Source organism: Mobula hypostoma, chromosome 8 (assembly GCF_963921235.1).
Source record: "Mobula hypostoma chromosome 8, sMobHyp1.1, whole genome shotgun sequence".
NCBI lineage: Eukaryota > Metazoa > Chordata > Chondrichthyes > Myliobatiformes > Myliobatidae > Mobula > Mobula hypostoma.
The window spans coordinates 103,257,804-103,329,892 of record NC_086104.1 but is presented as its reverse complement, the minus strand read 5'-3'; the positions used below and the strand labels follow the sequence as shown (position 1 = coordinate 103,329,892).

The 72,089-nt window shown below is 44.2% G+C and overlaps 2 protein-coding genes across 2 annotated transcripts; one reads left to right on the top strand and one right to left on the bottom strand.

Moving 5' to 3' along the window:
- Positions 1-24,125: 24,125 nt before the first annotated feature.
- On the bottom strand, positions 24,126-29,114 carry LOC134350798 (zinc finger protein 229-like). The gene is made up of 2 exons (XM_063056497.1): positions 29,069-29,114; positions 24,126-27,933 (listed from the first exon to the last, which is right to left on the bottom strand). The coding sequence occupies exon 2, from the start codon at positions 27,556-27,558 to the stop codon at positions 26,122-26,124; it is 1,437 nt and encodes a 478-aa protein (XP_062912567.1). The 5' UTR covers positions 27,559-27,933; positions 29,069-29,114; the 3' UTR covers positions 24,126-26,121.
- A 27,754-nt stretch (positions 29,115-56,868) lies between these two features.
- LOC134350799 (zinc finger protein 585A-like) lies at positions 56,869-62,812 on the top strand. The gene is made up of 2 exons (XM_063056499.1): positions 56,869-56,914; positions 57,983-62,812. The coding sequence occupies exon 2, from the start codon at positions 58,756-58,758 to the stop codon at positions 60,097-60,099; it is 1,344 nt and encodes a 447-aa protein (XP_062912569.1). The 5' UTR covers positions 56,869-56,914; positions 57,983-58,755; the 3' UTR covers positions 60,100-62,812.
- Positions 62,813-72,089: the final 9,277 nt, after the last annotated feature.

Genomic DNA, 72,089 nt, shown 5'->3' with positions numbered 1-72,089 from the left:
CAGGATACGCAGTCTGAAGAGTCTGTGTATAATCTGACAGGATACGCAGTCTGAAGAGTCAGTGTATAATCTGGCAGGATACACTGTCTGAAGAGTCCGTGTATAATCTAACAGGACACAGAGTCTGAAGAGTCCATGTATAATCTGACAGGATACGCAGTCTGAAGAGTCAGTGTATAATCTGACAGGATACGCAGTCTGAAGAGTCTGTGTATAATCTGACAGGACACAGAGTCTGAAGAGTCCGTGTATAATCTGATAGAATACACAGTCTGAAGGGTCAGTGTGTAATCCCACAGGATACACAGATTGAAGAGTCCGTGTATAATCTGACAGGATACAGAGTCTGAATGGTCAGTGTGTAATCTGACAGGATACACAATCTGAAGGGTCAGTGTGTAATCTGACAGGATACACATTCTGAAGAGTCCATGTATGATCTGACTGGATACACAGTCTGAAGAGTTTGTGTATAATCTGGCAGGATACACAGTCTGAAGAGTCCGTGTATAATCTGACAGGATACGCAGTCTGAAGAGTCAGTGTATAATCTGACAGGATACATATTCTGAAGAGTCCATGTATAATCCGACAGGATACACAATCTGAAGGGTCCATGTATAATCTGACAGGATACACAGTCTGAAGAGTCCATGTATAATTTGACAGGATACGCAGTCTGAAGAGTTTGTTTATAATCTGACAAAATAAGAGCCTGAACAGTCAGTGTATAATCTGACAGAATACACAGTCTGGAGAGTCCGTGTATAATCTGACAGGATACGCAGTCTGAAGAGTCAGTGTATAATCTGACAGGATACGCAGTCTGAAGAGTCAGTGTATAATCTGACAGGATACGCAGTCTGAAGAGTCTGTGTATAATCTGACAGGATACGCAGTCTGAAGAGTCTGTGTATAATCTGACAGGATACGCAGTCTGAAGAGTCAGTGTATAATCTGGCAGGATACACAGTCTGAAGAGTCCGTGTATAATCTGACAGGATACGCAGTCTGAAGAGTCAGTGTATAATCTGACAGGATACGCAGTCTGAAGAGTCAGTGTATAATCTGACAGGATACGCAGTCTGAAGAGTCTGTGTATAATCTGACAGGATACGCAGTCTGAAGAGTCCGTGTATAATCTGACAGGATACGCAGTCTGAAGAGTCAGTGTATAATCTGGCAGGATACACAGTCTGAAGAGTCCGTGTATAATCTGACAGGATATACAGTCTGAAGAGTCCGTGTATAATCTGACAGGATACACAGTCTGAAGAGTCCGTGTATAATCTGACAGGATACGCAGTCTGAAGGGTCCATGTATAATCTGACAGGATACACAGTCTGAAGAGTCCGTGTATAATCTAACAGGACACAGAGTCTGAAGAGTCCATGTATAATCCGACAGGATACACAATCTGAAGGGTCCATGTATAATCTGACAGGATACACAGTCTGAAGAGTCCATGTATAATCTGACAGGATACGCAGTCTGAAGAGTCCGTGTATAATCTGACTGGATACACAGTCTGAAGAGTTTGTTTATAATCTGACAAAATAAGAGCTTGAACAGTCAGTGTATAATCTGACAGAATACACAGTCTGGATAGTCCATGTAATCTGACAGGATACACAGTCTGAAGAGTCAGTGTATAATCTGGCAGGATACACAGTCTGAAGAGTCCGTGTATAATCTGACAGGATATGCAGTCTGAAGAGTCTGTGTATAATCTGACAGGATACACAGTCTGGAGAGTCCATGTAATCTGACAGGATATGCAGTCTGAAGAGTCAGTGTATAATCTGACAGGATACACAGTCTGAAGAGTCCGTGTATAATCTGATAGAATACAGAGTCTGAAGAGTCCATGTATAATTTGACAGGATACACAGTCTGAAGAGTTTGTGTATAATCTAACAGGACACAGAGTCTGAAGAGTCCATGTATAATCCGACAGGATACACAATCTGAAGGGTCCATGTATAATCTGACAGGATACACAGTCTGAAGAGTCCATGTAATCTGACAGGATACACAGTCTGAACAGTCAGTGTATAATCTGACAGAATACACAGTCTGGAGAGTCCATGTATAATCTGACAGGATACGCAGTTTGAAGAGTCCGTGTATAATCTGACAGGATACGCAGTCTGAAGAGTCTGTGTATAATCTGACAGGATACGCAGTCTGAAGAGTCAGTGTATAATCTGGCAGGATACACTGTCTGAAGAGTCCGTGTATAATCTAACAGGACACAGAGTCTGAAGAGTCCATGTATAATCTGACAGGATACACAGTCTGAAGAGTCCGTGTATAATCTGACAGGATACACAGTCTGAAGAGTCCGTGTATAATCTGACAGGATACGCAGTCTGAAGGGTCCATGTATAATCTGACAGGATACACAGTCTGAAGAGTCCGTGTATAATCTAACAGGACACAGAGTCTGAAGAGTCCATGTATAATCTGACAGGATACACAATCTGAAGGGTCCATGTATAATCTGGCAGGATACACAGTCTGAAGAGTCCGTGTATAATCTAACAGGACACAGAGTCTGAAGAGTCCATGTATAATCTGACAGGATACACAATCTGAAGGGTCCATGTATAATCTGGCAGGATACACAGTCTGAAGAGTCCGTGTATAATCTGACAGGATTTGCAGTCTGAAGTGTATGTTTGTGTGTTGGGGGGGGAGGGGCACCTGCAAGACAGGGTTAGATCAAGGCTACTGGCCTGAATCATACTGGGAGAGTTTGATAAATAGTTTATTATTGTCAGATAGATTGGAAAAGCTTTTGTTTGTATATTAACAAAACATGTGGCGGTGGAAACAATATGGTTTTTTAAGAGACTCCTGGATGGGTACATGGACCTTAGAAAAATAGAGGGCTATGGGTAAACCTAGGTAGTTCTAAGGTAGGGACATGTTCGGCACAGCTTTGTGGGCTGAAGGGCCTGTATTGTGCTGTAGGTTTTCTATGTTTTCTGTGTACCAGTATCTTCAATCTGTCAGATAAAGATCTATCTGATGCATTTTCAAGAAACAAACCATTTGAACCTATGTGCTTTGATGTGATAGTAGGTTTTTGAAAATAAAATGGCATGAGGCATTTTATGTTTAAGAAAAACTATTAACAAATCATTTACTGCACTCCAGACACTGAACACAAAGCACGGTAACTGATCTTCACGTAATTATATCAACATGTCAGACCAGCCTCTTAAAGTGAACCCCCAACTCAATATTTCCACTAATTATCTTACCCTACACAGACCACCCTCCCCCACCCCCCCCCCCTCCAGAATTCACTAAAACCTTAAGTGTGAGCCTGTCCAGAGATCAGAACAGCTGCCCTGCTTGGGTCCTTTGTTCTATGGGTGGAAAAACAGCAGGTGTATTTGGCTCATCCAGAGATGTGTTGACGTGCTCATGGCCGGGGTATGGTAGCGGAATCCTCCAAATCTTGGTCGGACAGTTTAAGGCGGTATAACAAAATATATTCAGGTTCACCCCTAGCTATGATAAAAGTCTTTTCTCTCCTTTCCAAAATGCAGAACGACCACTATAAGGGGCCTAAGGGGATGTCGGTGTGTGTCATGTCAGCCAAAAACAAATAAGATGGAATGTAGGTTAACAGGAAACCAACAGTGTTGTACAAAATGATGGGAAGTAGGAATATGTACAAAGGAATTGAATTTACTGAGGAGGGTGGAATGCTGTTGAGGTCGACCAGGCGGCTGTGGCATCAGGAATAAAATCACCTGGCATTCGTCATGGCTGCCCATATACCAACTCAGTCGTGGACAACTGTAAGTCCTCTTTTGGAGCTGTTCTGAACCCCAACGTTCATCTTTAAGGGAAGCCCTCAGAGTTGCCTTTAAGGAGCAGTGAAACCACTCACATTGGCATTGGACTGTAGGGGATATAACCCGCAGTGTGATTTAGCCTAACGCCAAGTTTCTGGCCCATCGCAGCCCAGAGGTCTGATGTGAATTGGGGACCACAGTCAGAGGAAATATCAGATGGGGTGCCAAACCAAGCAATCAAGATGTTGTTGAACAACCAAGCTGCATCTGTGGCCATCATGGATGCTAGAGGGACAACCTCTGGCCACCTGGTGGTACGATCCACCGTGGCAAGGAGGTGCATGAAGCCATGGGAGGGAGGAAGAGGACCAACAAGGTCCACACTGACAAGAACAAACCATCTCACAGGGACCTCAAAAGATGCCAATGGTGCCTGAATATGATGATTAATTTTTGCCTGTTGGCACTCCATACAAGCTGCAGTCCAATCACCCATGTGCTTTCGAAGGACATGCCACACAAACTTTAGTGCAACCAGCTTCTCTGAAGCCTTCTGGCCCGGATATGACAGGTCACATTTGGAGTCCAAAACTCTCTGCCTCCAGTTTGTGAACACTAGGGGGTGAGGGAAACTAGTTGAAACACCGCACAGGAGAGAAACCCCAAATTCTCAGAGCTTAATGTGAGCCAACTACAGGCCCATGACTGATGTTTGGGAAGCCTGGACTTCTGGGTCAGTAACTTGGTTGGCCGCCACATTGGCATAGTCACCAGTATGGATTTAGATGCACTGGCGACAAGTATATCATTCAGGTAAACAAAAGTTTTTTAATACAGAGCCCATCAGCTATTGGGAAGTCTGTGCAGCATTTTTCAGCCCAGATGGCATGTGCAGAAACTCAAAGAGGCCAAATGGGTTTATCACAGCCATTTTGGGAATGTCCTGATAGTAGCACCTAACTAGGTCAACCTTTTGGAAAAAAAATAACTTCGCGGCTAAGCATCCTGAAACATCTTGGAAATGTGGGACCCAGTAACAACCAGGGTTGGTGACCTCATTAATTTGCTGGTAATTGCCACATGGGCAGAAAACTGCCACCAGACTTAGGAACCATATGGAAGGGTGGAGCCCAGGGGCTATTTGACCAGCATATAATGCCAAGTCTTTCCATGTTGGCAAACTCCGCCTTTTCGGTTCCTAGTCTATGCATGGTCCAGACTGTGCATAGGCCTGGACAGGTGGGCCAGTTGTGGAAATGTGGTGTTTGACCCCATGTTTTGTGATTGTGGTGGTGAACGTGGGCTTGGTGGGGTTTGGGAATTTGCCCAGCAGTTGAATGAACTCACATGCGGTGGTGCATGGGCTTGACAGAGCTGTTGTGGGGAACTTACTGGGTAAGTTCCCCCACAGGGTAACAACCAAAAGTCCTTGACATCCACAAGCCTACAGTTCTTAAGATCAACTGACAGTCCTTGGGCACACCGGAAATCGGCACCAAGCAGAGGTCTAGCCACTTTAGCCAGAATGAAGTCCCATTTGTAACATCGCCCACTGAAGTAAGCGTCACTCGGTTTGTCCCATAACTCTGGATCCTGCTGCCATTGGTGGCCTCCTGCAAGGTTTCATCGCTCTTTGCCTTCTCATCAAGATGCTGGAAGTACACTCATTTGAGCACCCATGTAACACCAGAAGCATTGCCCTGAAAGGGTGTCCATAATGAACAGTAGACACCCCGGCAGCTGGAACCCACAGTGATCATAGATCTCTGATGTCCTGACGTGCTGGCACTGTCAAAGCTGCAAGGTCGTTGGAACTGCCTAACATTTGTTCCAAAGTGAGCAGGATAAACACACATTGTCATGGTCAGCGTTGCCTGTTTCACAGCTGCTGGCATACTTATGTTGGAGGCCTTGCTAACTGGGCTTATTAAGGCAGGGAAAGGGGGAGGAATGATGCACCTCTGCCTGACTGAGTGTAGGCTCTCAGCTATTTTATCAAGTTACCTATATTCCTTCATAGGTTCATTAACAAGAGTAAACTTGATTAGGCATTTGCTGCATGAAGAATAGTTTAAAAATAAAACAAGGATGGAGATTTTCCAGGAGAGACAGCATGTGATCCATTAGCTCTGACAGCCTAGCATGCCCTAGGCCAGGCAAGGACAGCAACTGTTTGGCACACTCAGATTCTGATAGTCCAAAAGTCTATAAAAGGTGACTTTTCAGCAATTGGTATTTATTGTGTTCAGGCAGGTGTTCTCATAGACTCAACATTTTCACACCCACGGAGTTGCTCAGCGACACTACCACATAGTAATAATTGATGTCAGCAACAGAGATCTCTCGCAGCGCAAATTAGGCCTCGGCTTGTACAAACTAAGCAAATCCCAAATCTCTGGAAGTTTCAAAGTGACTGCATTGGCCGGCATGTTCAATAACTCTGGAATTGTCCTAGAGCATTGGGTCACCAATGTAAGTTTTTGTAAATATAGCGTGAGCCATTTTGTGTTTAAGCTGCAACAAATCCTCTGTTGTACTCCATAGACTGAACAACAAGCATGGTAACTGAACCACATAAATATATCAACACATCAGACCAGCCTCTTTTTAAACCCCAACTCAATGATAGTGGTTGGGAAATATGTACCTTTGCACCAATTACATTACCCTACAAATACAACAACATGAAAGATTTCTGCTTTTCCCCCTCATTATTATTATTCCATTCCTCTTACTTGTGACATTCTGCTTTGTGATTATAGGTGTGGGGAATGATGGTATTTGCTGAAACCACCTTCATTGCATCGCAATTCACCCCTTAAATGAAAGCTCAACTGGGAGCTGAACACTAGATGTCGCTTTAACCAGTTAAGCCACAGAGCCCTCGCACCTTTCAGCATCAGTAATGATAAGATTTTATTTGTATTAACTTCCCTTGTTCAACTGCTAGTGAGAGAAATGCTTTGCGGCAGACTGTGTGGAAGAAGTAAAACAAAATAGACTGTATTGAGAGACTTATTCCTGTATCGCCTGCATGCATCACTGTTCATCATTACACAGAAGCGTGGTATGCCTTATATCATCTCTGAAGGTTGAACTGAGAAGTTTAGGGGAATGTTTATCAGAAGATCAGGATGAGCATTGTTCTTAGAACCGCAGCTGCAGTTTTTGATGCAATATTTTATTTTCAACTTTTGGCAACAAATTGTGATGAACCCATCAAAGGTGAAAGTAACGGTAAACCAGACAAAACAGTCTATGCCCTTAAAACTCAGAATCCCCATAATCTTGAACACAGGAAATTCATTGGAAAATAATGATTATTGATCTGAGAAAGAAATTATCTCGGTGGCAATGGTAATAGATCTGCTGCTGCCATGGCTGCCAGGTAGCAAGTGCTGCAGGTGGAGAGGCCATTCTTTCCTTGGAACAGAATCACTATGACCAGTAATTTCACTAAAAAATAGAAAAAAAACTGAAAAAAAGAAGAGAACAGTCACTAGGCATTTCCAAACATGTTCACTGAGTCTGACACAGACAGCTAAAGATTAAGCATGTTGGTGTGGATGGGAAGCTGCAAGAACATGGACACAAGTCCACCTGTGGCCAACCATGATTACTTTGGGGTGAAGAAATAGGCTCTGACAGACTCCACAGTGAGACGTGCCCACAGGACCAGGTATTCACTCTATGAATAATTCAGAAACAGTAAACTTCACAATGTGAAACTCTGCCAATCACTCCTTCTCGGAGAGCCTTTTATCCCAAGAAATGATGATACTCTGGGCAGGCTGCCACTGAAGGCAATATCTACTTTCGAGTAGATCTCGTAAGTTAGAGGGAAAAAGATCTCAGCTATGAGAAAATCAGATAAACCTGAATATTGAATTGAGAGGATTGACAGTGCTGAGATAATTTTGCACAGGGATATCAATAACATGATCATAAACAGGTTCACACTGGTTAACACATGGAGTTACAAAACATTAACTGTTCTGCTCACTTTCCAGGAAGTTGGATGATGCCACTGATCACGTACAATGTTTTATCCACACTTAACTTTCCAGCATTTGCTCTGCTCAGTGTTTTATCCTTGTGTCCTATAGGTAATTTCTCGGAATGAAATGTTGAGGCAAATCATTCCAGGTTTCTTATACCATTTACCAATGTCCATGAGGACAGATTTCGGCAGATTAAAACATGTATATATATTTTACTTTCAAACTGATTATGTCAGACAAGTGAATTTCCTGTGGTGACAAATTGTGATTAATTCAATGAATTCATTGAGAAAATGTAAAGGAGGGAAATTATGACGGTACTGAGAGATGTAAATTAGAAGTGAAATTTTTCAAGCAACTAGTACGTTGTTTCATATAACACCCAAACTGTCTAAATTAAAAATAGTAATGAATACAGGACTGAATATGTTACATTTCAATGAATGCAACATACTCAATAAGGTAGATGATCTCTGAATGTAATTGGAGACTGTGTGTAATTGTGGGTATCACTGAGTCATGGCTGAAGGAAGATCATATTTGTAAGCTTAATATCCAAGGATACACATTGTATCAAAGGGCTAGGCAGATAGGCAGAGAGGATGGGGTCTCTCTTTGCAAAAAAAAAATCAAATCCTTTGTTACATACCCCGTAACTGGGTTGCCAAACCAGCAGAAATGGACCACTCGTTGGAGTCTGGATTACTAGGAACTAATGAAGTTTTATTAAAGAAATAAGTAACACAGTACTCTAATCGTAAGGATATAAATGCAACAGGTTAGCAATGATAATACACACATGTACACAGAACTAGGGTAATAGGAATCAATCCAAGCTCTATCGCAGTCTAGGGGTAAAATGATCAGTCTTAAGTGACGCAGAGTTCAGTTCAGCTTAGTACAGTTCGCAGTAATCGCTGTTGTGCCGTTGGAGAGAGAGAGAGAGAGGAGGGGGGATGCAAATTTGATTCAGGCAGACCTTTGATGTTCTTCGCAGTTGGTTTCGGACGGACCCTTTTATGTCTTCTATCCCACTGTGGTAACTGACTGTGACCCCTCCATTCCGGATATGACCGTTCTTCCGCGGTGAACCCAGCACCCAGGCAAGGGCAGACACACACACACCAGGTTCCCACCAATCGTACCTTTACACCCTGTGAGTCTATGGTCGGTTCCCATGAACCGGATCTCCAAACTCTCACCAACTTGCGGGGGTACACCGCTCTTCCAGGGTCTCGTTATCTCGTGATCTCGTGGTGTCCGTGCCTTAACGAACCTGTTCTTTTTATCCCCTGCTGGGGTATCGCCTGTCCATCAAACTTCAAACAGTTCAGATTCAAAGCAACCGGTTTGTCAATATTCTGAATTCTGTTTCTTTTCCGTTATCTCTCTCTCCTCTCTCATTAACATTTTGAACATTTCTCCATTGTCTCCCTTATCTCTTTCATTAGCATCAATCGTCTGATAACTTGGTTTGGCGTCACACCCCTACCCTTCAAAGGATTTTTACTGGGGTAAAAATTATGGGCATGAATACGTTATTAGATACACATTAATATACAGGGTCATCAGCTATTCGGCTAATACAAAGAACTTTAAGTTTTCAACACCTTGACAGACCGTCAGCAATCACATTGTCCATTCCTTTCTTATGTTTTATTTTAATATCAAATTCCTGTAAGACCAGGCTCCAACTCAGCAACCTTTTGTTTTTATCCTTCATAGTGGTCAAAATGGGTTGTGATCAGTGTAAATTATCAGTGGTTTCCATGCTGGACAAATATAACAAAGGTCGTCCCACACAAACTTCGCATTCTTTGGCAAGAGCTTAGTAAGAGGGACGGTAATATCCGCAAAGTTTTTGCAAAACTTCCGATAGTACCCCACCATCACCAAGAACCTTCTCAGGGCTCTCTTGTCTGTCGGGGTGGGGACTTCAGAGATAGCCCGCTCTTTAGCCTGCATCAGTGCCAGCTGCCCCTGTCCTACTATAAATCCCATATAAGTGACCTTCGCGTGGCCGAATTCACTTTTTGCGAGGTTCACTGTCAGGTTGGCTTCAAACAGCCACTTAAACGGTTCCTCTACTGCCACAATGTGCTCCTCCCACATGTCACTCCAGACCACTAAATCGTCAATATACGCTTCTGCGTTCTTTAGCCCTTTTGTCACTGAATTAATCATCCTATAGGGATGTTGCTTACTAGGCTGACCTGATGTGACAACAACACCATGACCCAGCTCTTTGCATTGCCTCGGGACATCCGGACATACGTCTGCATGCCGGTTAATTAGCTTTCTCAGCAGCTCACTCTGTTTGGGGGTTAAGGGAAAGACCTTATCAGCAAAACTGGCCAAGACAATAGAGTTCTCCCATCTGGTCAGCACCATACTTATCTTTTCAAAATGGGTTTTCCCCTTATCAGGTGGCACCCTAGCCTCATTAGTTTTCGTGATAACACCGACTAGGTCTGCTCGCTTATCATGGCAAGCTGTTAACATATCAATAGACTCCAACTGTGTTAGCTCACATCTACAATAGTCAATAGCATCCTTCCTCATGTGTGGCCGGTAAAACTCTTTCATGATTCTATCGACTGTTTTCCTCACCCCAAAATGTCCACCCAGGGGTATCTTGTGGGCCAGGTTAAAAATCACACCCCTATAAATTTTCCGCACTACCACCTGGTGCACCACCCCCCATACCTCATCTGCGGGCACGGTACTTGGTCTCCATTTCCTCATTAGTACTCCCTCCTTCACATAATAGCCCACTGGCTCCCTTTTTAATTCTGCTTCGGAGAGAGCTGTCTCCGTCAAAACCATTAGCTCCTCGTCTCGTTCCTGTGCCTGTATAAATTCCTTCTTTGCTAATGATAAGTCTACCTCAACTCCCTCACTTCCTTCCGCTCCACTATGCTCCCTCTTCTCACTTTCTAACCCCTCTTGATACAAGGCTGGTAAAAACGTCTCAGCTAAATCTACATTCGCTTCGGCAGCCTTTCTGGACATGCGCCGAGTCACTGCACAAACTGGATAAACCTGTGAGTCTGTGGGCAGGGCTTCAATCCTGGCAGGTTTGCTTGTTAGTCTTACTGCTGGGTACACCTCTCCGCCGGCGAGGTCGTTACCGAGTAAGACCTCCACGTCTTCCATTGGTAGTTCGGGCCTCACCCCTATCGTGACCAGTCCAGAGACCAAGTCGCTTTTTAGGTGCATCTGGTGCAAAGGTACTGCTTCGGTCCCTTTCCCAATGCCTTTTATCACACTGACCTCCCCAGTCTCGGTCTCTGAACTAAAGTCTAAAACACTCCTTAAGATCAGTGACTGACAAGCTCCAGTGTCTCTCCAGATCTGTACTGGAACTGGGTTTGACCCCTCCTTCACCGACACCAATCCGGCCGAAATAAACTTCTCGCTCCCTTCCTGAAATTTATCAGACCTCTTCTCCCCTAGCGGCTTGTTTGCCAGCTCAATACAGCCAGTCAGAGTCGTCGTTTTTCCTTCCCCATCTCCTTCTTTGGGGCAAAGCACCTGGACGCAAAGTGACTGGCTTTCCCACAATTATAACATACGACCCCAGGAGACTTCCTACCAAGCTGCTCCCGGTCTTCCTTGTCCTTCTCACTAGTCCCTGGCTTACTTTCTGGCTTTTCCGGCAGACTCTCTCCGCCCTCTCGACTACCCCTGTGGTAGATTTAACTCGGGGTAAACTTCGCTTTCTGTGTTAACGCGTACTCATCCGCTAACTTAGCAGTTGCGGCTAAAATTTCTGCCTCTTTCTCATCTAGATGGGGCCTCATACCTTCAGGGACACAACCTTTAAACTGCTCAATCAGTATTCGCTGTAGCAGTCTGTCATAATCCCCATTGACTCCTTTCGAGGCGCACCAACGCTCACAATGCATTTGCATCTCACAGGCAAACACTAAACACTGCTTCCTCACATCCCGGAACCTCTGCCGGTATGCCTCCGGGACCAACTCATAAATCCTGAGTATCGCCTCTTTCACCACATCATACCTCTGGGCATCTTCTGCGGACAATGCCGAGTAAGCTTGCTGAGCCTTCCCTTTAAGTACGCTCTGAAGCAAAACAGCCCACTTATCCCTCAGCCAGTCCTGACTTGCAGCGACTTTTTCCAAAATTTAGAAAGTACCGATCAACATCGGCCTCCTCAAATGGAGGAACCAGCCTAGCCTCCTGGGTCGCCCTGAACCCTCCACCTTGGTTCGGCATGGGGCCCTGCGCTAGCGTCATCCTTAACTTCTCCAGCTCAAATTCCCTTTCCTTCTGCTTCTCTTTCTCTTGTCGTTCTAACTGCTTCTCTTCATGTTTTAGCTGCCTTACCCGGAACTCGTGCTCGAGTCTCAAATTTTCCATCTGCAGCTGCACCGCCTCTCCACCAGGTTTGCCCATAGATACCACCTCCAGCTCCGACTAGGGAAACACACCTTTAGATACATAATGCTCAATGATAGCTCTGTGCATCTCCGCTCTCCTCATTGTCGACTTCCCCTTAAAGAGATTCAACCGTTTGGCAACAGTTGCCAATTCTGATTTCCTGGCATCCTCTAATGCCTCCAAGGTTGGCGCCTTTAGAAATTCCTCAATCTCCATTTCTGCTGTTTGCCCTTTCTTTCTTTCAGGAATTTTAACCCAATCAATTTACCCAGTCCCAAATTTGGCGTTCAAAATCCCGGACGAGATCCCCACTTATGTTACTGTTATGTACCCCGTAACTGGGTTGCCAAACCAGCAGAAATGGACCACTCAGTTGGAGTCTGGATTACTGGAACTAAGAAAGTTTTATTAAAGAAATAAGCAACACAGTACTCTAATAGTAAGGATATAAATGCAACAGGTTAGCAATGAAGAAACACACATGTACACAGAACTAGGATAATAGGGTCAATCAGCTCTATCGCAGTCTAGGGGTAAAGTGTTCAATCACAAGTGACAGAGTTCAGTTTAGTTCAGTTCGCAGTAATCGCCGTCGTGCCATTGGGGAGAGAGAGAGAGCGAATGCTGATATTCAAATCAGATTCAACAGACCTTTGATATTCCTCGCAGTTAGCTTTCGGGCGAGCCCTTTGTAATGTCTTCTGAGGTCACCGACTGTGACCCCTCCGTTTCAGATACGATCGTTCCTCTGCGGTGAACCCGGCACCTAGGCAAGGGTGGACACACACACCAGGTTCCCGCCGACCGTATCTTTCCACCCTGTGCGTCTATGGCTGGTCCCGCGACCAGACCTCCAAAACTTCCACCTACTTGTGGGGGCACACCGCTTCCAGGGTCTCGTTACCTCGTGGTGTCGTGTGTGGTGTCTTAGCGAACCTGCCCCTTTTTATCCCCCTGCTGGGGTATCGCCTGTCCATCACACTTCAAACAGTTCAGGGTTCAAAAGGAGCCGGTCTTGACAATACTCAGACCAGTGTCTCCTTCCGTTAAACTCTCTCGTCTCTTCATTAACATTTCCAAATGCTGCTCCATTTGTCTTACTTATCTCTCTCTCCTGAAGACAGGTGGCAGATCAACTGTTGATCCCACTGGTGCTAGCACAGGACAGTTAACATCTTAGTCTATGTGTACTTTTGTAACCCTCTTTCGTCACATTATGTACCCTGTAACTGGGTTACCAAACCAGCAGAAATGGACCACTCGTTGGAGTCTGGATTACTAGGAACTAATGAAGTTTTATTAAAGAAATAAGTAACACAGTACTCTAATTGTAAGGATATAAATGCAACAGGTTAGCAATGATAATACACACATGTACACAGAACTAGGGTAATAGGAATCAAACCAGGCTCTATCATAGTCTAGGGGTAAAATGATCAGCCTTAAGTGACGCAGAGTTCAGTTCAGTTTAGTACAGTTCACGGTAATCGCTGTTGTGCCGTTGGGGGGGATGCAAATTTGATTCAGGCAGACCTTTGATGTTCTTCCCAGTTGGTTTCGGGCGGACCCTTTTATGTCTTCTATCCCACTGTGGTCACTGACTGTGACCCCTCCGTTCCGGATATGACCGTTCTTCCGCGGTGAACCCGGCACCCAGGTAAGGGTGGACACACACACCAGGTTCCCACTGATCGTACCTTTACATCCTGTGAGTCTATGGTCCGTTCTGCGAACCAGACCTGCAAACTCTCACCAACTTGTGGGGGCACACTGCTCTTCCAGGGTCTCATTATCTCATGATCTCGTGGTGTCCATGCTTTAGTGAACCTGTTCTTTTTATCCCCCTGCTGGGGTATCGCCTGTCCATCAAACTTCAAACAGTGCAGGTTCAAAGCAATCGGTCTGTCAATATTCTGAATTGTGTTTCTTTTCCGTTATCTCTCTCTCCTCTCTCATTAACATTTTGAACATTTCTCCATTGTCTCCCTTATCTCTCTCATTAGCATCAATCGTCTGATAACTTGGTTTGGTGTCACACCTTATAAAGAGATAACATAGGATCAAAAGACTTAGAATCCTTGTGGGTTGAGCTAAGAAAATGCAAGGGTAAAAGAGCCTGATGGAAATTAATACAGGCCTTCTAATAGTATCCAGGTGGTGGGCAACAAATTACAATGGAGATTAAAAAGGCATGTAAAGGCAATGTTGCAACAGCCATTGGGGGATTTCAATATGGAAATAGAGTGGGAAAATCATGATGCTATTTAGAAGGAGTTTCTAGAATTCCTACGGGATGGCTTTGTAAAGCAGCTTGTGATTGAACCCACTTGAGGAAAGGCAATTCTGGATTGGCTGTTGTGTAATGAACCAGATTTGATTATGGAATTTAAGGTAAAGGAGCCCTTAGGGACAGTGATCATAATATGACAGAATTCACTCTGAACTTTGAGAAGGAGAAGATGAAGTTAGATGCTTCAGTATTACAGAGGAGTAAATCGATTTACAGAGGCAAGAGAGAGGAGCTGCCCTAAGTTGCTTGGAAGGGCACAGTAGCAGGGATGATGGCAGAATAACAATGCCTGAGATTTTCGCAAGCAATTTGTAAAGAGCAAGATAGACGCATTCCAAAAAAGATAAAGTATTCTAAAGGAAGAATGAAGTAACCTTGGCTGACAAGGGAAGTTAAAACCAATGTAAAAGCAATTGTGAAGGCTTATAGTATAGCAAAAAGTAGTGTGAAGTTATAGAGGATTGGGAAACTTCTAAAAAACAGGCCACAACTAAAAATGCAATAGCAATAAGATGAAATATAAGGTGAAGCTGGCCAATAATATTATAGAGGTTACCAAACAATTTTTCAGATATACAGTATAAAAAAATAAAAGCGAGAGAATGGATATCAGACGGTTGGAAAATGACACTGGAGCAGAAGTAATGGGGGACAAGGAAATGGCGGGTGAACTCAATAAGTATCTTAGATTAGATTAGATTAGACTATGATTATGAGGACACGCAGTCCTCTTTTATTATTTAGTAATGCATGCATTAAGAAATGATACAATGTTCCTCCAGAATGATATCACAGAAACACAAGACAGACCAAGACTAAAACTGACAAAAACCACATAATTATAACATATAGTTACAACAGTGCAAAGCAATACCGTAATTTGACGAAGAACAGGCCATGGGCATGGTAAAAAAAAAGTCTCAAAGTCTCTCGAAAGTCCCATCATCTCACGCAGACAGTAGAAGGAAGAAAAAAAACTCTTCCTGCCATGAGCTTCCAGCGCTGCAAACTTGCCGATGCAGCATCCTGGAAGCACCCGACCACAGCCAACTCTTGAGTCCGTCCGAAAACTTCCAGCCTCCAACCAGCCCTCCGACACCAAGCACCATCTCTGCTGAGTGCTTCGACCCCAGCCCCGGCAACAGGCAATAGGTAAAGCCAAGGATTTGGGGCCTTCCCCTCCGGAGATTCTCAATTGCACAGTAGCAGCGGCAGCTAAGTAGGCATTTCAGAAGTTTCTCCAGGTGTTCCTCTGTGCTTCTCACGTCTGTCTCCATCAAATCAGGATTGTGCACGGCCCCTAGTTAACACATACAATATAATTTCGGAGCAGCCGCCCACGCTGCATCGCACCACCATATTCTCCTCCCCCCTTGCATCAATGTTCACTGTGGAAAACACCAGCAGTATGCCAAAAGTTAGTGTGTGTCAGGGGGTAGAAATGAGTATGGTTGCTATTACTATGGAGTTGGTGCTGGGGATGTTGAAAAGGTCTGAACGTTGATGTCTCTTGGACTAGATGGACTATGCTCCAGGGTTCTGAAGGAGATAGTTGCAGAGATTGTGGAGGCATTAGTAGTGATCTTTCAAGAATCACTAGATTCTTTAGTACTTCTGGAGGGCTGGCAAATTGCATAATACACTCCACTCTTTAAGAAGGGAAGGAACAGGAAGAAAGGAAATTACTTGCCAATTAGCCTGACTTCAGTGGTTGGGATGATCATAGAGCCCTATATCAAAAATGTGTTTTCAGGGCACTTGGAGGCACCAGCTAAAACAGGCCGAAATCAGCATGGTTTGCTTAAGGGAAAATCTTGCCTGACAAATGTGTTGGAATTCTTTGAGAAAGTAATAGGCTCAGATCTCAATTGTCTTGTCACATTGTTGTTCCCCACCACCATGGAATACCTGATAGTTAAGTGCCAACCAATCTATATACCAGTAGAGTTCTCCATGCTCTTGAGCATACCAGCAAAGGCTCACATTCAAGTAGACACTCCAGATATTGAATGCTGCATCAGCAAACAAGAAACAGCCGACCAAACGCCTTTCAAATAATAATCAGAAACTTTGATCAGACTTGTTTGAAGAAGGATCTGCCCAATTATCATCAACATATAACCTGCAGCACCAGGTCCCAACATACTCGACCACTGCTATACTATGATTAGGAGTGTCTACTGTTTCATGCCCAGACTGCATTTTGGGAAATTTAATCACTTGGCTGTCTCCTCCTACCTGCATACAGGCAGAGGTTAAAGAACAAGGCTCTAGAGATAAGGACAACAAAGAGAAGGTCACTGGAGGTAGAGGAAAGGCCATGGGAGTCGCTGGACAAGAGCCGTGTTGAAGAAATCATCAGACGATATGAATGAAAACATCATGGTTGTCATGGACATTATAAAAATAGTCATGATGAGTGTGTCCTTGGAAAATCATTCAGAGTTTTCCCCAACCAGAAACCCTGGATGAATATGAGATCTGCAATCTGCTGAGAGCCAGATCAGCGGCATTCAAGTCTGGCGATCAAGTAAGATAAAAAGAGTTCCAGGTACGACATCTGTAAAGCCATCTCAGACGCAAAGTGGCTTTCCGGACCAAACTTGAATCAGTGAAGGATGTTGGACAGTTGTGGCAGGGCTACAATGTTATTTCCCATTACAATGCGAAACGAAGTGACATCAGTGACAACACAACTTCACGACAGACCCACAGCATAAGATCATAAGACCATAAGATATAGCAGCAGAAGTAGGCCATTCGGCCCATCGAGACTGCTCTGCCATTCAATTATGGGCTGATCCAATTCTTCCAGTCATACCCTTGCCTTCTCCCCGTACACTTTGATGCCCTGGCTAATCGAGAACCGAACTCTGCTTTAAATGCAGACAATGACTTGGCCTCCACAGCCGCTCGTGGCAACAAATTCCACAGATTTACCACCCTTTGACTAAAGTAATTTCTCCGCATCTCTGTTCTAAATGGAAGTTCTCAATCCTGAAGTCGTACCCCTTGTCCTGGACTCCCCTTCCATGAGAAATAACTTTGCCATATCAAATCTGTTCAGGCCTTTTAACATTTGGAATGTTTCTATGAGATCCCCCCCCCCATTCTCCTGAACTCCAGGAAATACAGCCCAAGAGCTGCCAGACGTTCTTCATACAGTAACCTTTTCATTCCTGGAATCATTCTCATGAATCTTCTCTGAACCCTCTCCAATGTCAGTATATTATTTCTAAAATAAGGAGCCCAAAACTGCACCCATTACTCTAAGTGTAGTCTCACAAGTGCCTTATAGAGCCTCAACATCAAATCTCTGCTCCTATATTCTGTGTGTCTAGAAATTAATGCCAACATTGCATTTGCCTTCTTCACCACCAACTCAACCTGGAGGTTAAACTTTAGGGTACCCTGCACAAGGTCTCCCAAGTCTCTTTGCATCTCAGCATTTTGAATTCTCTCCCCCATCTAAATAGTCTGCCCATTTATTTCTTCCTCCAAAGCACATGACCATACACTTCCCAACATAGTATTTAATTTGCCACTTCTTTGTCCATTCCCCTAAATGATCCAAGTCTCACTGCAGGCAGTCTGTTTCCTTAAAACTACCCACTCCTCGACCTATCTTTATATCATCGGCAAACTTAGCCACAAATCCATTAATCCCATAGTCCAAGTCATTGACATACATGGTAAAAAGCAGCGGTCCCAACACCAACCCTGGTGGAATTCCACTGGTAACCGGCAGCCAGCCAGAATAGGATTCCTTTATTCCCACTCTGTTTTCTGCCGACAGCCAATGCTCCACCCATGCTAGTAACTCCCCTGTAATTCCGTGGGCTCTTATCTTGCTAAGCAGCCTCATGAACAGCACCTTGTCAAAAGCCTTCTGAAAATCCAAGTACACCACATCTACTACATCTCCTTTGTCTACCCTGCTTGTACTTTCCTCAAAAAATTGCAGTCAGGCAGAATTTTCCTTTCAGGAAACCATGCTGGCTTTGGCCTTTCTTGTCATGTATTCCATAATTTCATCCCTGACAATCGATTCCAACAACTTCCCAACCACTGGTGTCAGGCTAACAGGTCTACAGTTTCCTTTTTGCTGCTTCCCACCCTTCTTAAATAGCGAAGTAACATTTGCAATTTTCCAAGCATCTGGTACAATGCCAGAATCTAATCGATTCTTGAAAGATCATTGTTAATGCCTCCACAATCTCTCCAGCTACTTCCTTCAGAACCCGAGGATGCATTCCATCAGGTCCTGGAGATTTATCCACCCTCAGATCATTGAGCTTTCTGAGCACCTTCTCAGTCGTAATTTTCGCTGCACATACTTCATTTCCCTGATACTCTTGAATGTCTGGTATACTGCAGATGTCTTCCACAGTGAAGAATGATGCAAAATACATATTCAGTTCCTCTGCCATCTCTGTGTCTCTCATTATGATATCTCCAGTGTCATTTTCTACTGGTCCTATATCTACTCTCAACTCTCTTTTACCCTTTATATACTTAAAAAAGCTTTTAGTATCTTATTTGATATTAGTCACCAGCTTCCTTTCATAATTCATCTTTTCCTTCCTAATGACCTTCTTAGCATATGTCATTTCATTGGCACTTCACTCAATCCTGGAACATCTGGACAATGAAGATGCATACAGTACATCAGGATGCTCTTTGATGATTGCAGCTCAGCATTCAATTATATCATTCCCTCAAAACTAATCCATGTGCTTCAAGACCTTGACCTCAATACCTCCTTATGCAATTGGATACTCAATTTCCTAACTTGCAGACCCCAGTCAGTTTGGAGTCTACAGAAGTGAGGCAATACAGTAGCGAGGTCATAGATCCTGTACAGATTTCAAAGGAGGAGGAGTTTGCAGCCTTGAGGCAAATTAGGGCGGATAAATCCCCAGGGCCTGACAATGCACCCAGAAGTTGAGGGACACTACAAGAGAGGTTCTGAAAGAGGTGGCTGAAGAGATTGTGCAGACTTTAGTAATGATCTGGCATGGTCTTGGAGGACTGGGAAATTGCAAATGTTACTCCACTCTTCAAGAAAGGAGAGGGGCAGAAGAAAGGAAATTATAGGACAGTTAATCTGACCTCAAAGGTTGGGAAGATGGTGGAGTCGATTGTTAAGGATGTGGTTTCGAGGTACTTAGGGGCACATGATAAAATTGACCAAAGTCAGCATGGTTTCATTAAGGAAAGATCTTGCCTGACAAATCCATTTGAATTATTTTATGAAATAACAAGCAGGATAGACAAAGGGCAATTAGTGGATGTTGTGTACTTGGATTTTCAGAAGGCCTTTGACAAGGTGCCACACATAAGCCTGCTTAACAAGAGCTCATGGCATTACAGGAAAGATATTAACACGGATTGAGAATTGGCTGATTAGTAGGAGAAAAAGAGCGTGAATAAAGGGAGCCTTCTCTTGTTGATGCCGGTGACAAATGATGTTCTACAGTGGTCTGTGTTGGGCCCACTTCCTTTGACAATATACATCAATGGTTTGGATGAAGGAATTGATGGCATTGTGGCCAAGTTTGTAAATGTTATGAAGATAGTTAGAGGAACAGGTGGAGTTCAGAAAGCAGATAGGCTACAGAAGAACTGAAACAGATTAGGAGAATGGGCAAAGACATGGCAGATTAAATACATCAAGAGGTTTATGGTCATGCACTTCGGGAAAAGAAATAGAAGATAAGACTATTTTCTAACTGGAAAGAAAATTCAAAAATCTAACATCAAAGGGACTTGGGAGTCCTCATGCAGGATACCGTAAAAGTTAATTTATAGATTATGTGGTGAGGAAGGCAAATGCAATGTTAGCATTCATTTCAAGAAGAATAGAATATTAAAGCAAAAATTTAACGTTAAAGCTTAATAAGGTGTTGGACAGGCCTCGCCTGGAGTATTGTGAGCAGTTTTGGGCCCCTTATCTAAGAAAAGATGTGATGATATTGGATAGGGTTCAAAGGTGGTTTACAAAAACAATTCCGCAATTGAAAGACTTATCATTTGAGGAGTGCTTGATGATGCTGGGCCAGTACTTACTGAATTCAGAAGAATGGGGGGTGGGGAGGGATTCACTGATGCCTATCAAATGTTGAATGGCCTCGATATAGATGTGGAGAGGATGTTTCCTGTGATGGGGAGGGGGTGGTGAGGTCTAAGACCAGAGTACACAGATTCAGAATAGAGGAATGACCATTTAGAACTGAGAGGAAGAGGCACTTCTTTAACCAGAGAATGATAGATCAGTGGAATTCATTGCCACAGGCGGCTATGGAGGCCAACTCATGGGGTATATTTAAGGCAGAGGTTGACAGACTTTTGATTAAGTCATGGCATGAAGTGATACCGGGAGTAGGCAGGAGATTAGGACTGAGAGGGAAATAGATCAGCTATGATGAAACTGAGGAGCAGAGCTGATAGGCCAAATGATGTAATTCTGCTCCTATATCTTATGAACAGGAATGTAAAGTTATGATAGTAATTGATACCAATGAACCATTTATACTAAAAGATAAAGGAGGGGGGTAGAAGCAAACCAGATAAAGTAATGCCAAAGATCAAATACACAAAGGAAAAGGAAAAACCCTACTTTAATTTTTGCAGATGGATCCTCATCAGTACAGGATGGTGAGAGAACTGGGTGTGGGATCTATGTAAAGGATAAACATGGCCAGAAAATGTATAGTATAGCTTTCAACTTACCCAGCACCATGAAGGCACAGGCAGAACTGGCAGCTGTAGCATATGTGGTTAACCACCCCGATTGTTTTCCGCTCTGGTCAATCATACACTCTGACAGTATGTACACTTGGAACAGCCTTACAGAACATTTGCCTCTGTGGGAAGCAAGAGGGTTGTTTTATTCAGCTGACGGGAAGCCCCTCCATCTGCTGCTCTATTGCAGTATAAAGACACAAATGGTAAAGAATATGGAGTCAAAACAGTGAAAGCCCACTCTAAGTAATCCTGAGGGGCACAGAAAGGCTGATGAATTAGTGAAGCAAGTTACTTCAAGTGAGCAGGAATAGCAGCTCCAGACTGGGGAGTTGGGAATGGCAGAAGGAGCAATAAGTCAAGGTTATGAATTTAATAGAGGAGCAGAAGAAATAGAAAGAATATTTAAAAATGATAAAAGGAGCTGAGTCAGAAATATACAAAGAGAACAAGGAAGTGTATGATAAGGATGGAGTATCCCTTTGTGAAGGAAAGTTTGTGGTTCCAGAGGGAGGACAAAACCAGATGATCAACTGGTACCATAATCTATGGAGACATCAGGAAGCTGAAAATACCATGGAAAGAATAAAGGAGGTGCACTGGTGACTTCAAATGAAGGATGACGTGGAATGCTGTGTCATGAATTGCTTGATTTGTGCACAATATAATCCTGATAGAAATCAGCCCTCTGACACACCAGACCAGTGTAATTTGCAGATAGGTTATGTTGGATCCTTACCACCCGCTCCAGGAGGGTACACATATACTCTTGTACTGATAGATACTTTCACTAGGTGGGGTAAAGGTTTCCTGACTAAGACAAACACAGCCAAAGCCACTGCAAAACTCTTATTGGAAAGGGTGTTTATTCTCTGGGAATTACCTCAGAGTATAGAATTCAAGCAAGGCACACAGTTTACAGCCCAGACAATGCAAGATGTCTTGCCACTTTTTGAGATCAAGCAGATTTCATATGCCCTATACAGCACAATCTAATGGAATTGTGGAAAGGATAAATCAAACACAAAAAAAATCGCCAAAATGGAGCAATAACATGTAACAATGTGGCAGGTAGTTTTGCCTTAAGGAATACACAGTGCATCACCAACAGGTTACACACCTAATAAACTCATGACTGAAAGAGATATGAGATAAGTGGCGGAGGTGTTAGGATCAGATTTGTCAGAACCCATAATAGATGGGATTGTGTCAGAAAACTAAGTACAACAGTTGGTAAAGACAGTGAAGGACAACTACGTAGCAGTCTATCAAAGAAAGAAAAAGCAATAGAATAAAGCCTACTTGGCTTTATGTTTGGGGTCATTGCCTTGCTGGAAAACAAATCTCCCAAGTCACAGTTCTCTTGCAGACTGCATCAGGTTTTCCTCCGGGATTTCCCTGTTCTTTGCTGAATTCATTTTACCGTCTACCTTCACAAGCCTTCCAGGGCTTGTTGCAGTGAAGCACCCTCACAGCATGATGAAGCTACCACCAAACTTCACAGTAGAAATGATGTGTTTTTGATTATGTGCAGTGTTTGCCTTACAACAAACATAGCATTTAGTCTAATGGCCAAAAAACTCAATTTTAGTTTCAGACCATAGAACCTTCTTCCAGCTGACTTCAGTCTCCCACATGCTTTCTGGCAAACTCTAGCTGAGATTTCATGTGAGTTTTTTTAATCAAAAGTGGCTTTCTCTTTGCCACTGTCTCATGAAGCCACAACAGGTGAAGCAAATGGGTAACAGTTGTTATATGTGCAGTCTCTCCCATCTCAGCTACTCAAGCTTGTAACTCCTCTAGAGTTGTCATAGGTCTCTTGGTAGCCTCCCTCACAAGACCCCTTCTTGCATGGTCACTCAGTTTTTGAGGATGGCCTGCTCTAAGCAGACTTATAGCTGTGCCATATTCTTTCCATTCCTTGATGACTGCCTTTATTGTACTCCAAGGGATATTCCATGGCTTAAAAATGTTATTTTATCCATCTCCCAACATGTGTTTTTCAATAACCGTGGAGTTGCTTGGGGTGTTCTTTTGTCTTCATGGTGTAGTTTTTGCCAGGATACTGACTCACCAGCAGTTAGACCTTTCAGATACAGGTGTATTTTTACTACAATCAACTGAAACACCTTGACTGCACACAGGTCTCCGAGAACAGATCTCCATTTAACTAATTATGTGACTTCTAAAACCAATTGGCTGCACCAGTGATGAATAGGTGTGTCATATTAAAGGGGGTGAATACTCATGCAATCAATTATTTTGTGTTTTATACAGTATTTGTAATTGATTTAGATCACTTTGCAGAGATCTGTTTTCACTTTGAGTCAAGAGAGTCTTTTTCTGTTGATCAGTGTCAAAAACAATTGGGTTGACCAGACTGCACATTTCTCAAAGGTTGTTTCCATGATTATAAACTGTGCACAGGAGGATCTAGTACATCGGGAGAGGAGAATGGAAAGGGAACTAAGAGACAAGGGGAAGAGTTTCTGTCAGGGCCTTGGCCCTTTCAGAGTTTCCAAAACTACTAGAAAACTGACCACAACCTCAAGTAGCTGAAACTAAACCAGAGCTCAAATGTAGTGAGACCCAGCATAACACAAAGGGGATAGGATTAGTGTTATGTAATCCTCTCACTGGGGCTCACGTACAGATCTGGCTCGTTAGCTGACTGCTAACTGCCACGCGACTCAGCATTGAGAAAGCCACCTTTCATAAACACACATCTGGGGTCCGTATGATTTGGGGTTCAACCAAACAGAAACATCAGGATGTTCCAATTAAAGGGACCTCAATTTAAACAGCGAATGCTGTGTAAATACTACCCATACACAGTTATCAGTAGCCCAGAAATGACTGATCGTACACCAGCATAAAATTATAAATAAAGTATATTTACCAAATTTTCAACTTTAACAAACAGCTACAGGAAAATAAAAATAAAAGGGCCCAGTCCGATGTGCACATAACATTGGAGCTCATACCGTAGTAGTCAGGAATGTATCTCTTTACTCATGCAATGGACCCATGGTCTGCATGAAAGCACCCGCCACACTCCGAATGCCCCTCAAAGACCACCTCGAACAAACTGGTTCTCAGAAGTATGAATGGGGGGAGAGGTCTGTGTCAGCACTGAGTGATTCAAGCTGGTTACTAGTTTGGTAACTGTATGAGGGCAAAGAGACAAAAGTTACCACTTTTCACTGCAGAAGTGGGCAATAGCTGGATGCTGGCTTGCATCGGAGCCAATAAGAAGATGACACAAGCCAGTAAGATTCTCTAAAGCCAACAAGATTGGAATTGCAAAATTAGAACTGGTAAGGTAAGTGCATAAAAATGAGCGGCTTTGAATGTGAGACAGCAATAACTCTGGTTAATAACCATCACAGGTATGTTTATGAGCAACCCCAAGTAGGACATGTGAAGACTGGATTGGGACAAAGAGGAAGGCCTTTCCCGGGTATTACCTTTTCTATTTGACGATTCACATGTTAGTTGAGCCAATAAAACTACTTATCAGTAAATAGATTCTCTCCACGCACAAATGGTTATTGTTTCTATGAGGTGACCCGTGTTAACAGAACTTTGAACTTTGAATAAATTATCACTATAGAAGAAAAAGTTAATCAATGGAAGGCCATGATCCTCTGTGGAAGACATCCCCACGATCTGAGCAGACCAGAGGTTAACAAGGAAGTGTCGAATGTCTGGCTCAAAGTGGAAGACCTCTTCCCAGAAACAGAGGAGTTCCTTGTGGAGATACAGGAACAGGTAGTTAACATAAAAATATTATCAGAAATACATAATTAAAGACCAACAAAGAGAAACCAGAAAAAAATCTAACACATTACAGGATCCTGCAGCAATTTCACTCAATCTGATTTCTGACACAAGCACAATCAAGTGGCAAATATAATTCACCAAAATACAAAACTCATAAAAGTTTAAAATACAAACTCATAAAAGACCTCATACCTTACTATAAATACAAACCTGATCCAGTTTTAGAGTCAGAAGCCTACAAATTATGCTATGACTGATCCATTATTACAGATAGGACAATCCATAATAACCAGCCATTTATAGAAACAGTGAAAATTACACAAAACGTTCAAATGGGCAGGAAATACGGAGGTTAAATATCAATGTCATTCTTACTTGGCCCAGAGATTTTATGTACGAGAACATGTCAGACATAACTGCAGTCAGCTCATCTTTTTCTTCAGTCTGCAGTCATAAAGGTAATTCAAGGGAGAACTCTTCACCACAGAATAGTGCCTGTTTAGAACCCATCATCATAGGGAGAGTGAGAGGTGAACAGCAGGGATGGATTTTAAAAGTCTGTCATAGTTTAGAAACAGCAGCAAGGGCCAGCTGGGCTGAGTTGACTCCCTTCTGTACAGTGGATGTGTTGTAGATTCACTCAGTACGGTCCCATTAATATGACTATCAGCAGCAGAAACTCCTCCCATGCCCAATGACCAGGGTGTGATGAACAGCAGCGATAATTGCAGAATTCAGCACGGTAGCGTAGTGGTTAGCACAACACTTTACAGTGCAGGCGACCTGGGTTCAATTCCCACCACTGACAGTAAGGAGTTTTGTACATTCTCGCTGTCAGCCACCTGGATTTCCTACAGGTGCTCTGGTTTCCTCCCACAGTTCAAAGATGTAACGGTTGGTAGGTTAATGGGTCGTTGTAAATTGTCCCATGATTAGGCAAGAGTTAAATCAGGGGATCGCTCAACAGTGTGGCTCGAAGGGCCGGAAAGGCATGTTCCTCACTGTATCTCAAAAAAATAAATGAGTAAGTCACTTTAGAAGTTGCATCTGGATTCAGCAACTGTGATGGTTAAATATCGAGCTCAACTAAACTTTATCGCCAGCGTGAACTCGCTGATGTACCTTCAGTTGAGATAACTGAGTGAATCCCTTCCCGCAATCGAAGCAGGTGAATGGCTTCTCCCCAGTGTGAACTCGCTGATGGACCTTCAGTTGAGATGACTGGGCGAATTCCTTCCCACAGTCTGAACACATGAATGGCCTCTCCCCAGTGTGAACTCGCTGATGTACCTTCAGGTCAGATGACTGAGCGAATCCCTTCCCACAGTCTAAGCAGGTGAATGGCCTCTCCCTCGAGTGAACTCGCTGATGTGTGTCCAGTTGAGATGACCGAGCAAATCCTTTCCCACACACAGAACAGGTAAATGGCCTCTCCCCAGTGTGGATTGACTGGTGTGTCTTGAGACTGGATGACCGAGTGAATCCCTTCCCACAGTTTGGGCAAGTGAATGGCCTCTCTCCAGTGTGAACTGACTGGTGCGCCAGTAGATGTGATGATTGAGTGAATCCCTTCCCACAGACTGAGCAGGTGAATGGCCTCTCCCCAGTGTGAACTGACTGGTGTGCCAGCAGGTGTGATGACTGAGTGAATCCCTTCCCACAGTCTAAGCAGATGAACGGCCTCTCCCCAGTGTGAACTGACTGGTGTATCTGCAGGTGGGATAACCGACTGAATCCCTTCCCACAGTATGAGCAGGTGAATGGCCTCTCTCCAGTGTGAACTGACTGGTGTGCCAGTAGGTGTGATGATTGAGTGAATCCCTTCCCACAGTCTGAACAGGTGAATGGCCTCTCCCCAGTGTGAACTGACTGGTGTATCTGCAGGTGGGATGACCGACTGAATCTCTTCCCACAGTCTGAACAAGTGAATGGCTTCTCCCCAGTGTGAACTCGCTGATGAACCTTCAGGTCAGATGACTGAGAGAATCCTTTCCCACAGTATGAGCAGGTGAACGGCCTCTCCCTAGTGTGACCTGACTGATGTATCTGTAGGTGGGACGAACGAGTAAATCCCTTCCCACACACAGAACAGGTGAATGGCCTCTCACCAGTGTGAACTCGCTGATGTACCTTCAGGTCAGATGACTGAGAGAATCCCTTCCCACAGTCTGAGCAGGTGAATGGCCTCTCCCCAGTGTGAACTCGCTGGTGTGTCTGTAGGCTGGATGACTGAGTGAATCCCTTCCCACACACAGAGCAGGTGAATGGCCTCTCTCCTGTGTGAATTCGCTGATGTCTCTTGAGATTGGATGAGTGAGTGAATCCCTTCCCACAGTTTAAGCAGGTGAACGGTCTCTCCCCTGTGTGAACTGACTGATGTGCCAGCAGGTCAGCAGACTGAGTGAATCCCTTCCCACAGTCTGAGCAGGAGAATGGCTTCTCTCCTGTGTGAACTCGTTGATGTACCTTCAGTTGAGATGACTGAGAGAATCCCTTCCCGCAATCTGAACAGGTGTGCAGCATCTCCCAAGTGTGAACTCATTGATGTGACAACAATGTCACAAGGTCATACTGAGTGAATCCCTTCCCACAGTCTGAGCAGGTGAATGGCCTCTCCCCAGTGTGAACTCACTGATATCTCTGCAGGTGGGATGAGTGTGTGAATTCTTTCCCACAGTTCTCTATGAATTCTCTGGCAATGTATCAAGTCCGAAGTCAGACAGAGAGAATCGCTTGCGCAATCAATGCAGCTGAAGTCATCTCAGACACAAAGGACATTACCAGCTGGGATGAGATATACTTATTGGTGTTACCAAGGAAATATCTAGACAGAGACAGCAACAGTGACGTGTTGTTATTTTTGGGATTCCTGTTCACAAATTCTTTGCTGTTTCCAACCTGTAAAAAGATTTACGAAAGACATCAAAGGGTGAAGGACAACATTTCAATTGAGATAATTTTAGTCTTTATGCTGAGCTCTGACATCACAATAGCAAAGCTCAACCTAAATTGGGAAAAAAAGTCATCTTCTAACTGGGCATCGGGACTGACCATTAATTTCTCTGACAGCCTTCTTGTCTGTATAAGAATGGACATTTCTACTCATTTTCAATCTGTGACTTGGCTCAGTTTGATTTTCTCTATTAGTATTATTCACAGCTCCCTCTGAGCTGTGGGACCAGACAGTAACTGACATGCTGTCACACAGAAAGGCTTTGCTGCTATATAATATTAATTTAAAGTGATGCACAGTTTTCAGGCTGTGTACAAATTTTCTGTGCAGACTGTACAACAGTTTTTTTTAAAAAAGATTAATTATTATTTCATGTTCTGGTCATGTCCCAAAGTGCTACAAAGAGTTGTGACCTCTCCCCACACCTCCCCACCCACACAGAGTGATTGATAATGATGAATTCAGCAATGCAATACCAATGAATATGAAAGAGAGGGCAGCAGTCTTTCTCATTGGAGTGTGGCACTTCAGTGATGGGAAAGTGCTAGATAAGCACACACAAAATGCTAGAAGAACTCAGTAGCCAGGCTGTATCTTTGGAAGAGTATGGTCGACTTTTCAGGCCGAGACCTTTCATCGTGAAGAGTGCTGATGAAAGGTCTCGGCCCGAAACGTCGACTGTACTCTTTACCATTGATGCTGCCTGGGTTGCTGAATTCCCCCAGCATTTTCTGTGTGCTGCTTGGATTCCCAGCATCTGCAGATGTTCTCTTGTTCGTGGACGGTAAAACAAAGGTGATTTTCTCAAGAACTAAAGCGTATAGAAGGATTCTGTGTTTTTTTCCCCCCCACAGAGTTCCTAATCCCTGGATTTGGATGGCTGGAGCTCGGCAGTGTCTGAGAGACCCGTCCGTTCCCATTCCCTCAGCAGAGATCTCCCCAGGCCCGGGTCTGAGAGAGATGGGAAAGACCGGGACTGTCCCGGAGTGCGGACGACGGTGTATTCGGAACTCAGAGCAATTGTCCCTCAGTCGGGGCGCGGACGCCGGTGATGGTGAAACTCCCAGACCCCGATCCTACCTGCGGCCGAGTCCCCAGAGCCCTTTGTCCGCTGAGCGCATGCGCGACATCCGGGAATCATCTGGTCATCGCGCCTGCGCATTTGATCACCTGGGCACCCCAGGCGAATTCCGAAGTGCGGAGATAATCAGCAGCTGCTTTAACACAGCAAACTCCCACAAACAATATATTCAATAGCAACAGGTATTCCGTGTGTCACAGTGCAATCCAATTCCAAATGCAGATATACACTAAAGCCCAACAGATACTGGGAATATGGAACAATACACCAAGTGCAGCAGGAACTTAGCTGCGCAGGCAGTATCTGAGCAGAAGAATAAACTCTCTCGGCATGGGGAGATGTCTTGGCCCAAAACGTCGACAGTTTATTCTTATCCATTGTTACTCCCTGACTCACTGAGTTCCTCGAGAATTTTACAGATATCACAAGATCACAAGTCAAAGGAGCAGAAGTAGGCTATTCGGCCCATCGAGTCTGCTCCGCAGCTCCCCCATGAGCTAAACTATTCACCCATCTAGTTCCAACTTCCGGCTTTTTCCCCATATCCTTGATACCTGTCAATCTCTTCCTTAAACACCCTCAATGACTGGGCCTCCACAGCTGTATGTGGCAACGAATTCCACAAATCCACGACCATCTGGCTAAAAAAAATTCTCCTCATCTCTGTTTTAACTGGGTACCCTCTAATTCTAAGACTATGGCCTCTTGTCCTGGACTCACCCATCAAGGGAAACAACCTTTCCACATCTACCCTGTCCAACCCTTTCAACATTTGAAACTTTTCTATGAGATCCCCTCTCATTCTTCTATACTCTAATGAATACAATCCAAGAGCCGACAGACGCTCCTCATATGTTAGCCCCTGCATTCCAGGAATCATCCTTGTAAATCTTCTCTGAACTCTCTCCAACATAAGTATATCCTTTCTAAGATAGGGGGCCCAAAACTGCACACAGTATTCCAAATGAGGTCTCACGAATGCTCCATAGAGCCCCATCAGCACCTCCTTACTCTTATACACTATTCCTCTTGAAATGAATGCCAACATAGCATTCGCTTTCCTTACCGCCAATCCAACTTGGTGGTTAACCTTTAGGGTATCCTGCACGAGGACCCCCAAGTCCCTTTGCACTTCCGATTTTTGAATTTTCTCCCCATCTAAATAATAATCTGCCCGATTATTTCTTCTTCCGAAATGTGCAACCGTACATTTGTCAACGTTGTATCTCATCTGCCATTTCTTTGCCCACTCTCCTAAACTGACTAAGTCTCTCTGCAACCTTTCCGTTTCTTCAACATTTCCTGCTCCTCCACCTATCTTGGTGTCATCCGCAAACTTGGCCACAAAACCATTTAATCCATGATCCAAATCATCGATATACATCGTAAAAAGAAGCGGCCCCAACACTGACCCCTGCGGAACACCACTAGTAACCAGCAACCAATCAGAATAGGATCCCTTTATTCCCACCCTTTGCTTTCTGCCTATCAGCCAGTGCTCCACCCATTTCAATATCTTTCCTATAATTCCATGGGCTCTCATCTAATTAAGCAGCCTCATATGCGGCACCTTATCGAAGGCCTTTTGAAAATCCAAATACACAACATTCACAGCCTCTCCCTTGTCAATCTTATTCGAGATTACCTCAAAAAATTCCAATAAGTATGCAAGGCAGAATCTTCTCTTCATGAAACCATGCTGGCTTCGGCCTATCTTGTCATGCACCTCGAGGTATTTCATAACCTCGTCCTTGAGGATTGACTCCAATATCTTTCCAACCACCGATGTCAGACTAATAGGTCTGTAATTTTCTTTTTGCTGCCTCCTTCCTTTCTTAAATAGCGGAACTACATTTGCGACCTTCCAGTCCTCTGGAACCATGCCAGAGTCTATTGATTCCTGGAAGATCATTTCCGATGCTTCCACAATCTCCAAAGCCACCTCCTTCAGAACCCTTGGGTGTACCTCATCCGGACCGGGAGACTTATCTATTCTTAGTCCACTTAGCTTCCCAAGCACTTTCTCTCTAGTTATCTTGACTGTACCTAATTCTATTCCCTGATACCTCTGGCTATCAGGTGTATTGCTCATGTCTTCCACTGTGAAGACTGATGCAAAATACTCATTCAGTTCCTCCGCCATCTCTTTGTTATCCATTATAATTTCTCCGGCATCATTTTCAATCGGTCCCATATCTACCCTTGTCACTCTTTTACTCTTCATATATTTAAAAAAACTCTTAGTATCCTTTTTTATGTTAATCGCCAACTTCCTTTCATAATTCATCTTTTCTTTCCTAATGACTTCCTTAGTTTCTTTCTGTAAGTTTTTAAAGGTCTTCCAGTCCTCATCTTTCCCACTATTTTTTGCTTCCTTGTACGCTGTTTCTTTTGCTTTTATTTTTGCCTTAACCTCTCTCGTTAGCCAAATTAGTGCCATTTTTCCATTCATGATTTTCTTTCTTCTTGGAATATATTTTTCCTGCATTTTCTTTATTTCTTGTAGGAATTTCATCCAATTCTGCTCTGCCATCCCTCCATTTAGTTTACTTTTCCAATTGACTTGGGCCAGTTCCTCTCTCATACCACTGTAATTTCCCCTTTTCCCCTGAAATATCGATACACTTGATACCAGCTTCTCCTTTTCAAAATTTGAAACTGAACTCAATCATATTATGATCACTACTTCCAAGAGGTTCCTTTACCTCCAGCTCCCTAATCGCCTCAGGTTTGTTACACAGCACCCAATCGAAAACAGCCGGTCCCCTGGTGGGCTTCTGGACAAGTTGCTCCAAAAAGCCATCCTGTAGACATTCTACAAACTCCCTCGCCTGAGATCCAGTACCTTCCCGACTTTCCCAATCCACATTCATATTAAAATCCCCCATAATTATCTTGACATTTTCCTTCTGACATGCTTTTTCTATTTCCAGCTGCAACTTGTAGTCCACATCCCAACTGCTGTTTGGAGGCCTGTATATAACTGCTATTCGTGTCTTTTTACCCTTGCCATTTCTTAATTCTACCCATAAGGATTCTACCTCTTCTGATCCTATGTCCCTTCTTTCTATTGATTTGATATCGTTACTTACCATCAGGGCCACGCCACCCCCTTTACCTACCTTCCTATCCTTCCTATACACTGTGTATCCTGGGATACTCAGCTCCCAATCGCATCCATCATTTAGCCGTGACTCGGTGATGGCCACAATGTCATATCTTTTAACCTGCAGCTGTGCGGCAAGGTCATCCACTTTATTTCTAACGCTGCGTGCATTTAAGTACAGAACATTTAGATCGGTACCTGTTGCCACTTGTGCTATATATCTATTTTGCAGCAAATTATCCTGTATATTCACCGGCCTGTCCTTCTTACCATCTTTACTGCACAGTATTTTTGACTTATTTCTATTTTCCTCTTCCTCGATCCTAACACCTTGGTTTCCTTCCCCTTGCCAACTTAGTTAAAACCCTCCCTAACAGCTATATTAAACAATCCCTCTAGGATATTAGTACCTTTTGAGTTCAGGTGTAATCCATCTTTTTTGTACAAGTCATACCTTCCCCAAAATAGATCCCAATGATTCAAGAATTTGAAACCCTGCCCCCTGCACCAGTTACTTAGCCACACATTCATAGAACCATAGAAACTACAGCACAGAAACAGGCCCTTTGGCCCTTCTTGGCTGTGCCGAACCATTTTCTGCCTAGTCCCACCGACCTGCACACGGACCATATCCCTCTGTACACCTCCCATCCATGTATCTGTCCAATTTATTCTTAAATGTTAAAAAAGAACCTGCATTTACCACCTCGTCTGGCAGCTCATTCCATACTCCCACCACTCTCTGTGTGAAGAAGCCCCCCCTAATGTTCCCTTTAAACTTTTCCCCCCTCACCCTTAACCCATGTCCTCTGGTTTTTTTCTCCCCTTGCCTCAGTGGAAAAAGCCTGCTTGCATTCACTCTATCTTTACCCATCATAATTTTATATACCTCTATCAAATCTCCCCTCATTCTTCTACGCTCCAGGGAATAAAGTCCTAACCTATTCAACCTTTCTCTGTAACTGAGTTTCTCAAGTCCCGGCAACATCCTTGTAAACCTTCTCTGCACTCTTTCAACCTTATTTATATCCTTCCTGTAATTTGATGACCAAAGCTGAACACAATACTCCAGATTCGGCCTCACCAATGCCTTATACAACCTCATCATAACATTCCAGCTCTTATACTCAATACTTCGATTAATAAAGGTCAATGTACCAACAGCTCTCTTTACGACCCTATCTACCTGTGATGACACTTTTAGGGAATTTTGTATCTGTATTCCCAGATCCCTCTGTTCCACTGCACTCCTCAGTGCCTTACCATTAACCCTGTATGTTCTACGTTGGTTTGTCCTTCCAACGTGCAATACCTCACACTTGTCAGTATTAAACTCCATCTGCCATTTTTCAGCCCATTTTTCCAGATGGTCCAAGTATCTCTGCAGGCTCTGAAAACCTTCCTCACTGTCTACTACATCTCCAATCTTTGTATCATCAGCAAACTTGCTGATCCAATTTACCACATTATCATCCAGATCATTGATATAGATGACAAATAACAATGGACCCAGCACTGATCCCTGTGGCACACCACTAGTCACAGGCCTCCACTCAGAGAAGCAATTCTCTACCACCACTCTCTGGGTTCTTCCATCGAGCCAATGTCTAATCCAATTTACCACCTCTCCATGTATACCTAGCGACTGAATTTTCCTAACTAACCTCCCATGCGAGACCTTGTCAAAGGCCTTACTGAAGTCCATGTAGACAATATCCACTGCCTTCCCTTCATCCACTTTCCTGGTAACCTCCTCGAAAAACTCCAACAGACTGGTCAAACATGACCTACCACGCACAAAGCCATGTTGACTCTCCCTAATAAGCCCCTGTCTATCCAAATGCTTGTAGATTCTGTCTCTTAGTACTCCCTCCAATAACTTACCTACTTCTGACGTTAAACTCACCGGCCTATAATTTCCCGGATTACTTTTCTATCCTTTTTTAAACAACAGAACAACATGAGCCACTCTCCAATCCTCCGGCACTTCACCCGTAGACAGCGACATTTTAAATATTTCTGCTAGGGCCCCCGCAATTTCAACACTAGTCTCCTTCAAGGTCCGAGGGAACACTCTGTCAGGTCCCGGGGATTTATCCACTTTAATTTTCCTCAAGACAGCAAGCACCTCCTCCTTTTCAATCTGTACAGTTTCCATGGTCTCACTACTTGATTCCCTCAATTCCATAGATTTCATGCCAGCTTCCTTAGCAAATACAGACGCAAAAAACCTATTTAAGATCTCCCCCGTTTCCTTTGGTTCCGCACTTAGCCTACCACTGATCTTCAAGAGGACCAATTTTATCCCTTACAATCCTTTTGCTCTTAATATACTTGTAAAAGCTCTTTGGATTATCCTTCAATTTGACTGCCAAGGCAACCTCATGTCTTCTTTTAGCCCTCCTGATTTCTTTCTTAAGTATTTTCTTGCACTTCTTATACTCCTCAAGCACCTGATTTACCCCCTGTTTCCTATACATTTCATACAACTCCCTCTTCTTCTTTATCAGAGTTGCAATATCCCTTGAGAACCAAGGTTCCTTATTCCTATTCAATTTGCCTTTAATCCTGACAGGAACATACAAACTCTGCACTCTCAAAATTTCCCCTTTGAAGGCTTCCCACCTACCAATCACATCTTTGCCAGAGAACAACCTGTCCCAATCCACGCTTTTTAGATCCTTTCTCATTTCTTCAAATTTGGCCTTCTTCCATTTCAGAACCTCAACCCTAGGACCAGATCTATCCTTGTCCATGATCAAATTGAAACTAATGGTGTTATGATCACTGGAACCAAAGTGCTCCCCTACACAGACTTCTGTCACTTGCCCTAATTCGTTACCTAAAAGGAGATCCAATATTGCATCCCCTCTAGTTGGTCCCTCTATATATTGATTTAGAAAACTTTCCTGAACACATTTTACAAACTCTAAACCATCTAGACCGCTAACAGTCTGGGAGTCCCAATCAATGTATGGAAAATTAAAATCCCCTACCACCACAACTTTATGTTTCCTGAAGTTGCCTGCTATCTCTCTGCAGATTTGCTCTTCCAAGTCTTGTTGACTATTGGGTGGTCTGTAATACAATCCCACTAATGTGGCCATATCTTTCCTGTTTCTCAGCTCCACCCATAAGGACTCAGTAGACAAGCCCTCTAATCTGTCCTGCCTGAGCACTGCTGTAATATTTTCCCTAACAAGCAATGCTACTCCCCCACCTTTCATTCCTCTGCCTCGATCACATCTGAAACATCGGAACCCTGGAATATTAAGCTGCCAGTCCTGCCCCTCCTGTAGCCAAGTTTCACTAATTGCTACAACATCATAATTCCACGTGTCAATCCGCGCCCTCAACTCATCTGCCTTCCCCACAATATTCCTAGCATTGAAATATATACACCTCAGAAGATTTTTACCACCACTCACAACCTTTCTATCAGCGGATTTGCTTAAACTTTCAACATCATTTATTTTCACCCCAGCCACACTGTCAGCTCTGGCACTCTGGTTCCCATCCCCCTGCCAATCTAGTTTAAAGCCTCCCCAATAGCACCAACAAACCACCCTGAAAGGATATTGGTCCCCCTGTAGTTCAAGTGTAACCCGTCTCTCTTGTACAGGTCCCACCTGCCCCAGAAGAGGTCCCAATGATCCTGAAATCTGAAACCCTGCCCCCTACACCAGTTCCTCAGCCACTTGTTCCTCCTCCAGAGCATCCTATTCCTACCCTCACTGGCACCTAGCACAGGTAGCAATCCTGAGATTACCACCCTCGAGGTCCTGCTTTTCAACTTCCTACCAAACTCTCTATACTCACTCTCCAGGACCTCTTCACTCTTCCTTGCTATGTCATTGGTACCGATGTGCACCTCGACACCTGGCTGATCACCCTTCCACTTCAGAATGTCATGCAATCGATCAGAGACATCCTTGACCCTGGCACCTGGGAGGCAACAAACCATCCTGGATTCTCTGTCACGACCACAGAACCTCCTATCTGCACCTCTAACTATCGAGTCCCCTATCACTACCGCTCTCCTCTTTTTCCACCCTCCCTTCTGCACTGCAGAGCCAGACTCAGTGCCAGAGATCCGGCTACTGCAGCTTGTCCCAGGTAAGTCATCCCCCGCAACAGTATCCAATGCGGTATACTTGTTGTTGAGGGGAATGGCCACAGGGGAACCCTGCTCTGCCTGCCCTTTCCTCTTCCCTTAATTTTGCTATTCTTACCATCATTAGCGTGCAGCTCAGGCAGCAATCCTGATATTATTACTCTGAAGGTTCGGCTTTTCAATTTTCTTCCTAGCTCCCAGTAATCTTTCTTCAGGACCTCCTCTCTTTTTCTGTCTATGTCATTGGTACCAACATGTACCAAGACCTGGCTGCTTGCCCTCTCTCCTCAGAATACTCTGGACTCGATCTGAGACATCCCGTACCTTGGCACCAGGCAGGCAACACACCATCCGGGTATCCTTGTCTGGCTCGCAGAATCTCTTGTCTGTCCCCCTTACGATGGAGTCCCCTATAACTACCGCATTTCTTCTTGCTCTCTTGATTTTGGCACTGGGCAGAATGCCAGAGTCTCGTTCACTGTGGTCCTCCTCTGTCAGGTCTGCCTCTTCAACAGAATCCAAAACGATATATCGATTTCTGAGGGGGACTGTAACAGGGGTGCTATCCACTACCCCTCTATAGGTAGTATCTATCACCTCCTCACTTTCCCTAATTAGCAAAAGGTCATCTATTTACATCTCCAGCACCTTAACATGATCCTTCAGAAGCCTCATCTCAGTGCACCTGGTGCAGATGTAATCCTTGGGGAGGTTGGGAGTCTCCCAGGGTCCCTACATCTGGCACTCCAAGCACAACACTAATCCCAGATGCATACCTCTAATGCTACTGTTTGTACCAAATACCAAAAAACTGTAACTTACTCCGTTACTATGAGACTCAACGGTCGCAGGAAGCCTCTTCCCGTCTCCGTCGATATAACCAACATCTTTCCAGTTAATCAGTTTCCACATGTTTCTGATCTTTCATTTGTAGCCACATCCTCCTAGTCTGACTCCCTGCTCCTCCTCCTCCCCGTAAACTCTAAGCTCCACTACTTTCTGGATCCCCAAAGTCCTGTCTGGTGCAGCCCCCTCCACCTCCCATTGGTTTCTGGCTCTGCTCCATTGAAGATTTGCCCACCGTTCTGCTCTCATACTTTAGAAGAGAGTGGTGTGTTCAACAACCAAGCTGTGTGAGGCACAGTTCTTTGAAATCAGTGAAAATTACCCATAACGTTGAAAGGGTGGGTGGGGGGAGAGGAGTTTAACCACACACAACATTCTTCTTTGGTCCATAACCCTGAGGAAAAAGGAGCGTCTGGGGCAAAACTACAGTGAGCTCACAGCATTATTCAGTCCGGAGAAAATCATGCAGGAAATACAAGGGAATCCTCTTCCCTCACAGGGTGGTGACCAGTTGCACCCTGTCATCACAGGGAGTGTGAGAGGTGAACAGCAGGGATGGATGTAAAAGGACTGATATGGAACAGAAACACAGGCAGGGACCAGTTGGACTAAGTGGCCTCTCTACTGTACATTGGGCCTGTGCCAGGGACAGTGAAAACCTGAGACAGAGTTTAAAATAGAGCTGATTTATTTGTCACTGATCCAGAATATTAAACTTCAGTCCTATTAAAGGCGAACATCAGCAGAGAAACTCCTCCCATGCCCAGTGACCACGGTGCAAAATTGGGTGTGATGAGAATGCAGAATATCCTCATAATCTGGCATTAACAATCAGTCGTGAGCTTGTAACTGGATTCAGTCACCATGAAGGTTAAAATTTTAACGTACAATTTAGTTGAACTTTCTCCCTGATAGGAAGTTGCTGGTGTTTCAGCAAATGTGATGATTGAATAAATTTCTTTGCTCACTCAGGACAGAAGAGTGGCCTCTACCTATTGTGAACTCACTGGAGCATCACAATGTGGGTTAGTAGAATGAATCTTTTCCCACACATGGAACAGGTGAATGTTCTCTCCCCAGTGTGAACTTGCTGGTATGATTGTGTGAATCCCTTCCAAACTGAGAGCCAGTGAATGATACCTCACTGCTTTCAACTCTCTGGGAATTTACCATCTCAGATCACGGACATGTACAAGTATTTGGGTTCTCCATGCTACGATTGGTGTGCTGTCTTCCAAACATCTCCTTCTCCACATTTAGGGATTGGTGGCATTCAAATGCTGGTGAACAGACAGACACAGCAGAACTGACATGTTAGCAACAGGAATTCTGCAGATGCTGGAAATTCAAGCAACATACATCAAAGTTGCTGGTGAACGCAGCAGGCCAGGCAGCATCTATAGGAAGAAGCGCAGTCGACGTTTCAGGCTGAGACCCTTCGTCAGGACTGACGAAGGGTCTCGGCCAGAACTGACATGTTGTTGTGTTTGAGATTCCCATACACAAATCACTTGCCTTTTATACCCTGTTACAGCGAGGTTCATCACAGTTTGGAGGAACAACACCTCGTCTTCTAGCTGTACACAATTCAGGCATCTGGATGCAACCTCAAATCCTCCATCTTCCTCTCTGTGTTAGAATGGGCTACTTCTGCCCTTCATCAACCTCTGATTTGGCTCAGTTTGTCTCTCTCCATTAATGTAGCCTCACATTCTGGGACTGTCCCACAGACTTACGAAGAACACATTGTATTTACACAGCTGTTTCTGGAGACTTTCTGATTATTGTGACCCTCCTGACATTTGATGGTGGTAAACTCCGAGTCAGCAATGCCATTGGCCCTCAAGAGTAGGTGACGATGCTTTCTCATTGGAGATTGACTCTGTGTGGTGTGAATGCCACTGGCCACTTGTTACTCAGTACATTGTTATGTACCCAGAGAAAACAGAAAACAAACGTGGTCTCAGTGGCAGACAGTCAGAACCACAGGATGTTGAACAAAGTGATTTCCTAAATGAGAAAAGGTGACACAATGATTTTGTCGACTGTCCATTCCTCTCCAGAGACGCTTCCTGACTCGATGAGTTCCCCGGTGTTTTGTGAGTGACTGGAATAAGTGGGTTGATTTCACTGGAAGGAGATAACTTTTGGAATACCCTAGGGATCGGCTCTTGGCCACAGTTGTTGACCATGAGGAGGGAACAAGATGTGAGATGTCCAAGTCTGCTGATGACACAGAGACAGTGGAAGGAAATCTGATGATGACATTGTGATTCTGCATCAAGTGGTTCAGACAGCAGACGGCACTTTGGCCTTTACTGCACAGGGAGTGGAGTTTAGGAACAGGGTGGTGTAGTTCCCGTTGTACTCGTTGTTGGTGAGGACACATCTGGAATTCTGTGCAACACACAGAAAGTGCTAGAGGAACTCAACAGGCCAGGCAGCATCAATGGAAAAAAGTACAGTTGACATTTCAGGCCGAGACCCTTCAGCAGGACTGCAGACAAAAAGCTGAGGAGCAGATTTAAAAGGTGGGGGGAGGGAAGGGAGAAACTCAAGATGAGAGGTGAAACCTGAAGGGGGAGGGATGAAGTAAAGAGCTGGGAAGTTGATTGGTGAAAGAGATACAGGGCTGGAGAAGGGGAAGTCTGATAGGAGGGGTCTGAAGGCCATGGAAGAAAGAAGAGGAGAGAGGAGCACCAGAGGGAGGCGATGGGTAGGCAAGGAGATAAGGTGAGAGGGGGTAAAGGGGATGGTGAATGGTGAAGGAGAGGGATGGGGAGCATTACCAGAAGTTTAAGAAATGGATGTTCATGCTTTCAGTTTGGAGGTTACCCATACGGAATATAAGGCGTTCTTCCTCCAGCTTGAGTGTGGCCTCATTGCGACAGTAGAGGAGGCCATGGATGGACATGTCAGAACGTGAATGAGAAGTGGAACTAAAATGTGAACTGTTTGAACTAATTCTTGCTGTGGTATAACCTAATCAGAGCAATTGAACTTAGACACAAGGAGTTTTTGCTATGGACCTGCTAAACTTGAGATAATTCTCAGATAATCTGTGTACCGTGTACAATGGAAAGTCTGCAGAAGTAATCTCACTATCTCGGTCTAGTGTCCAGGTGACCTGTTGGACTGGTTTGAACCAGAATCAAAAGGATCGAAAGAAGTCACCAGAGGTATGAAGCTGTGTAGCCTTTGGACTACATCCAATGGGAAAGTGTTATGGGTCAGTCAGATAACTCGTCACCAGTAACATTGCAATACAACATTTGAACAGGTAAGGAATGAGTATAAAAGCAGAGATTTTCAGATACAAGGTAGTGATAACTTCAGAGAAGAACCCCCATGCCAGGAATTTGGGGAAGAGTGATTGATCATCTAGCCAATGGAAGATCCCCTATTTTGGTGTTATAAATTGGAAAAAAATGGTCTAAGTGAGTATTGGTACAAAGGGAACAATAGAATTCATGTTCTAAGTGTTGACTCTGGGTCAACATTGTTATGTTGCTTTTTGCGCAGAGACAATTAGTATGAGCTTTGATTAATTAAGAGTTACATAATGAATTTCCTAACCTAGTTTTGTTGATAAATGGTCAACATATTTTGGCATCCTGGGGTGCACTTGGAAAGAATACACATATTCCACTCTCCCCTCCTACCCCTCCTCACAGTCCCCCACCCTGCTCTCATGACTATACCCCTTCCCCACACGAAACCACCACGGTGGGCTTCACAGCTGAACAGGTGAGAAGACAGCTGAAACGTCTCAACCCAAGCAAGGCGGCAGGACCGGATGGTGTCAGTACCAGGGTGCTCAAAGCCTGTGCCCCTCAGCTATGTGGAGTACTTCACATGTATTCAACCTGAGTCTGAGGCTCCGGAGGGTTCTTGTACTGTGGAAGACGTCCTGCCTCGTCCCTGTGCCGAAGACGCCATGCCCCAGCGGCCTCAATGACTACAGACTGGTGGCATTGACCTCCCACATCATGAAGACCCTGGAGAGACTTGTTCTGGAGCTGCTCCACACTAGATCCCCTCCAGTTCGCCTACCAGCCCCAACTAGGAGTTGAGGAAGCCATCGTCTACCTGCTGAACCGTGTCTATGCCCATCTGGACAAGCCAGCGAGCACTGTGAGGGTCATGTTTTTTGACTTCTCCAGTGCATTCAACACCATCTGACCTGCTCTGCTGGGGCAGAAGCTGACAGCGATGCAGGTGGATGCTTCCCTGGTATCATGGATTCTTGATTACCTGACTGGCAGACTACAGTACGTGTGCTTGCAACACTGTGTGTCCGACAGAGTGATCAGCAGCACTGGGGCTCCACAGGGGACTGTCTTGTCTCCCTTTCTCTTCACCATTTACACCTCGGACTTCAACTACTGCACAGAGTCTTGTCATCTTCAGAAGTTTTCGGATGACTCTGCCATAGTTGGATGCATCAGCAAGGGAGATGAGGCTGAGTATAGGGCTACGATAGGAAACTTTGTCACATGGTGTGAGCAGAATCATCTGCAGCTTAATGTGAAAAAGACTAAGGAGCTGGCGGTAGACCTGAGGAGAGCTAAGGTACCGGTGACCCCTGTTTCCATCCAGGGGGTCAGTGTGGACATGGTGGAGGATTACGAATACCTGGGGATATGAATTGACAATAAACTGGACTGGTCAAAGAACACTGAGGCTGTCTACAAGAAGGGTCAGAATCATCTCTATTTCCTGAGGAAACTGAGGTCCTTTAACATCTGCCAGACGATGCTGAGGATATTCTACGAGTCTGTGGTGGCCAGTGCTATCATGTTTGCTGTTGTGTGCTGGGGCAGCAAGCTTAGGGTAGCAGACACCAACAGAATCAACAAACTCATTTGTAAGGCCAGTGATGTTGTGGGGATGGAACTGGACTCTCTCACGGTGGTGTCTGAAAAGAGGATGCTGTCCAAGTTGCATGCCATCTTGGTCAATGTCTCCCATCCACTACATAATGTACTGGGTGGGCACAGGAGTACATTCAGCCAGAGACTCATTCCACCGAGATGCAGCACAGAGCATCATAGGAAGTCATTCCTGCCTGTGGCCATCAAACTTTACAACTCCTCCCTTGGAGGGTCGGACACCCTGAGCCAATAGGCTGGTCCTGGACTTATTTCATAATTTACTGGCATAATTTACACATTATTATTTAACTATTTATGGTTCTATTACTATTTATTATTTATGGTGCAACTGTAACGAAAACCAATTTCCCCCGGGATCAATAAAGTATGACTATGACTATGAAAGAATAGAGGTGTGGGACCCTAGTTTCGAGCTGAACCATTCACTAAATTGGGATATTAAAATGGGAAAAGGAGAACCCAGAGTGTTTGGAGGATTGGAGAAAGTGCTTTCTTAGTTATATATTAAGAAAGCAGCCTGATTATGAGGAGTGGATAGGAAACATTGAGAGTGGAGGGTCAGGAACCCTGGGGGATGCATTGTGGAAAGCAGTTAGTAAAAAGAAATCAAGTAAATTCCAAGAGAATGAAAAAGCTGCTATAATGGGATGTATGCAGGAAAATCTAATTGAAGTGAAGAGAAAAAAACAGAAACTGTATAAGTGTAGGGAACTGTTAGAGTGAGAGAGGTGAAAGAAAATAAAATTCTGAGGGAGCATTTTCAGGTGAATTTGATACACGTGAGTCAGTTTCAGACTCAGTGTGAATGTGTGACAAGAGAAAAGGATAAAAATGAAGAGGAGTATGAAAGGTGAATACAGAAGTAGAGAAATGAAAAAGTCTGTCAGGATTTACGGACTGCTATGTACTTCGGGCAGAAATCAGCAGCTGAGAGGAAAGGCAGTACTGATCACACCATGTTGAAAACAAATTGAAATACTGTAAAGTCCACTCAGAGATCAGAGAGGAGAGATATGTGCATTTGATGCAAGGGCTGACAATGACGGTGATGTAGACTGGGGTGATTTAACGTATGAGGTGACACAGTTTAATAGTGAGGATGATTGGGGATGTGGGCCACCTCCACATGGATTTTTCCAAAAGGGAGTGGAACTTAATGTCCTCTGCCCCACTGCCGCCCATGGTAATGGGGAGATTTCAGGAGACACCAGAGCAGGGGAATCAGTTGTGACATAGTATTCTACCCCAGCTCGAACCCTACCCTGGGGGATCAGTTGTGACGTAGTATTCTACTCCAGCTCGACACACAGCTCGAACCCTACCCTGGGGAATCAGCTCGAACCCTACCCCAGGGGGATCAGTTGTGACGTAGTATTCTACCCCTTCTGACTTGGCCCAGCTGAGTGCTATAGCTGTGAGTATGTCAAAGTATGGGCTGGGAGATGATCCTCAGGAACTTTTCCAGCACAGGATAGATTACAGTTTAGATGAGGCAGAAGAACGGATGTTAACCCTTCTGTGCCTGGCTTCGGTGTAACACTCAGCCCTGCCAGAGGAATAGGCACCAGGGGAGACTGAGTGAGGCGATATTAGAAGCTGCAGGGGCTAATTGAGGAGACCTGGCGGAGGCTTTGCACAAGTGCAGATGGTGGAAAGGGAAGCGCCCTTCTACATTTGTGACAATGTTGTGGTCAATTTTCTCAAGTGTTTATTGTTTTACTTTGGAAAGGCAGAAATTGACTCAGTAACAAAGCAGTAACGAGCTGAGGACTTCTGTATCACATGGTACTGAGGAGAGCAGAGGACTGTGTGAAATGTTTGATCTTACAGATCCCACACATACTGAAACATGGGTTCTGAGAAGGATGATATGAGTACGGGAAAAGGAAGCAAAACAGAAAGCTGCTAAGGAAGATGAGGGGAAACAGGGTTCTATAATAGCCCTATAAGAGATCAAGGTGCACTGTAGCTGAATGAAGGGAGCCAAGGTACATATCAGGGTAAACCACCATCGCCCTCAACAGCGCCACCTAGTAGAGGGGATGGTCAAGACAAGGTTCGAATGCCTGCATTCCACCTATTATGAATACTGAATCGCTTGAAAAGGTTTCAATTGTGGACACAACAGTCATTTTTCCAGGGATTACCCACAACCTAATGGTCAGGATGTAACAAAGGCTCCATTGCCCCGAGTAGGCCAACCACGTTACCCACATCAGGGTGCTGATGAAAACTCACGACTGTATCCGGAGTTACCTACTGGGACTCCAAATGCACAATGACAATGCCAGGCCTTGGTTAGGTGGGTGTGCACCATGAGGTGGGATGGAGCGGCTAAACCCCTTGTAGAAGCCAGGGTAAGAGGCCACCTGTAATGTATGGATGTATTTCTTTTAGAGCAATGCCTCTCCTTAGCACTACATATCAACTGATAACTTATTTATGTCCATCGAGCTGTTGTCTACACATGCATATTGATCTGCCCTCTCTTTCTTGCCACAATGCGAAAACACAAGTTAAAGCCATCTCACGTGTGTGTGCTTTTATATAATTGGTATATAGTTGCACAGAAAATTGGTGACGAATACGAGCCTGAATGTCAGAGAATGTCACCAACTACACCAACAGTTACAGGACAATAAACAGGAGAGAGACAGTGGGAAGAAAGAGTTAAACAGTATGGAGAAGGCCACTGCGGACACTAACAAAGGGACACATGAGTAACTGCATAGTACACAGCGAAAGACACATAACTAGCAAAGTTAAAGTGAAAATAATGTGGCAATGGCTTCAGTTGGAAAAGTTGATGAATTTGATACTGTACTGTTAATGAAGGCTGGGAGTCATATATCGAGAGTATTGAACTGTATTGTAAAGCGAATAAAGTGGATAAGGAAACGAAAGCCACCATGCTTTTTATCTTTTTGGGTGCTAAAACGTACAGGCTCTTTTATGCAATTTAGTAACTGCTGAAAAGCCAGCAAGCAAATTGTTGATGAAATTGTTGCAATCTTATTAAATCACCTGAGTCCTAAACTGCTGGTAATAGCTGAAAGATATAAATTTCACAAAAGGAAATTTGGGCTCCTTGGTGCAGGCGGGATATCGAATGAAGAAGCGTTCCGACGATTGGAAGACCACGCTCTGCCTTATCAATCTCTGCCTTAAGTACACCCAATGACTTGACATTCACTGTCGCCTGTGGCAACAAGTTCCACAGATTCACCACCCTCTGGCTAAGAAAATTTCTTCACATCTCTGTTCTGAATGGGCGCCCTTCAATCCTTAAGTCATGCCCTCTCATACTAGACTCCCCCACCATGGGAAACAACTTTGCCACATCCACTCTGTCCATGCCTTTCAACATTCGAAATGTTTCTATGAGGTCTCCCCTCATTCTTCTAAACTCCAAGGAGTACAGTCCAAGAGCGGTCAAATATTCCTCATATGTTAACACTCTCATTCCCAGAATCATTCTAGTGAATCTTCTCTGCCCCCTCTCCTAAGTCAGCATATCCTTTCTTAAATAAGGAGCCCAAAACTGCACATATTACTCCAAGTGAGGCCTTACCAGTGCCTTATAGAGCCTCAACATCACATCCCTGCTCCTATACTCTATTCCTTCAGAAATGAATGCCAACATTGCATTCGCCTTCTTCACCACCGACTCAACCTGGAGGTTAACCTTAAGGGTATCCTGCACGAGGACTCCCAAGTCCCATTGCATCTCAGAACTTTGAATTCTCTCCCCATTTAAATAATAGTCTGCCCGTTTATTTCTTCTACCAAAGTGCATAACCATACACTTTCCAACATTGTATTTCATTTGCCACTTCTTTGCCCATATTTTCTCAATCTATCCAAGTCTCTCTTCAGACTCTCTGTTTCCTCAGCACTACTGACCCCTCCACCTATCTTTGTATCATCAGCAAACGTAGCCACAAAGCCATCTATTCCATAATTCAAATTGTTGATGTACGACATAAAAAGAAGCGGCCCCAACACGGACCCCTGTGGAACACCACTGGTAACTGGCAGCCAACCAGAATGGGATCCCTTTATTCCCACTCTCTGTTTCCTGCCAATCAGCCAACGCTATCCCCATATGTAACTTCCCCGTAATTCCATGGGCTCTTATCTTGTTAGCAGCCTCATGTGCGGCACCTTATCAAAGGCCTTCTGAAAATCCAAATACACAACATCCACTGCATCTCCCTTGTCTAGCCTACTTGTAATTTCCTCAAAAAAATTGCAATAGTTATGGCAGGCAGGAATTTCTTTTAAGGAAAGCATGCTGAGTTCTGACTATCCTGTCATATGCCTCCAGGTACTCCGTAACCTCATCCTTGACAATCGACTCCAACAACTTCCCGACCACCGATGTCAAGCTAACAGGTCTATAATTTCTTTTTTGCTTCCTTTCCCCCGTTCTTAAATAGCAGAGTGACATTTGCAATCTTCCAGTCCTCCGGAACCATACCAGAATCTATTGACTTTTGAAAGATCATCGTTAATGCCTCCGCAATCTCCACAGCTACTTCCTTCAGAACACAAGGGTGCATTCCATCTGGTCCAGGAGATTTATCTACCCTTAGACTATTCAGCTTCCTGAGTACTTTCTCTGTCATAATTGTGACTGCGCACACTTCTCTTCCCTGACACACTTGAATGTCCGGTATCCTGCTGATGTCTTCCTCAGTCTTCCCATCTCCTTATCTCCCATTACAGTTTCTCCAGCATCATTTTCTATCAGTCCTATGTCTACTCTCACCTGTCTTTTACACTTTATATACTTGAAAAAGCTTTTAGTATCCTCTTTGATAGTATTTGCTAGCTTCCTTTCATAGTTCATCTTTTCCCTCTTAATGATCTTCTTAGTTTCCTTTTGTAAGCTTTTAGAAACTTCCCAATCCTCTGTCTTCCCACTAATTTTTGTTTCCTTGTATGCCCTCTCCTTTGCTTTCACTTTGGCTTTCACTTCTCTTGTCAGCCACGATTGCATCCTTTTTCCATTTGAAAATTTCTTCTTTTTTGGAATATATTTGTCGTGCACCTTCCTCACTTCTCACATAAACTCCAGCCACTACTGCTCTGCCGTCTTTCCCGCCAGAGTCCCTTTCCAGTCAACTTTGGCCAGTTCCTCTCTCATGCCACTATAACTTCCTTTACTCCACTGAAATACCGACACATTGGATTTTGGCTTCTCTTTCTCAAATTTCACAGTGAACTCAATCATGTTATGATCACTACCTCCTAAGTTTCCTTCACGTCAATCTCTCTAATCACCTCTGGTTCATTACACAATACCCAATCCAGTACAGCCGATCCCCTAGTGGGCTCAACAACAAGCTGTTCTAAAAAGCCATCTCACAGACATTCTACAAATTCTCTCTCTTGAGATCCAGTGCTGACCTGATTTTCCCAATCCACTCGCATGTTAAAATCCCCTACAATTATCATAACACTGCCCTTCTGACAAGCCTTTTCTACTTTCTGTTGTAATTTGTAGTCCACATCACTGCAGCTGTTAGGAGGCCTGTACATAACTGCCATCAGGGTCCTTTTACCCCTGCGATTTCTTAGCTCAACCCATAAAGATTCTGCACCTTCCGATCCTATGTCACCTCTTTCTAATGACATACCACCCCCTCTGCCTCCCTGCCTATCCTTCCGATACACCATGTATCCTTGGATGTTCAGCTCCCAGAGACACGCATCCTTTAGCCACGTCTCAGTGATGGCCACAATATCATACCTGCCAATCTGTAGCTGTACGACAAGATCATCCACCTTATTCCTTATGCTGCGTGCATTTAAGTATAACACCTTAATTCCAGTATTTGGTACTTTTTGCTTTGATTGCACTGCAACTCATCCCAATGGCTGCAAATTTGCCCCATCACCTGCCTATCCGTCCTGACATCTTTACTGTTCACTATCTTGGACTTATTTCTGTTTTCCCCCTGCTCTGCTCTATCATTCTGGTTCCCATCCCCCAGCCAAATTAGTTTAAACCATCCCTAACAGGTCTATTAAACTTTCCCACCAGGGTACTGGACCCTTCAGGTTCAGGTGTAACACGTCCTTTTTGAACAGGTCATACTTCCCCCAGAAGAGATCCCAATGATCCAAGAATCTGAAGCCCTGCCCCCTGCACCAGTCTCTCAGCCACACATTCATCTGTCTGATCCTACTATTCTTGCCCTCGCTAGCACGTGGAACAGGTAGCAATCTTGAGATTACTACCCCGGATGTCCTGCTTCTCAGCTTCCTTCCTAACTCCCAGAAATCTCTCTTCAGGACCTCCTCCCTTTTCCTATCTATGTCATTGGTACCAACATGTACCAAGACAGCTGGCTGCTCACCCTCTCCCTTCAGCATATTCTGGACCCGATCCAAGACATCCTGTACCCTGGCACCTGGGAGGCAACACACCATGCGGGTATCTCTATCAGGCTCACAGAACCTCCTGTCTGTTCCCTTGACTATGGAATCCCCTATGACTACCACATTCCTCTCCTCCCTCCTTCCCTCCTACACAACAGCGCCAGGCTCAGTGCCAGAGACCTGGTCACCGTGGCTGTCCCCTGTCAGGTCATCCCCCTCAACAGCATCCAAAATGAGATACTTGTTGCTGAGGGGGACAGCCACAGGTGTGCTTTCCACTATCCGGGCATTTTCCTTCCCTCTCCTGACAGTCACCCAGTTTTCTGACCCCTAGGGATGCAGCAGAACCACAGAAAAACAGTTTAGAATGTGAAATGTAGAAAATGTCATGGTGCAAAAAGCCAAAAATGTTATTGATGTGGCAAATCCTCCCTTGATGCAAATAACTGTGGCTCAAAGAAAAAGTTTGCAGAAAGTGTCACGGACGAGGTCACAGAGTGAGAATGTGCAAGGCAGACAAAAAGCACAACTAGAGAGAAAAAAAACACACCAAGTGAAGAGTTGCAAACACAAAACTAAGCAAATGCATAAAGTGACAAAATGTGAAACAGAATCAGACAACATAGAGTCTGACAAAGATGAGCTGTCATGCTTAGAACTGCATAGTATTACTGAGGCAGATCACAAAATCATTGGATCACAATGGATGCGTCTGGTGTAACACTGAAGTTGGAGCTGGACACAGCATCAGTTTCGTCTATAATTTCAGAGGCTGACTACAACACTCTGTTTTCTAAGATACCATAGAGAGTTACCTCAGTGATGCTAAAGACCTACACAGGTGAAAAAGTGTCTCCCAAAGGCAAACTGAAAGTGAAGGTGATGTATGGAGGCCAAACACAGCATTCGAACTTCATGTCTTGAAAAGTGGAGGGCCTGCACTTCTTGGACATGAATGGTTGAGAAAAATCCAACTGTACTAGCACACAATCAAAGCTCTCAATGTGACATCAACAGGTAATGGCAGCCCAAGTGCTAGCACGAACCAGAGACTGGCATAGCTGCTTAATGCTAATGAGAAGGTGTTTGAGAAGGGCATGAGGGCTGGAATTGAACTGAAAGAAACATCCAGTGCCTTACGCACTACGTCCTAAAGCGGAGGCTGAACTTCAGAGCTTGGCGACATCTCGAATTCCCTACAAGGTTGAGTGGAGCAATTGGGCCATGCCCATTGTGCCGCTGATCAAGAAAGGGAAGGCTGGAACCAGTGGCATATGTAGGGATTTCAAAGTAGGCATCAACCTGGTGCTGTGTACCATACGGCATCCCCTGCCATGAAGAGACATTTTTGCATCTTTGGCAGGTGGGAAGAGGTTTTCAAAGATTGACTTGTCATGAGATTATCTGCAAATGGAGATTGAGGAGTCAAGCAGGAAGTTCCTCACAATCAAAACTCACAGGGTCTGTTCCACTACAATCATCTCATCTTTGGCATTGCATCCAGCTCCAGCAATTCAGCAAAGAGCAATGAACCAAGCACTCCAAAATATCCCAGGAACACAATGTTACCTTGATGACATCATCATGACCGGCAAAAATGGCGAACAGCCCCTCCAGAGCCTTGGTAAAGTGCTTACCAGGCTGAGTGAGTATGGTCTGTGTGCAAAGAGAGAGAAAGGTGAGTTTTCCAAGAATGAAATCTCATATCATGGACATGTCATTGACAAGCATGTCTTAAATGAGTCACGAAAGAAGACTGAAGCAGTGCTACAGGCACCCAAACTGGAAAATGTGTCACAACTCAAGTCATACTTGGGCCTCGTAAACTACTACCCCAGATTTCTCCCAAACATTGCAACAGTGCAGCACCCACTGAACACACTGTTGCAAACAGGGGCAAAGTGGGAACGGTCAAAAATATGTGAAAGTGCAGTCAAGGAAACAAAGAGACTAATAATGAGACTAAGAGATGAACTGATCACCTATTATAACCCATCTCTGCCCATCAGACTGGTGTGTGATACATCCCCCCATGCCATTTTAGAACACACTATGAAAGATGAATCTGAATGTCCGATTGCATTTGCTTCAAGATCACTGACGAGTGCAGAACGCGACTACATACAAATCGTCTGAGAGGCCCCCTGGTCTAGTATGGGGAATAAAGAAGTCCCACCACTATGGACAACAGTTTACACAAGTGCCAGATCACCAGCCCCTTGTGTCCATTTTCAATCCCAGGAAGGGAATTCCAGTGATGTTTGCTACTCGGTTACAATGTTGGGTACTGTTCCTCGGAGCCCACTCTTATGACATCTTCCACTGTTGGCAACCGAAGAAGAAAAGGCTTCATACTGTGACCCAGCAGAAGTGTTCCACACCGCATTGGTGGACGAGTTGCCAGTAACAAATGCTGAAATACAAAGAGAAACAAGGAATGAGCTGACATTGTCAAAAGCCTATAACATCACCATGCATAGATGGCCAGCTCATGGTAACCTTATGTTTCCAAAGTTCTCAGCAAGACTAGACCAATTGTCGATATGTCAAAGAACGCTGATGTGTGGATCTCGTGATGTGCTTCCCTCTAAACTCTCCTCCAGAGTGTTCGAGAATCTGCATGAAGGGTACCTGGGTACAGCCAAGATGAAAAGTCTCACCCAGAACTACGTGTGGTGGCCAGGAATAGATAGACAGACTGAAGATTTGACCAAAAGCTGCTTGGGATACCAAGAAGTTCAAAATGCAGGAAAGGTACTAGCATGGATAGAAGATTGGCTGACTGACAGAATTCAAAGTGTGGGCATAGAGGAAACCTTTTCTGGTTGGTTGCCATTGAATAGTGATGTGCTGCGGGGGTCGATGTTGGAACTACTTCTTTTCATGTTGTATGTCAGTGATTTGAATGAAGGAATAGATTGGCTTTGTGGCCAAGTTTGTGGACGATATGAAGATAGGTACAAATTACGAAGAACAAAAGTACAAAGTAAATTTTATTATCATAGAACACATTTGTCACCACATACAACTCTGAGATTTGTTTTCTCATGGGCATACTCAATAAATCTATAGAATAAAAACCCCAACAAAGTCAAAGAAAGACTGCCCAACACGGTGTTCAACCAGAGTGCAGTACTGTAGACAACAAACTGTGCAAATAAATAAATAAGCAAGCAAGCAATAAATATCGAGAACATGAGTGAGTCCATAGATTGTGAGAACATTTCAATGATGGGGCAAGTGAAGTTATCCCCTTAGTTCAAGAGCCTGATGATTGAGGGGTAATAAGTATTCCTGAACCTGGTGATCTGAGTCCTGAGGCTCCTGTACCTTCTCCCTGATGGCAGCAATGAGAGAATGGCCTGGGTAGTGGGTGCCCCTGAAGGTGGATGCTGCTTTCCTTTCTTGAAGCAATGTTTCATGTAGATAATAATAATAATAACTTTATTGATCCCTAGTGGAAATTATTACATTGCAGCAGCAACATTTAAAAACACACTTAGCAATAATAATAATGATAAATATAATAATAATATAATACTAACTAATATGTGTACAGTGGTGGAGAGGGCTTTACCTTTGATAGTTTGGACCATATCTGTTATGTTTTGTAACTTCAAAACATTAAACTTATTCAAAGGAGGACACAGGAATCTGAAATGCGATTCTAACTTGGAGTTTACTTTAAGTGAGCCCCACCCCACCCCCATATTGCGTGGTAGTGTAATGACATATGTAGTTCACTTATTTCTACAGGACATACAACCCATAATGAATTATTCATGTACATATATGTACAAGATTACTCAAATATTACCAAAATATTGAATACAGAATAGCATTCACCATCTTGTTGGAGGATTTTCCATTCAAGGGTATTGGTGATTCCACACCAGGCTGTGATGCAGCCAGTCAATATACTCTCCACTATACATCTACAGAAGTTTGTCAAAGTTTTAGATGTCGTGCTGAATCTTCACAAGCTCATAAGGAAGTAGAGGCTGCAATGCTTTCTTAGTAATTGAACTTACTTTCTGAGCCCAGGACAGGTCCTCCAGTCAACCAGATTTTCGATCTCCCTCCTTCTGCTGACCCACCCCCACGTTTGATTTGGCCGACGACAGTGAGGAAACTTGACCATGGCATTGGAGCTGTGCTTAGCCACACAGTCATGAGCGTAAAGCCAGTGGAGCAGGGTGCTAAGCTCTCAGCCTTGGAGGGGAAGGTGGTGCTGAGGAAGGTGCAGAAGGTCTAAAGCTGATTGGGGGCATGGGGAAAGAAGTGGCAGTTGGAATATAGAGTAGGGATGTGTCCGGTCATAAAGGTGGGAATTATTTTCTAAATGTGGAGAAAATACAAAAATCAGAGGTTTTAAGAGACTTGGAAGTTCTTGTGCAGGATTCCCTAAAGATTAACTTGCAGTTTGAGCCATTGGTATTGAAGGCAAATGTAACGTTACCATTCATTTCGAGAGGACTAGAATACAAAAGCAATATGTAGGTTTTACAAGACATTGGTCAAATTGCACTTGGGTTACTGTGAACAGTTTTGGGCTTTTGTCTAAGAAAAGTTGTGATGGCCTTGGAGAGAGTCCAGAGAAGGTTCACGAGAATGATCCCAGGAATGAAAGGGCAAAGACCGATTAGACATAGTCAGCATAGCTTTGTGCATGGGTAATCATGTCTAATTAATTGAGTATTTTTTTTGAACAAGATCAACATTGTCTACTTGCACTTCTGTAATGCCTCTGCAAAGGTCTTACATGGAAGGCTGGTCTGGAAGCTTAATTCACCTGACAGTCAGGGTGAGTCAGCCAATTGGATGCAAGTTTGGCTGAGTGGAAGGAGATAGACATTGATAGTGGAGGATTATTTCTCATCCCTGAGCCCCGTGACCAGTGTTGTGCCACAGGGTTCGGTGCTGTGCCCACTGTTGTTTGTCATCTATATTAACAATTGGTTAGTATTGATCAGTAAGTTCACAGTTGACACCAAAATTGGTAATGTAGTGCACAATGAAGATAACCTGAGATTATGATGGGATCTCGATGAAATGGGGAAGTGGGCCAAGAAATGGCAAATGCAATAATAGTAGTAGTCATACTGTATTGATCCCGGGGGAAACTGGTTTTCGTTACAGTTGCACCATAAATAATTAAATAGTAACAATAAAACCATAAATAGTTAAATAGTAATATGTAAATTATGCCAGGAAATAAGCCTATTGGCTCGGGGTGTCTGACCCTCCAAGGGAGGAGTTTTAAGTTTGATGGCCACAGGCAGGAATGACTTCCTATGACGCTCTGCGTTGCATCTCGGTGGAACGAGTCTCTGGCTGAATGTACTCCTGTGCCCAACCAGTACATTATGTAGTGGATGGGAGACATTGTCCAAGATGGCATGCAACTTGGACAGCATCCCCTTTTCAGACACCACCATCAGAGAGTTTGGATAGTGTGGTTTGGATTTGGTTTGGTTTGGTTTGGACAGTGTGAGCTGTTGCATTTTGCTCAGTTAAACCAGAGCACGACTCAGACAGTAAACGTTAGGACCCTGGGGAGTGTTCCAGAACAGACAGAGGAAGTGTTCAAGACCATAGTTGCCTGAAAGCAGTGATACAGACAGACAGGATGGTGAAGAAGGTGTATGTAACACTTGTCTTCATCAGTCAGACACCGAGTACTAGTGTTGGGATGTAAGGTTGCAACTGTACAAGTCAGCGGTACGAGCACACTTGGCGCACAGTTCTGGTGTCTGAGCTGGAAAGGGTGCAGGAAAGATTCTCAATGATGTTACCGGGGTTGGAGAGCTTGAGTGGTAAAGGAAGGCTGGGTAAGCTGTGACTGTTTTCCCTGGAACATAGGAGGCCGAGGGGTGAACATGTCGAAGTATATAAAATCAGCAGGTGTACAAATAAGTTAGATGGTCAGTCTTTTTCTTGATGTAGCAGATGCCTGTTGCTTCTTCAGTCCGAGAAAATTCACCATGCCTAGACTGTTTATTCCTCTGCTTAGATGCTGCCTGACCTGCTGAGTTCCTCCAGCACTTTGTGTGTGTTGATCTGTATTCCCAGCATCTGCAGAATCGCTTTTTTTTTACATCTGCATTCATAAGTAAGTTGGTCTTTGACATTGGACACACGGAATATTCGATATTGAGTATATTGGTTGTGGGAACTTGCTGTGTTAAAGTAGCTGCTGAGTTTCCCACATAAAAGCATTAAATGTTTTTGAGGCAGATAGCATAGAACTCGTGTTTGTAATCACCGTCTTGTGGCACCTTGCTTACCCAGAAACCTGCGCGTTTCAGAACAAACATGAAAAAGTCCACAGACATTGGAAATCTAAAGCAACACACACTAAATGCTGGAGGAACTCAGAAGGGCAGGCTGTACTTATGATAAAGAGTAAACAGTCAATGTTTCAGACTGAGGCCCTTCTTCAGGACTGAGAAGAAAGGGGGAAGATGCCGGAATAAAAAGGTGGGGGGATGGGGACGGACGATAGCTGGAAGGTGACAGGTGACGCCAGGTGGGTGAGAAAGGTCAAAGGCTGGAGAATAAAATATCTGATAGGAGAGAAGTGTGGACCATGGGAGAAAGGGAAGGAGGAGGGGAGCCAGGGGGAGGTAATAGGCAGGCGAGAAAAAGTAAAAAAGCCCTGCGTGGGTAATAGAGGGAGGGCAGTGTTGGGGGGGGGGCGGTGGGATTTGTTTTCTGGAAGGAGAAATCGATATTCATGCCATCAGGTTGGAGGCTACCCAGACAGAATATAAGGTGTTGCTCCTAAACTGTGAGGGTGGCCTTGTCTCGGCACAAGAGGAGGCCATGGACCAACATGTCCAAATAGGAATGGGAATTGAAGTTAAAATGGTTGGCCATCGGGAAGTCCTGCTTCTCGTGGATCGGACAGAGTGGTCCCGCAATTTATGATAGGTCTCGCCAGTGCAGAACAGCCCACATTGGGAGCACCGGACACAATAAACGACCCCAGTAGCTTCGCAGTTAAAGTGTTGACTCACCTGGAAGAAGTGTTTGGGGCTCTGAATGAAGGTGAGGGGGGAGATGCATGGGCAGGTGTAGCACATAGGCTGCTTGCAGGGATGAGGGCCAGGAGGGAGATTATTGAGGAGGGATGAATGGAGAAGGGAATTGGGGAGGGAGTGATCCCTGAAGAAAGCGGAGAGGGTGGGGTAAAGACGTGTTTAGTGATAGGATCCTTTTGGAGATGGTGGAAGTTGAGGAGGATAATGTATTGGATGTGGAAGCTGAAGGGGTGGTAGGCAAAGACAAGAGGGACTCTATCACTATTATAGCGGTGGGAAGATGGGGTAAGTGTAGATGTATGGGAAATAGATGAGATGCGGGTGAGGACAGCATCAATAGTGGAAGGAGGGAAACCCCGTTCTTTAAATGAGGAGGACGTCTCTGATGTCTTAGATGGAAAGGCATGTCCTGGGAACAGATGTGGTGGAGGCAAAGAAACTGAGAAAAGGGAATGGCATTTTTACCAGAGATAGGGTGAGAAGCTATAAAGACAAGATAATCGTGGGAATCAGGAGGTTTGAAATAGATATCTGTTAACAATTTATCTCCAGAGATGGAGACAGAGAGATTGAGTAAGGAGAGGGAGGTGACAGAAATGGACCAAGTGAATTTAACAGCAGGGTGGAAGTTGATAAAATTGACGAGGTCAGCAGCGCCAATGCAGTTGTCAATGTAGCAGAGAAACAGTTGGGGCGTATAAACAGGGAAGGCTTCCAACAAAGACTGTTCTACTTAGTCAAGGCAGGCATAGCTGGGGCACATGTGAGTGACCATGGCTACCCATCAAGTTTGGAGGAAGTGGGAGGAGCCAAAGGAGACATTGTTCAGGGTGAGGACCAGTTCTGTCAGATGGAGGAGAGTGGTGGTGGAGGGGGATTGTTTAGTCCTTTTGTCTTGAAGGAAACGGAGAGCGTTGAGGCCTTCTTAATAGGGACAGAAGAGTATAGGGCCTGAACATCCAAGGTGAAGATGAGGCAGTCCTCCTCCAACCTGATAGCATGAATATCAATTTCTCCTTCAAACAAATACCCTCTCCTTCTAGTCTTCAGTCTGACTTTTTAGTTCTTCCCACCTGCCTATTACTTCCCCCTGGGCCGCCTCCTCCTCCTCCCCTTTCTCCAATGGTGCACTCTCCTCTCCGACCAGACTCCAGCCCTTGACTGTTCCCACCCACATGGCTTCACATATCACCTTCTAGCCAGCTTCGCACCCCCACCACCCCTTTCTTCTGTCATCTTCCTTGTCAATCCTGAAGAAGCGTCTTGGCCAGAACCGTCGACTGCCTGTTCGCTTGCACAGATGATGCCTGACCGCACAGATGATTCCGGCCGCATTTCGAGTCCTCTGGTCGGTGACCCACTAGCGATCAAATGCGCATGCGTGAGGGTGGCAGCTGGTCCCGAATATCGCGCATGCGCCCAGTGGACAAAAGGCGCTGGAGGATCTGCAGCAGGTAGGAACGGGTCTCCGGGCGGGGTTTATGCAGTAGCAATGTGCACACGGCAACTGAGGGACAATTGCTGCGATTCCGGTCACACCGAGGCACAGTTCCGATTCTTTTTATCTATTTCTCTCAGATCCACAATCCCGCCCGGGCCCGAGGAGCTCGGCTTTGTGCAGATGAGCGAAGGTGCTGGCGCCTTTTCTGCAGCGCATGCGCACCCGTGGGACCATGATGGCTAGATCGGTCTCTGGGTCGTGGGGGTTTCTGGGTACTGAGGCAGTCATGGACTGCAATGCCTGCGCTTCCCGGGTGTGTTTGGAGTGCAGGCGGAGGGGACGGGAGCGGAGTGCTCACCCAGACACTGATCTGTTCCAGCTCTCTAAATCCATGGATCACCAACTTGGAACAAAAATACATTGCTGAGTTAATCTCGGGTAAAGAGTCCAATTTAGTCAATAAAAATAGCAAGTGGAGCTGCACCGAAAAAAAAACAAAATTCTTCCATTAGCTTTAATTCTTGAGAAAATTACTTTTGTTCTATCTCCTCTTGTTCTGAACCTCTCTACCTGTGAGAACATGTTTTGACCCATTGTCTCTGGTTATATAATGATACCAAACACCTTTGTCCTGGGTAACAAGTGACTTCTAGCTTTCCCATCACTCGTGTTCCATTGAGAAACACTGCTGCCCTCCCCTTCGTATTAATTGACATTGCCATTGATGAGTCTTTCACCTTCAATCACTTCGGTGGTGGCGGGGCTCAGAGTAATTGCAAAGTCACCAGGATCAGCCATATAAAAGCATGTGGTCTTTGACCGAAACTTCAGATCATACTAATGGAGAGAAACAAACTGAGCCAAGTCACAGATTGAAGACAGGCAGAAAATGAGTCAGAGAATTTGATGGTCGGTGTGGATGCCTGCTCCGTACCCAGGCAGAAGATCAGGTGCTGTTCCTCCAACTTGGGTTGAACCTCACTGTTACAGTGTGATGTCAGAGCTCATCATACAGACTGAACTGATCTCATATGAAATGTTGTCCTTCACCCATTGATGCATTTTGTAAATTTTTTTACAGGTTAGAAACGGCAAAGATTTTATGTACAGGAATCTCAAAACACAACAACGCATCAGTGTTGCTGTCTCTGCCCAGATATTTAAGGAGTGACCAGATATTTCCCTTGTAACACCAATATACCTGTTGTTGATCCTTGGAGATGAAGAAGTGTCTCGTCCCAGCTGGAAATGTACTTTGTGTCTGAAATGAAGTTTTCTGTTGCAACTCAGTAAAATCCACTGGAACCGGGTGTTGAGAACACATCAGCATTTGTTCAACTGCATTGATTGTGCGAGGGATTCACTATGTCTGACATCTGACTTGAGACATTGACAGCAGAGAGATATCATTCACCTGCTCTCAGTGTAGGAAGCCATTCACTCACTCAGCTGACCTGCAGACATACCAGTGAGTTCACCTTGGGGAGAGGTCATTCACCTGCTCTGTGTGTGGGAGGGGAACTACTCAGTCATCCAGCCTGAAGATACATTAGCAAGTTCACACCACAGTGAGAGGGTTCACCTGTTCTGACTGTGGGAAGTGATTCATACTGTCATCCAAGTTGACGATATATCCAGGAATTAGCAACAGTGACAGGCTGTTCACCTGCTCCATGTCTGGGAAGAGATTCACTCATTTAGCCGTCCCATAGACACACCAGTGAATGCATAAAGGAGGGGGACCATTCATTTGTTGCATATGTGGGAGCGAATTCACACAAGGGAGAGTCTGTTCACCTGCTCAGACCATCCAAAGTGATTAACTCACTCATCCCATCAGTTCACAGTGGGGAGATGTCATTCATCTGCTCAGACTGTGGGAGGGGATTTACTCAGTTACATCAACTGAAGGTACATCAGCGAGTTCACACTGGGGAGAGGCCATTCACCTGCCCAGACTGTGGGAAAGTATTCACTCAGTTATCTGAATTGAGCATACATCAGCGAGTTCACACTGGCGAGAGACCATTCATCTGCTCAGACTGTGGGAAGGAATTCTCTCAGTCATATCAATTGAATGTACATCAGCGCATTCACACTGGGGAGAGGCCGTTCACCTGCTCAGATTGTGGGAAAGGATTTACTCTGTCCTCTCAACTAATGGTCCATCAGCGAGTTCACACTGGGGAAAGGCCGTTCACCTGTTCTGTGTGTGGGAAGGGATTTGCTCAGTCGTCCAGTCTGCAGACACACCAGTCTGTTCACACGGGGGAGAAGCCATTCAAATGCTCAGACTGTGAGAAAATATTCACTCGGTCATCTGACCTATTGGCACACCAGTCAGTTCACACTGGGGAAATGCCATTCATCTGCTCAGACTGTGGGAAGGGATTCACTCAGTCATCCCAACTACAGAGACACCAGCGAGTTCACACCGGAGAGAGGCCGTTCACGTGTTCTATGTGTGGGAAGGGATTCACTCAGTCATCCAACCTACGGAGACACCAGTCAGTTCACACTGGGGAGAGACCGTTCACCTGTTCAGACTGTGGGAAAGGATTTCCACGCTCATTTCAACTGAAGGTACACCAGCGCATTCACACTGGGGAGAGGCCATTCACCTGCTCGGACTGTGGGAAGGGATTCACTCAGTCATCTGAACTGAAGGTACATCAGCGAGTTCACACGGGAGAGAGGCCATTCATCTGCTCAGACTGTGGGAAGGGATTCACTCACTCATCCAACCTACAGACACACCAGCGAGTTCACACTGGGGAGAGGCCATTCACCTGCTTCGATTGTGGGAAGGGATTCTCTCGGTCATTTCAACTACTGGCACACCAGCGAGTTCACACTGGGGAGAAGCCATTCACCTGCTTCGATTGTGGGAAGGGATTCTCTCAGTCATCTCAACTGAAGGTACATCAGCGAGTTCACACAGGAGAGAGGCCGTTCATCTGCTCAGACTGTGGGAAGGGATTCATTGTCTCATCTCAACTGATGGTACATCAACGTGTTCACACTGGGGAGAGGCCTTTCACCTGCTCAGACTGTGGGAAGGGATTCACTACCTCATCCCAACTGAAGGAACATCAGCGAGTTCACACTGGTGAGAGACCATTCACCTGCTCAGACTGTGGGAAGGGATTCACTCAATCATCCCATCTGCAGACACACCAGCGAGTTCACACTGGGTGAGGCCATTCGCCTTCTCTGTCTGTGAAAAGAGATTTCGTTAGTCATCTCAACTGACGGTACATTGGCGACTTCAAGCCTGTCCTGTATGAGGAAGGAGGTTTACCGATGAAACCACCTGCTGACAAATCACCAAGTTCACACAGGGGAGACAGTTTAGATAACTCTGTGTTGAACTTTTAACCATTATGTTTGGTGAATCCAGTTGCAAGTTGAAAAGTGACTGTTGGTGTCAGATTCTGCAGTTATTGCTACTGTTTATCACATCTGGAACTGAACCTTGGTCACTGGGCATGGGAGGGGTTTGTTCTGATGACATTAGCCTTTAATTGGACTGGAGTTAAATATTGTGGATTCATCAGAAATAAATAAGTCCTATTTTCAATGCTGACTCTGCATGCAAACAATGTACAGTAGAGAGACCATTCCTCTTGTCGGATCTCAGTTATTTTCGATCCTGGGTTCTTCTACAATTTCAGGAATGAGCATGAAACTTTGATTTTCACCATCGTATATTTATTAAGTTTAAACAAAGATTTAAAACTTTGCATTTTAAATTAAATGATGAACCGAGAAGCACAGCAGAGATTCAATAAAATGATGGCACCTTTGAAAAATCTATCATCTCTATACTCAAGATAACCAAATTTCCTTTGATTACAGAATCCAATTAAAAGGCAACACAATTCTAACACGTGTATAATGTGCGAACACAGGCAATTAAACAGTGCAAAGTTGTATGTAACTGCTATACCACCTTCTGCCAGTAAGTGGAGACAAACTTCCACACACTGTGAAAAGTACGCATCTGTTACAGGTACATAATTATGAAATATATAAATTATCTCAGTATAAAATCTGTGATTAAAATGACAATTTTGGCCTTGCATGAATTCAATTAATATTTTATAAAAAGTATTTTAAAAAACAGCTGATTCCACCAGTCCCCCCTTTGCTTCTATAAGGTTCTCTGTTAGAATCACCACATCTGAAAGTTCACAGGTGGAAAAACTGGAAGTATCTACATTACAGAGTAATTAAAAGCTACTTCAATTGTATAATATCAAAGAGTTTACGTGTTCTTAAAAGCATTTATAGTACTGTATTAAATCATGATTGGATATATTAGGAATATCGATACGAGTTTTGACTATTCTAGTAATAATCACTTTTAACAAACAAAAATGTAGATTATGTTAATGCGTATTAATATGAATATTATGACATTTAATATTGAGTAACTATGTTTCAGGGCTGGCCGCTATTCAGGTGGAACATTCCTTACCCTTAACTGCACGTGTTCCTGCCCCCACCCTACATCTGCTAGGAGAAGATCTAATGCCACGTGATTCTGAAGAACCATTTTGCTCATTGCATCCATTTCTCTCATTACCTTGCCAAAATGATGGGCAAGTTCAAGCAGCAGTAACCCGTTGAGAAACAGACTACATAACTTGGGTACAACAATCAATTAAACTGTCTGCCATAACGTGCAGAACAGCGTCTCTGAGATTGAGAGTGCCCGGTAGTAAAATAGGTTGTCCTGTTACCACTTCAGATAGACTACTGTCATATGGCCAAACTCCATTGTTGTTTAACAACTCACCATTTTCCATCCAGTACCACTTTACCTCATTTGAGCACTGATCCTGCATTTCTCGAATATCTTGTATGTTCACTTGTGATACAGAGTTTAACTTATTTTCCATAGTATCAGTTCTCTAATTTTCTTCTATTTCCTTTAATCCTTCACTTGCTCTTCTTGCAATTTTGTTTGCGGAAGGTGTTTCCATGGCTTTCCATTGTCATTATCGAGTCACCCTTACATTTCAATACAGCAACTTTACATTTCAATACAGATGGTAGTTGTATGACCTCCATAATTTCTCTTACTAATTGGCCATTTTAGTTGCAGTTCCTACAGCTGTAAGACATCTTTGTCTCCGGATTTCTAAAGACATGAACGACTCTGAAATCATGTTGACAATCCACGTAGATGTTAGCTGATCTTCCATCTGCTAGCTTACAGGCTTCAATCAAAGCTTTCCGTTCTGTCCGTTGTGCAGAGGTACCAGGGACCATGTTAGCTGAGGTCATAACTTCATTTTCTGTCACAACAACCATTCACATTCCTCCCTCAATGGTTGAGGAAGGAGAAGTGTACAGAATCAGCTCTGGGTTCAATAAAGGCACTTCTTTATGGTAGTTTGCATCTTCTTGACATGTTATTGTCCTTGTACAGTCATGATCATCATAATCTTCCTTGTCCACTGACAACAATACAGCTGGATTTGCTGGACTGGCTCGTTGAATGATGATATTAGGTGAAAAGACCATTCAATGACCATGTAATTCTTGACAAACATTTCCAGTGGAATATGTTGCTTGGTCAGAGTCAATGTGACATGGCAATCTCCATCTCGAAATATAGTCCTGAATCAGAGTTTTGTCTCTGTGTGTGGCAGTGGCTTTTCTTGCTGGGATGGCTTCCACCCATCCTGAAATTTGTCCACTCATCTAACACATCTGAATATCCTTGGCACTTTGGTAAAGTAATGTATTCCACTTGTAGATGGAAAAATGAACCAAGTGGGGCAGGAACCCGGAGTCGTGGTATCTTTTCTGTTGATCCGGGGTTTGTTTTCTGACACGTCATACACCTTTCAACTGTTTGTCAAGCTTGCATCCTGAACTTTGCATCCACCACCACTGGGAGAATCTGTTGACCATCTTTTACACTCCAATGTGCCCCAAGGAGTATATCTACTGTGCCAGATGAGGAAGCAGTTCATTTGGGGCCACTAGTCTATCACTAGTGCCATAGCTCCTTACTCCATCGTTATTTATCAACTCACCATTTTCCATCCAGTAACACTTCCCTTCATTTGAGCACTGATCTTGCATTTCTTAAATATCTTGTATGTTTGTTTGTGATGCAGAGTTTAACTTGGTTTCCATGGTTTCATTTACAGGTATCTGGTTTTGTTCTATTTCCTTTATTCCTTCTCTTGCTGCTCTTTTTCCAGTTTTGTTTGCCAAGGTATTTCCATGGATTTCCATTGTGGTCATTATAGAGTGACCCTTACATTTCATTACCGCAACATCTGATGGCAGTCATATGAGGTCCATAAGTTCTCATGCTGGATGGTCATTCCTGATTGGAGTTCCCATGGCTGAAAGAGTGTCTCCATAAATATCCAAAGTTATGAACAACTCTGAAATCATATTGACAAACCATGGAGATGTTAGCTAATTTTCCTTCTGCTGGCTTACAGGCTTCAATCAAAGCTTTCAGTTCTGTCCGTTGTGCAGAGGTACTAGGAACCATGTTAGCTGAGGTCATAACCTCATTTTCTGTCACAACAACCATTCACATTCCTCCCTCAATGACTGAGGACCGATCAGTGTACAGAATCAGCTCTGGGTTCAATAAAGGCACTTCTTTATGGTAATTTGCATCTTTTTGACATGTTATTGTCCTTGTACAGTCATGATCATCATAACGTTCCTTGTCCGCTGACAACAATACAGCTGCATTCGCTGGACTGGCTCGTTGAATGATTTTATTAGGTGCCTCAAGAACGTTGGACCATCTCAACCACCACCACCGAGCAGCTGTCACTTGAGAGACCCTGTTCATAGTCAGTAAATTAGAAACATAGAAAACTTACAGCACAATACAGGCCCTTCGGCTCACAAAGCTATGCTAAACATGTCCTTACCTTAGAGTTACCTCGGCTTACCCATAGCCCTCTATTTTTCTAAGCTCCATGTACATATCCAGAAGTCTCTTAAAAGACCCTATCTTATCCACCTCCACCACTGCTGCCGGAAGCCCATTCCACACACACACCACTCTCTGTGTAAAAAAACTTACCCCTGACATCTCCTCTATACCTACTTCCAAACACCTCAAAACTGTGCCCTCTCATGCTAGCCATTTCAGCCCTGGGAAAAAGCCTCTGACTATCCACATGATCAAATCCTTTCATTATCTTGTACACCTCTATCAGGTCACCTCTCATCCTCCATTGCTCCAAGGAGAAAAGGCCGAGTTCACTCAACCTATTCTCATAAGGCATGCTCCCCAATCCAGGCCACATCCTTGTGAATCTCCTGTGCACCCTTTCTATGGATTCCACGTCCTTCCTAGAGTGAGGCAACCAGAACTGAGCACAGTATTCCAAGTGGGGTCTGACTAGGGTCCTATAGAGCTGCAACATTACCTCTCAGCTCTTAAACTCAATCCCTCGGTTGATGAAGACCAATGCACTGTATGCTTTTTAACCACAGAGTCAGCCTGTGTAGCAGCTTTGAGTGTCCTCTGGACTCGGACCCCAAGATTCCTCTGATCCTCCACACTGCCAAGAGTCTTACCATTAATGCTATATTCTGCCATCATATTTGACCTACCAAAATGAACCACCTCACTTATCTGGGTTGAACTCCTTCTGCCACTTCTCAGCCCAGTTTTGCATCCTATCAATGTCCCGCTGTAACCTCCGACAGCCCTCCACACTATCCACAACACCTCCAACCTTTGTGTCACCAGCAAATTTACTAACCCGCACTAAATGTGGACATTGAACATTTAAAGTCTGATTCAGCACGATGATAGAAACATTCCTGACTGCCGAGTAGGTTGTTTGCACTGCTTGTAGACATGAACCCATCCTAAGGCTACATTGTCCAATTTGGCAGAGTAATACCCAACTGGACTTCATGTTCTTGAATTAAAACTGCAGTCATGTGGCTATGCTTTTCGTTGACATACAGGGTAAATGGTCTTTCCATATCAGAGATTCCTAGTGCAGGTGCAATCCTTAATATTGCCTTTAAAGTTTGAAAAGCTGCCATCTGTTCTTCATTAACAATCACAGGGTCATCAGAGTGCTTGCTGCCTTTTAGCAGACTAGCGAGGGGTTGAGTAATTTCAGCATATGAATTGACCTATGTTCTGTTGTAGTTGCACAAACCCAGAAATGATCGAAGTTGCAGGACTGTTATAAGTGGTTTTGCTAATTTGCACAATCTTCAGTGATTTCTCATTTGCCTTGGGAAATTTTCTGTCCCAAGAAATCACTTCCACTTGTTACAATTGTGGCTTGTCCAAATTTGCTCAAGGCCTCGATAATCGTGCAAATAGAGTTCATCACATTCATGCTGATCTGTGGTCTCGGAGGCAATCAGGATATCATCCACATGTTGTATGATAGTTGAGTCAGTGCCTGGAAAGTCCCTTAGCTGTTATCTCAATGCCATGTGGTAGACAGTGGGACAGCTGTGAAGTCCCTGTGCTAGTCTCGTCCACTCGTATTGTTGACTATCAACTGTAAAAGCAAACCATGGTTGAAATTCAGCTACCAGTGGTACTGACCAGAAACCATTGGCAATATTGATAACTGTGAATGACTGATGTGACGGGTTCAGGGTGTTGAAGATAGTTGATGGATCTACCCCCAGAGGGGTAACGTCTACATATTCATGGGTGATCCTGTAATCCAGTGTCAGTCTCCATGCATTCGCATTCTTGACAGGCCAGACTGTACTGTTTACGGACAGTGTGTCTTGACACGAATTACTGGTTTCTCCAGCTGATTGACAATAGGTATGATGCTGTCTAAAGATGTTCTGTTTAAAGGATATTGCCTGGTACGAGGTGGCATCTTCCCAGTAAACTGAACAGGATCCATTTCCAGCAGGCCACGGTGATTTTTGTCTTGTGCCCATATTGGATGACTGGTTAATACAGATTTTTCCAGCTGCATGAGATTCCAGGTAATATTGCACACCATGAATTGAAGAGGGGAATAATAGGACATTTGCTTTTGATTCACTCAGTTCACTGTCTTCCAGCACCATGTGCATATCCACAGTTGCTAGTCAATGGCACATTGTGTTTTTGGGCAATAGCTTCAGTTATGCATGTTAGTTCTGCTCCTGTGTCCAGTAGGAATTTAACATATTTATATCCAATAAGTAAATGAAGATATCACGGTGAACTCCAGTTCCACTCGTTCTGTTGGTTAACAGGTGGAGACAGTTGGTCATCTGTATCAATCTTATTCAGACTTCAAAATCTCACTGCATTTGTTTGGCATTTTGCACCAGTTTCACTCCAATTTGCTTTTGTTAGCTTCACCATTTTGGCAACATCTGGTTTCAAAACATCCATGAAAGTGGACTTGAGAGACCCATGTGTAGATTCTTCCCTTACTATCCCCAGTTATTTCTTGAACTCCGGATTAGCTGATCCAAACCGTTTTGTAGCCGTCTTTATATTCAGAAATATCATCTGAAGCCTTTTGTTTGAAATCAATCACTTTCTTCCAATCAATCTTGTGTTGGGGATTGTCGTTCCAACCATTTAATTGCATCTCCATCATCTGACAAATTCTGCCCTGTATCATCTCAACTCAAAGTATCAAATGTCTTGTTTGTTTAGAAGACAGCATGGTCGCTAAAATTTGAATTGCATCGTATGGGTACAATTTGTGTATGTTCTTAATTCATTGAAATTCAGGCCTAGTTTTTAAGCCTCCCTTTTTAGAATGTTGAATTTCTTTAAACTCATGGTCCAGTTTGTCAGTTTTTCTTGGTTCTGGTGATTGATGGGTAATCTCATGTCTCTTTACATTGTTTACATTTTCATTCTTTCATTCTCAAATTTTCACTCCCTTCGTTATTATTGGGGCAAGTTGTGACTTGGGTGTCAGACGAATTACCTCATTGCTGTCGTTATCAAGGAAACCATTAGTCATAGTCATAGTCATACTTTATTGATCCCGGGGGAAATTGGTTTTCGTTACAGTTGCACCATAAATAATAAATAGTAATAAAACCATAAATAATTAAATAGTACTATGTAAATTATGCCAGGAAATAAGTCCAGGACCAGCCTGTTGGCTCAGGGTGTCTGACCTTCCAAGGGAGGAGTTGTAAAGTTTGATGGCCACAGGCAGGAATGACTTCCTATGACGCTCTGTGTTGCATCTTGGTGGAATGAGTCTCTGGCTGAATGTACTCCTGTGCCCACCCAGTACATTATGTAGTGGATGGGAGACATTGACCAAGATGGCATGCAACTTAGACAGCATCCTCTTTTCAGACACCACCGTCAGAGAGTCCAGTTCCATCCCCACAACATCACTGGCCTTACGAATGAGTTTGTTGATTCTGTTGGTGTCTGCTACCCTCAGCCTGCTGCCCCAGCACACAACAGCAAACATGATAGCACTGGCCACCACAGACTCGTAGAACATCCTTAGCATCGTCGGACAGATGTTAAAGGACCTCAGTTTCCTCAGGAAATAGAGACGGCTCTGACCCTTCTTGTAGACAGCCTCAGTGTTCTTTGACCAGTCCGGTTTATTGTCAATTCGTATCCCCAGGTATTTGTAATCCTCCACCGTGTCCACAGTGACCCCCTGGATGGAAACAGGGGTCACCGGTACCTTAGCTCTCCTCAGGTCTACCACCAGCTCCTTAATCTTTTTCACATTAAGCTGCAGATAATTCTGCTCACACCATGTGACAAAGTTTCCTACCGTAGCCCTGTACTCAGCCTCATCTCCCTTGCTGATGCATCCAACTATGGCAGGAGGTCTGTGTTGAGTTACTGTTGTAATCATTTCGGAGTTCTGAAGCTGTCGTCGTTTCTAGGGACTAGTCCGTGTTGGCTGTATTTCAACATGATTGACATCACTGAGTTGGCAGAGCCGCCCATCAAAGACAGTAGCTACGCACAGCGATTCTGTTTCAGACTACTTTGTAACTTGGTAGCTTCTAGATCATGCAACTCGATAGGGATACGTTCAATTAACAAAGAGATTTGTTTTTTAGACTTTTTAATATTTTTTTGCCACTCTGTTCCCTCTGTATGTTACACATTTCCTGCTTCTCCCCCAACGGATTAGTTAAATTATTCACTTGCCGAGTGGTGGCTTGATCTAATTCACACTGTTTTTATAGTTCAGGACTTTCACGATTAATTGTCAACCTTGTAGCTGTCCTAGTTTGGAATGTTTACACTTTTTCAACTTGATAAGACTGCAAACTCCCAGAGAAGCTTTTTATCTCTAGACAGCACTGGGATTTTACTGCGTATTTTCTGGTTAATCGTATCAAGTTTATTTCCTTTATTCAAGTAAGCGCTTAAAATCTCAGTTAACTGTTCTCTTACGGCTGCGGATTTTGGAGATCCAGTAGTTTGTTTCTGAATTTGGCCGTTATGTAAAATTCGATCTTATCTTCACTTTTAGACGTCTTAGCCCGCAAATTTAACATCATTAAGGATTATTCTTTCAGCCCAAGAATTTATCAAGGCTTATTTCTTAGTCTGTTATATCTAGTGGGGATCCGCCACAAAGTAATGTGCAGTGTACTTCTCACTTTAAAGGGTAAACTGAAGCAGAATCAGACGATTTCTCTGACAGTTAAACTCTCTTACCTCCTGGATGCGCGCCAAAATTCCTTCCTTTCTACGATGAGTTATTTTGAATTCTGATTTTATTAAGTAACTGGCCCCCCGTTGGAGTATTTTCCACTTGGTGATCCCATATTAGGCCGTAATGCAGCCAGTCTTCACGCTTTCCACCACAACATCTATAGAAGTTTGCCAAGGTTTTTGATGACATTCTGAATCTCCGCAGACTCCTGAAGAAGTAGAGGGACTGTCATGCTTTTTTCACAATTATATTCATATGATGGATCCAGAACAGGTCCTTTGAGATAGTGACACCAGGAATTTAAAGTTACCGACTCTCTCCACTTCTGATCCTCCAATGACTACTGGTTCATGTACCTCTGGTTTCCCTTTCCTGAAGTCGACAATCAGTTCCTTATTGACATTGAGTGAGAAGTTGTTGTTATTACACCACTCAGCCAAATTTTCACTCCCTCCTGCATGCTGATTCATCACCCCCTTTGATACAGCCCACAACAGTGGTGTCATCAGCAAACGTGTATATGGTGTTGGAGCTGTACTTCGCCACACAGTCATGAGTGTAAAGCGAGTAGAGCGGGGGCTAAGGACACATCCCTGTGATGCTCCTGTGCTGATGGAGATGTTTTTGCCAATCTGGACTGACTAGGGACTACAAGTGAGGAAACCCAGGATACAATTGCACAAGGGGGTATTGCAGCTTGGTCTTGGAGTTCACTGATTAGTTTTGAGGGGATGATGGTGTTAAATGTTGAACTGTAATCAATCAAGAGCATCCTGATGTATGCATCTTTGCTGTCCAGATGTTCCAGGGTTGTGTAAAGAGTCAACAAGATAGTTATCTGTTGTAGACCTGTTGCTTCGGTAGGCAAATTGGAGCAGATCCAATTCACCATTCAGACAGGAGCTGATATGCTTCAACACCAGCCTCTCAAAACACTTTGTCACTGGGATGTAAGTGCCACTGGGCAATAGTCATTTAGACAGGTTGCCACGTTCTTCTGGGCACCGGTACAATTGAAGCCTGCTCAAAGGAGGTGGGTACCACACACCACCGGAGTAAGAGGTTGAAGATATCCGTGAATACACCAGGCAGTTGATCAGCGCAGGTCTCCAGTTCCTGGCCAGGTACTTCATCTGTACTGGATGCTTTCCTTGGATTCACTTGCTTGAAGGCAGCCCACATGTCATCTTCAGATGCTGAGACTAAAGGATCATTGGGAGACATGGGGGTGCACAATGGTTCCTCCCTGCTCTGGTGATCAAAGTGAACATAGAAAGGATTGAGCTCACCTGGAAGTAAAGCTCTGCTGTCCCCTATGTCACAAAATTTAATTTAGTAGGAGGTTATGGTATTCAAACCCTGCTACAGCTGTCGAGCATCCTTCATTGATTCCCGTCTAGTCTGGAATCACTTTGCCCATGAAATGGCTTTCCAGAGATCATACCTGCGCCTCTTGTAGCATTCTTGATCTCCAGATGTGAATGCCTCTGATCTGGCTCTCAGCAACTTCCAGACTTCGTTGTTCATCCAGGGCTTTTGATTGGGGAAAACCTTGAACAATTTTGTGGGACACACTCATCCACAGCTGACTTCCCTTGTCAGACATGGTTAACTCACCCTCGAATTAGAATACTTCATCGGGATATATCTATCCTGCACCTCCCAAATTGCTGACAGTAACTCCAACCATTGCTGTTCCGGTGTCATCCCTTCTAGTGTCCCCTTCCAATCAACTTTGGCCAGCTCATCTTTCATGACTCTGTAATTCCCTTTACTCCACTGTAATATTGATAAATCTGTCTTTGACTTCTCCCTCTCAAGTTACAGAGTGAATTATATCATATTATGATCATTGCAATCTAAGAGTTCAATTACTTTAAGTGCCCTATTAAAATTTGGTTCATACACAACACCTAATCCAGAATAGCTGATCCCCTAGTAGGCTCAACACAAGCTGCTCTGAAAAGCCATTTCATAGGCATTCTACAAATTCCCTCTCTTGGGATCCAGCACCAAATAGATTTTCCCCATCTACCTGCATGTTGAAATCCCCCAAGACTATTAAACATTGTCCTTCTGACATACATTTTCTACTACTGTTGCAATTCGTAGCCTACTCCTTGGCTACTGTTTTGGAGGTAGGTATATAACTCCCACCAGGCTCTTTTAACTCTTGTAGTTTCTTAACTCTGCACATAAGAGTTCTACATCTTACGATCTTACAGTATGCCACCTCTTTCTAAGGATTTAATTTCAATTTTTACCAACAGAGCTATGCCACCTGCTCTGCCTACCTGACTGCCCTTTCAATACAATGTGTATCCTTGGATTTTAAGCAGCAAGCTATGATCTTCTTTCAGCCATGTCAGCGATGCCCACAGCATCATAACTGGCAACCTCCAACTGCGCTACAAGATAATCCACCTTATTCCATATACAGTTGCATTCAAATATAACATCTACAGTTCTGTATTCATTACCCTTTTTGATTTTGCTACAACCTTATGGATAGCAATTTTACCCTAATATCTGCCGGTCCTTTTTCTTAGGCTCACCACACACTGCATCGATTTGTATACCAATTGCCCCATCATCACTATCACTCCAGTTCCAATCCCTCTGCCAAATTAGTTTAAATGTTCCCCCAACAGCTCTTCCAAACCTGCCCAAAAGGATAATGGCCCCCTTTGAGTTTAGGTCTTTTTGTACGGGTTATACATTCCCCAGAAGGGGTCCCAGTGAAGCTGAAATCTGAAACCCTGACCCCTGCACCAATTCTTCAGCTACACATTCACCTGCCAAATTATCATATCCTTACCCTCACAGATGCGTGGCCCAGCAGCAATCCAGAGATTACTGCAGTTGAGCACCTTTTCACTACATCTAATAACAAACAGCAATGAACTTAGAGTGAATCAATCCACAGCGCATTTATTTTACTTGCAGCAAGGGAAGACTAGCACCGCACAAGAGCTGGTGATAGCTTTGGAAAAACAGACCACATGGTCACTCCTTTATACATAATTTCAAGGACAGGATGTATTCTGGCTGTCCGCTTAATCAGTGTATTTTCCAGAAACGCATCTGTGAGTGCAGTTTGTGAAGGACTCAGGTCCATTGGCATAATGTTGCATGAACAATATTAACAACACACTCTGGTACAATATGAGTTTCATTTTGTTGCTGACAAAAACGTCATTTTGTTACTTGAAGTAAAGTATATTTCTACACTACCCTGGAGTGGGGTAAGGGAAGGGAAGATGTGAAGAGTGTGAGGAGACAGTGGAGTGTAGAGGGTGGGAAGGGTATGTGGTAAGATGGAGGAATGTGCTGGGGGAAGGGAAGACCCTGGGGCTCGGAGGGAAAGTTACAAAAGTTGGGGTACTGGATGGTGGAGAGCGGGGTGTGGGTGGAAGTGTAGGGTAGGGGAAATGATGGACAGAGGGCAGGGAACTGAGAGAGGGTGAAGGTGAGGAGAGTAAAGGAAGAGGGGAGTGGGTAAGGGAAATGAGATGGAGGGAGGATGGAAGGGAGGATAGGAGTGAT

Bases quoted from the DNA above. Each gene is read 5' to 3' on its own strand.
- LOC134350798 (XM_063056497.1), bottom strand. From the start codon at position 27,558: ATGCTGCACACCTGTTCAGATTGCGGGAAGGGATTCTCTCAGTCATCT.
- LOC134350799 (XM_063056499.1), top strand. From the start codon at position 58,756: ATGTCATTCATCTGCTCAGACTGTGGGAGGGGATTTACTCAGTTACAT.